This window comes from Pseudophryne corroboree, chromosome 8 (assembly GCF_028390025.1).
Source record: "Pseudophryne corroboree isolate aPseCor3 chromosome 8, aPseCor3.hap2, whole genome shotgun sequence".
Classification (NCBI taxonomy): Eukaryota; Metazoa; Chordata; class Amphibia; order Anura; family Myobatrachidae; genus Pseudophryne; species Pseudophryne corroboree.
The window spans coordinates 286,711,504-286,783,592 of NC_086451.1; the positions used below are offsets into that span (position 1 = coordinate 286,711,504).

Below are 72,089 nucleotides of genomic sequence, written 5' to 3' on the forward strand. Positions count from 1 at the left end.
CCTTATATACCCTCACAGCCTAAGAAAACGCCAAATTATCAAATGCAGTCCTTTCGGTCACATAAAAACAAGAGAGCACAAGGATCGTCCTTTCTTGCCAGAGGTAAGGGCAGAGGGAAAAAGCTGCCTACCACAGCTAGTTCCCAGGAGCAGAAGTCCTCCCAGGTCTCTACAAAATCCACCGCCCCAGTGGGGGCACGTCTTCGACTTTTCAGCCACATCTGGGTTCATTCACAGGTGGATCCCTGGGCAATAGAGATTGTTTCCCAGGGTTACAAGCTGGAATTCGAAGAGGTGCCTCCTCGCCGGTTTTTCAAAATCGGCCTTACCAGCTTCTCCCCAGAAAGGGAGATAGTCTTAAATGCAATTCAAAAATTGTGTCTTCAACAGGTGGTGATCAAAGTTCCCCTGCTTCTACAAGGGAGGGGGTATTACTCAACCCTATTTGTAGTCCCGAAACCGGACGGTTCGGTCAGACCCATTTTAAATTTAAAATCCTTGAACCTATACTTGAAAAGGTTCAAGTTCAAGATGGAATCGCTCAGAGCGGTCATCGCCAGCCTAGAAGGGGGGGATTTTATGGTTTCCCTGGACATAACGGATGCATACCTTCATGTTCCCATATATCCACCTCATCAGGCGTACCTGAGATTTGCGGTACAGGATTGTCATTACCAATTTCAGACATTGCCGTTTGTGCTTTCCACGGCCCCGAGGATTTTCACCAAGGTAATGGCGGAAATGATGGTGCTCCTGCGCAAGCAGGGTGTCACAATTATCCCGTACTTGGACGATCTCCTCATAAAAGCGAGATCACGAGAGCAGTTGTTGAACAGCGTGTCACTTTCACTGGAGGTGTTACAGCAACACGGCTGGATTCTCAATATCCCGAAGTCACAATTAGTTCCTACAACCCGTTTGACCTTCTTAGGCATGATTCTGGATACGGACCAGAAAAGGTTTTATCTTCCGATAGAAAAGGCCCAGGAACTCATTACTGATTGAAGCCAAAACAGGTGTCGGTGCATCACTGCACTCGAGTCCTGGGAAAGATGGTGGCATCTTACGAGGCCATTCCTTTCGGCAGGTTCCATGTGAGGACCTTCCAATAGGACCTACTGGACAAGTGGTCCGGGTCACATCTACAGATTCATCAGTTGATCGCCCTGTCCCCCAGGGCCAGGGTATCTCTCCTGTGGTGGCTGCAGAGTGCTCACCTTCTGGAGGGTCGCAGATTCGGCATTCAGGACTGGGTTCTGGTGGCCACGGACGCGAGCTTCCGAGGTTGGGGAGCAGTCACACAGGGAAGACACTTCCAAGGTCTTTGGTCAAGTCAAGAGACTTGTCTCCACATCAACATCCTGGAACTAAGGACCATATAAAACGCCCTTCATCAAGTGGAGACTTTGCTTCGCGAGCTACCGGTTCTGATCCAGTCAGACAACATCACCGCAGTAGCTCATGTAAACCGCCAAGGCGGCACAAGGAGCAGAGTGGCTATGGCGGAAGCCACCAGGATTCTTCGCTGGGCGGAAAATCATGTAGGCAGACTGTCAGCAGTGTTCATCCGGGAGTGGACAACTGGGAAGCAGACTTCCTCAGCAGACACGATCTACATCCATTAGAGTGGGGACTTCATCAGGAAGTCTTTGCACAGATTGCAAGTCAGTGGGGCCTGCCCCAAATAGACATGATGGCGTCCCACCTAAACAAAAAAAAGTATTGCGTCAGGTCAAGAGACCCTCAGGCAGTGGCAGTGGACGCCCTAGTGACACCTTGGGTGTTCCAGTCGGTCTATGTGTTTCCTCCTCTTCCTCTCATCCCCTAGGTGTTGAGAATAATAAGAAAAAGAGGAGTACAGACAATTCTCATTGTTCCAGATTGGCCACGAAGGGCCTGGTATCCGGATCTGCAGGAAATGCTCACGGAAGATCCGTGGCCTCTTCCTCTAAGACAGGACCTGCTACAACAGGGGCCCTGTCTGTTCCAAGACTTACCGCGGCTGCGTTTGACGGCATGGCGGTTGAACGCCGGATCCTAGCGGAAAAGGGCATTCCGGATGAGGTCATTCCTACTCTGATAAAGGCTAGGAAGGACGTGACAGCTAAACATTATCACCGTATATGGCGAAAGTATGTTTCTTGGTGTGAGGCCAGGAATGCTTCTACGGAGGAATTCCATCTGGGCCGTTTTCTTCACTTCCTACAAACTGGAGTGAATTTGGGCCTAAAATTAGGCTCCATTAAGGTTCAGATTTCGGCCCTATCCATTTTGTTTCAGAAAGAATTAGCTTCTCTCCCAGAAGTACAGACTTTTGTAAAGGGAGTGCTGCATATTCAGCCTCCTTTTGTACCTCTGGTGGCGCCTTGGGACCTTAACGTGGTGTTGAGTTTCCTTAAGTCGCACTGGTTTGAACCACTTCAAACAGTGGAATTTAAATATCTCACTTGGAAAGTGGTCATGTTGTTAGCCTTGGCTTCGGCTAGGCAAGTGTCGGAATTGGCGGCTTTGTCTCATAAAAGCCCCTATCTGGTTTTCCATATGGATAGAGCGGAATTGCGGACCCGTCCTCAATTCTTGCCTAAGGTGGTTTCCTCTTTTCATATGAACCAACCTATTGTGGTGCCTGTGGCTACGCGAGACTTGGAGGATTCCGAGTCCCTTGATGTGGTCAGGGCTTTGAAAATTTACGTAGCCAGAACGGCTAGGGTCGGGAAAACAGAGGCGCTGTTTGTCCTGTATGCTGCCAACAAGGTTGGCGCTCCTGCTTCAAAGCAGACTATTGTTCGCTGGATCTGTAACACGATTCAGCAGGCTCATTCAACGGCTGGATTGCCGTTACCAAGATCGGTCACTAGGAAGGTGGGCTCTTCTTGGGCGGCTGCCCGAGGGGTCTCGTCGTTGCAATTGTGCCGAGCTGCTACTTGGTCGGGTTCAAACACATTTGCAAAGTTCTACAAGTTTGATACCCTGGCTGAGGAGGATCTCCTGTTTGCTCAGTCGGTGCTGCAGAGTCATCCGCACTCTCCCGCCCGTTTGGGAGCTTTGGTATAATCCCCATGGTCCTTATGGATTCCCCAGCATCCTCTAGGACGTAAGAGAAAATAAGATTTTAAACCTACCGGTAAATCTTTTTCTCCTAGTCCGTAGAGGATGCTGGGCGTCCGTCCCAAGTGCGGACTACTTCTGCAAGACTTGTATATAGTTTTTGCTTACATAAGGGTTATGTTACAGTTTTCATCAGTCTCGGCCTGATGCTGTGTTGTTTCATACTGTTAACTGGTTCGTATATACCCTAGTTATACGGTGTGAATGGTGTGGGCTGGTATGAATCTTGCCCTTGGATTAACAAATCCTTTCCTCGTACTGTCCGTCTCCTCTGTGCACAGTTTCTCTAACTGAGGTCTGGAGGAGGGGCATAGAGGGAGGAGCCAGTGCACACCCATACCTAAAGTTCTTTCTTAGTGCCCATGTCTCCTGCGGAGCCTGTCTATCCCCATGGTCCTTACGGAGTCCCCAGCATCCTCTACGGACTAGGAGAAAAAGATTTACCGGTAGGTTTAAAATCTTATTTTCTCCTAAGTCCACAGGTTTCACAGGGATCCCACCCTGACGCACCTGATTTGAGAATCTTTATACTCACTAACCTCTTCCCTCTTGCGTGGAAGGGTGTGCATGTGTGTTCTTCTCGCCTGAATAGGGTTCTACATAATGCTCCTGTCTAAATGCTTTGGAAACAACTGATTTGACTGAGTCGGTGGGCGGGATTATATGGACGAGCCCGGTGCATCCTGGGAGGCCACAAAGGTCGTGATCGATTTGGTGCCAATCCGCTGTCGCTCCAGCATATCCCAACGTTATCCTGTGGAAACCTGTGGACTTAGGAGAAATACCGTTATCAACGGTGAGTTCTTACCATAACGTATATATTTTGGACCCATCCTTCACTGGGTTTCTAGCTATTGTGCCCAGCACTGCATGAGTTGTTTTTTCCTCTCACCCATACTGCCCCATCTTCACCTATTCTATTCCTCTTCCCCTGTTCTATCTTTCTTTTCCATATCCCTCTGTATTCTCTCTCCCCCATCTCCCTCTTTATTCTGTCTCCTCTGTATATTCCCTCTCCTCAGTATAGTCTAGCACTCTCCCCTTCCTCCTTGTTTAGGATGCACATCGTTATGGAGATGAGTGTTCTGGTAGGGAAGGAGCATGCTAAGATCAAACAAAAGCAGGTGTTACTGTACATCTGACGGTCAGGGAGAGATACTGGGATTCGACTTGAGGTGGCGGACACTTTTAGGAAGATGAGGAAAAGGGATGGGTTGGTTGTGGTAGCTGTCCAGGACATGGAGCAGGAGTACGGGGCTCTGAGAGGGAAGCTGAACCCAGCCATGGGCCTCCGAAGTCCCTGCACCACACAGCAGTGTCGCATGTATCAAAATGCACGTCACAGGTGCTCCGCACATTCCTGGGAACATTGGGGGCCCCCATTCAGCTCTCACTGTTCACATTAGGTGCTTGTCAGCAGAGGGCAGGCCACATAAAGAGGTACTGCATGTCATACCCAGCAGCCACTAGGAGCTCTGAGAATAGGAAGTCTCCCCTCAACTCTAGTGCAGTAAGTGCACAACTGCTGGACTGATATTTATGATGGTTATAGATGTAATATATAATACTGTACATACTGTATTTATCTACCAGACATTGTCATGGCTCCATGGTCAAAACCGAAATCGCATGCTTCCATCTTTGGGTTTGCTGTCTGTTGACCATGTACAATTGTTTTGCGGTCTTCTGGGAACCAATGCTCACATTTTTTTTAAAATAAAATTATTTAGAAACACTTAAGGTGCATACACACAGGACGAGAATTTAAACGATTTGGCCGTTTTGACCGTTCGGAACTAAATAGTTTAAAAAGTGCGTATGTACGCACTATCACGTTGCCAATGAGCACATCCTCAGATCTTTTTTACATGCAAGAAGATCTGGGATTGTCACTACTAATGCCATGTTTCCAAATCCAGCATGGCCACTCTGCCCCTCGCCGTCGCTGCCAGCACTTGCCGATGTCAGCACCCTTTCGGCTCCTGTTGCTAAAAATGTCACGCTGGGTACACTTTGTCTTGTGTGTACCAAGCTTAACACATACATAGTTATCATTACCTTATTAATGTTATGTGTTAGAACAGAACTACTGTGTTTTTTTTATGTATAAAGAGATGCTGTCAGGCACATTTTCCTCGCAACTTAAATTATATCCACTGAATACAGTTGCACAGTGGAAAACACTATTCGTTTTATACACAAAGACTTTTGCCTGATCTACACAATGGCCCTCATTCCGAGTTGTTCGCTCGCAAGGCGAATGTAGCAGAGTTACACACGCTAAGCCGCCGCCTACTGGGAGTGAATCTTAGCTTATTAAAATTGCGACCGACGTACGCGCAATATTGCGATTACAAACGAGTTAGCAGTTTCAGAGTAGCTCCAGACTTACTCTGCCTGTGCGATCATTTCAGTGCTTGTCGTTCCTGGTTGACGTCACAAACACACCCAGCGTTCGCCCAGGCACTCCCACCGTTTCCCCGGCCACTCCTGCGTTTTTTCCGGAAACGGTAGCGTTTTCAGCCACACGCCCCTGAAACGCCGTGTATCCGCCCAGTAACACCCATTTCCTGTCAATCACATTACGATCGCCGGAGCGAAGAAAAAGCCGTGAGTAAAAATACTTTCTTCATAGTAAAGTTACTTGGCGCAGTCGCAGTGCGAACATTGCGCATGCGTACTAAGCGGATTTTCACTGCGATGCGATGAAAAATACCGAGCGAACAACTCGGAATGAGGGCCAATGTCACACTAGGTGGGGCTAAGTGAGTGCTTTATTTTTCCTAATATAAAAACTGAGCACTTTGCCATTATTAATGTGTCCATTGCATTACTGAAATCTAAGCATACAAATCACTTTGAAAGATTGTATTTCATGTTGTTTACCCTTCCTGGATACACCACAGCCAGACAAGACACATTTATTAAGGCTCCTGTCTGGTCTAACGCTTTGGTAAAATTGTGTGAATTTCTCCAACTTAGAATAAATTAGAGATAATTACAAAATGTATTGTAAAAATGTGTAAGCAGATAATTTCACCTAAAATGTCATTCTGTCCAGCAGGAAGTCAGTGCTAGGTAAGTGTGCAGGAGCGAGATAAGCAGCAGACCTGCAGATGTCTGAATGCTGGATCCCAGGCAAATAATCATTAGGGACTGAGGGGGAAATTAGCCCTTGAAGAGGGATGAAGTACTAACCAATCAGCATCTGAAATTTTACAGGTATTGTTTGAAAAATGTTAGGAGCTGATTGGTTGGTACTTTCTCTCAAGCTTTGATACATGTCCCCGTCTGAATTTGCAGAATTGTCTGGAAAGGAATTCTCCTATAAATTCTTTATTCCTGACCTATTGAGGTCCTGAAACAATTCATGGATAGTGTTGAAATAATGGCACAGTATGTTGCGGTATTCTTGAAGAAATACTAGCACAATTTTTATTCTGTGCACCAGAAAATAAGATTTTACTCACCGGTAAATCTATTTCTCGTAGTCCGTAGTGGATGCTGGGGACTCCGTAAGGACCATGGGGAATAGACGGGCTCTGCAGGAGACTGGGCACTCTATAAGAAAGATTTGGTACTATCTGGTGTGCACTGGCTCCTCCCTCTATGCCCCTCCTCCAGACCTCAGTTAGGATACTGTGCCCGGAAGAGCTGACACAATAAGGAAGGATTTTGAATCCCGGGTAAGACTCATACCAGCCACACCAATCACACCGTATAACTCGTGATACTATACCCAGTTAACAGTATGAAATATAACTGAGCCTCTCCACAGATGGCTCAACAATAACCCTTTAGTTAGGCAATAACTATATACAAGCATTGCAGACAATCCGCACTTGGGATGGGCGCCCAGCATCCACTACGGACTACGAGAAATAGATTTACCGGTGAGTAAAATCTTATTTTCTCTAACGTCCTAGTGGATGCTGGGGACTCCGTAAGGACCATGGGGATTATAACAAAGCTCCCAAACGGGCGGGAGAGTGCGGATGACTCTGCAGCACCGAATGAGAGAACTCAAGGTCCTCCTCAGCCAGGGTATCAAATTTGTAGAATTTAGCAAACGTGTTTGCCCCTGACCAAGTTGCAGCTCGGCAAAGTTGTAAAGCCGAGACCCCTCGGGCAGCCGCCCAAGATGAGCCCACTTTCCTCGTGGAATGGGCTTTCACTGATTTAGGATGCGGCAATCCAGCCGCAGAATGCGCCAGCTGAATTGTGCTACAAATCCAGCGAGCAATAGTCTGCTTAGAAGCAGGAGCACCTATCTTGTTGGGTGCATACAGGACAAAAAGCGAATCAGTCTTCCTGACTCCAGCCGTCCTGGAAACATAAAGTTTCAAGGCCCTGACTACATCCAGTAACTTGGAATCCTCCAAGTCCCTAGTAGCCGCAGGCACCACAATAGGTTGGTTCAAGTGAAAAGCAGATACCACCTTAGGGAGAAACTGGGGACGAGTCCTCAATTCTGCCCTATCCATATGAAAAATCAGATAAGGGCTTTTACAAGACAAAGCCGCCAATTCTGACACACGCCTGGCCGCAGCCAAGGCCAATAACATGACCACTTTCCACGTGAGATACTTCAGATCCACAGTTTTAAGTGGTTCAAACCAATGTGATTTTAGGAAACTCAACACCACATTGAGATCCCAAGGTGCCACGGGAGGCACAAAAGGGGCTGAATATGAAGCACTCCCTTTACAAAAGTCTGAACTTCAGGCAGTGAAGCCAGTTCTTTCTGGAAGAAAATCGACAGGGCCGAAATCTGGACCTTAATGGAACCCAATTTTAGGCCCATAGTCACTCCCGACTGTAGGAAGTGTAGAAAGCGACCCAGCTGAAATTCCTCTGTTGGGGCCTTCCTGGCCTCACACCACGCAACATATTTTCGCCAAATACGGTGATAATGGTTCGCGGTTACTTCTTTCCTGGCTTTTATCAGCGTAGGAATGACTTCCTCCGGAATGCCCTTTTCCTTTAGGATCCGGAATTCAACCGCCATGCCGTCAAACGCAGCCGTGGTAAGTCTTGGAACAGACAGGGCCCCTGCTGCAGCAGATCCTGTCTGAGCGGTAGAGGCCATGGGTCCTCTGATATCATTTCTTGAAGTTCCGGTTACCAAGCCCTTCTTGGCCAATCCGGAACCACGAGTATCGTTCTTATTATTCTCAGTACCTTTGGTATGAGAGGCAGAGGAGGGAACACATAAACCGACTGGTACACCCATGGTGTCACTAGAGCGTCCACTGCTATCGCCTGAGGGTCCCTTGACCTGGCGCAATATCTCTTTAGCTTTTTGTTGAGGCGGGACGCCATCATGTCCACCTGTGGCCTTTCCCAACGGTTTACCAACAGTAGGAAGACTTCTGGATGAAGTCCCCACTCTCCCGGGTGTAGGTCGTGTCTGCTGAGGAAGTCTGCTTCCCAGTTGTCCACTCCCGGAATGAACACTGCTGACAGTGCTAGTACGTGATTTTCCGCCCATCGGAGAATCCTTGTGGCTTCTGCCATTGCCATCCTGCTTCTTGTGCCGCCCTGTCGGTTCACATGGGCGACTGCCGTGATGTTGTCTGACTGGATCAGTACCGGCTGGTTTTGAAGCAGGGGTCTTGCCTGACTTAGGGCATTGTAAATGGCCCTCAGTTCCAGAATATTTATGTGTAGGGAAGTCTCCTGACTTGACCATAGTCCTTGGAAGTTTCTTCCCTGTGTGACTGCTCCCCAGCCTCGAAGGCTGGCATCCGTGGTCACCAGGACCCAGTCCTGTATGCCGAATCTGCGGCCCTCTAGAAGATGAGCACTCTGCAGCCACCACAGTAGAGACACCCTGGTCCTTGGAGACAGGGTTATCAGTTGATGCATCTGAAGATGCGATCCCGACCACTTGTCCAAGAGGTCCCACTGGAAGGTCCTCGCATGGAACCTGCCGAATGGAATTGCTTCGTATGAAGCCACCATTTTTCCCAGGACTCGTGTGCAGCGATGCACCGATACCCGTTTTGGTTTTAGGAGGTCTCTGACTAGAGATGACAGCTCCTTGGCTTTCTCCTGCGGGAGAAACACTTTTTTCAGTTCTGTATCCAAAATCATCCCCAGGAACAGTAAGCGAGTGGAAGGAACCAGTTGTGACTTTGGAATGTTCAGAATCCAGCCATGCTGTTGTAGCACTTCCCGAGATAGTGCTACTCCGACCAGTAACTGCTCCCTGGACCTCGCCTTTATAAGGAGATCGTCCAAGTACGGGATAATTAAAACTCCCTTTTTTCGAAGGAGTATCATCATTTCTGCCATTACTTTGGTAAACACCCTCGGTGCCGTGGACAGTCCAAACGGTAGTGTCTGGAATTGGTAATGGCAATCCTGTACCACAAATCTGAGGTACTCCTGGTGAGGAAGGTAAATAGGGACATGCAGGTAAGCATCCTTGATGTCCAGGGATACCATGTAATCCCCCTCGTCCAGGCTTGCAATAACCGCCCTGAGCGATTCCATCTTGAACTTGAATTTTGTTATGTAAGTGTTCAAGGATTTCAAATTTAAAATGGGTCTCACCGAACAGTCTGGTTTCGGTACCACAAACAGTGTGGAATAGTAGCCCCGGCCTTGTTGAAGTAGGGGCACCTTGACTATCACCTGCTGGGAATACAGCTTGTGAATGGCCTCTAGCACAGCCTCCCTGCCCGATGGAGTCGTCGGTAAGGCTGATTTGAGGAAACGGCGGGGGGGAGGCGCCTCGAATTCCAGCTTGTACCCCTGAGATACTACTTGAGGGATCCAGGGATCCACCCGTGAGCGAGTCCACTGATCGCTGAAATTCTGGAGGCGGCCCCCCACCGTACCTGGCTCCGCCTGTGGAGCCCCACCGTTATGCAGCGGATTTGGAAGAAGCGGGGGAGGACTTTTGGTCCTGGGAACCTGCTGTGTGTTGCAGCTTTTTCCCCCTTCCTCTGCCTCTAGACAGAAAGGACCCGCCTTTTCCCCGCCTGTTTTTCTGGGGTCGAAAGGACTGCACTTGGTAATACGGTGCTTTCTTAGGCTGTGAGGGGACATGGGGCAAAAATGCAGACTTCCCAGCTGTTGCTGTGGAAACAAGGTCTGAGAGACCGTCCCCGAATAACTCCTCACCCTTATAAGGCAAAACTTCCATGTGCCTTTTAGAATCTGCATCTCCTGTCCACTGCCGAGTCCATAAGCCTCTCCTAGCAGAAATGGACAAGGCACTTATTCTAGATGCCAGCCGGCAGATCTCCCTCTGTGCATCTCTCATGTATAAGACCGAGTCTTTTATATGCTCTATGGTTAGCAATATAGTGTCTCTGTCTAGGGTGTCAATATTTTCCGACAGGGAATCTGACCAAGCAGCAGCAGCACTGCACATCCAGGCTGAAGCAATAGCTGGTCTCAGTATAACACCAGTGTGTGTGTATATAGATTTTAGGATAGCCTCCTGCTTTCTATCTGCAGGCTCCTTTAGGGCGGCCGTATCCGGAGACGGTAGTGCCACCTTTTTAGACAAACATGTGAGCGCTTTATCCACCCTAGGGGGAGTTTCCCAACGTGACCTATCCTCTGGCGAGAAAGGGAACGCCATTAGTAATTTTTTTTTAAATCACCAATTTTTTATCGGGGAAAGCCCACGCTTCTTCACACACCTCATTCAATTCCTCAGATGGGGGAAAAACTATAGGTAGTTTTTTCTCCCCAAACATAATACCCTTTTTTGAGGTACCTGGGTTTATATCAGCAAGGTGTAATACCTCTTTCATTGCCTCAATCATGCCACAAATGGCCCTAGTGGACATTAAATTTGACTCATCGTCGTCGACACTTGCATCAGTATCCGTGTCGACATCTGTGTCTGCCATCTGAGGTAGTGGTCGTTTCAGGGCCCCTGACGGCCTTTGAATCGTCTGGGCAGGCACGAGCTGAGAAGCCGGCTGTCCCGCATTTGGCATGTCGTCAAATTTTTTATGTAAGGAGTCGACACTTGCACGTAATTCATTCCATAAATCCATCCACTCAGGTGTCTGCCCCGCAGGGGGTGACATCACATTTATAGGCATCTGCTCCGCCTCCACATAAGTCTCCTCATCAAACATGTCGACACAGCCGTACCGACACACCGCACACACACAGGGAATGCTCTTAAAGGAGGCAGGACCCCACAAAAGCCCTTTGGGGAGACAGAGAGAAAGTATGCCAGCACACACCAGAGCGCTATAATAATACAGGGACTAACTGAATTATGACCCTTTATAGCTGCTTATTGTATTAAACTGCGCCCAAATTTAGTGCCCCCCTCTCTCTTTTACCCTTTCTGTAGTGTAGACTGCAGGGGAGAGTCAGGGAGCTTCCTTCCAGCGGAACTGTGAGGGAATAATGGCGCCAGTGTGCTGAGGGAGATGGCTCCGCCCCTTTTTCGGCGGCCTTTTCTCACGCTTTTTTCTGTATTCTGGCAGGGGTAATTACCACATATATAGCCTCTGGGGCTATATATTGTGGTTATTTTGCCAGCCAAGGTGATATTATTGCTGCTCAGGGCGCCCCCCCCCCAGCGCCCTGCACCCTCAGTGACCGGAGTGTGAAGTGTGTAAGAGGAGCAATGGCGCACAGCTGCAGTGCTGTGCGCTACCTTGGTGAAGACTGAAGTCTTCTGCCGCCGATTTTCCGGACCATCTTCATGCTTCTGGCTCTGTAAGGGGGACGGCGGCGCGGCTCCGGGAACGAACACCAAGGACGAGTCCTGCGGTCGATCCCTCTGGAGCTAATGGTGTCCAGTAGCCTAAGAAGCCCAAGTTAGCTGCAAGCAGGTAGGTTCGCTTCTTCTCCCCTTAGTCCCTCGATGCAGTGAGCCTGTTGCCAGCAGGTCTCACTGTAAAATAAAAAACCTAATTTAAACTTTCTTTCTAGCAGCTCAGGAGAGCTCCTAGTGTGCAACCAGCTCGGGCCGGGCACAGAAATCTAACTGAGGTCTGGAGGAGGGGCATAGAGGGAGGAGCCAGTGCACACCAGATAGTACCAAATCTTTCTTATAAAGTGCCCAGTCTCCTGCGGAGCCCGTCTATTCCCCATGGTCCTTACGGAGTCCCCAGCATCCACTAGGACGTTAGAGAAATATTGTATTACTACTTAGCTACTTGTTTAATTTTCTGTCCAAAATGGTGCCATCTACCGTGGGAGGTTCCCTGAAAAAAAGTTTATTTTTTTTAATGATAATCTTTGGACCAAACCTGAATTTGTTCCCAAACTGTGAGTGTTGTTTTTATCCTAGGGGAGGGCCACATGCCTAAATTAGCTAAACACAGGTATGAATTGTGATAAGTACAAGAGCTGAATGGAACTTTTAAAATGTGCCCTATACACCACTAATGTGCCTACTCTGCAATGTATGCCCATTGCTCCATCCATCTACTTTATTGATCATTTCTGTGCATGTCACTACCAAAGGGATTTTGAACTTCAGCCATTTTGAAATTTTTTGAACTGAATCAATATACAGGAGAATGCAGCCCATTAGTTCCAGGGGCGTATCTACTGTGAAATCAACGAAGTTTAAGCTTCAGTGCCCCTAATCCCAGAGGGGCCCTGAACCAACATTTTAAGTGTGTTATTACAATAAGGTTATATTAGTGACAGAATCATCACTCGTCTTGCTTGTTCTTTTTAACACCAAGTCAGAGCTTCTGTTTGTGGCATTCCCAGGAATGAGGGAGCCTGAGAGGACCCGCCCTAGGAAGGAGGCTGGGAGCAATGAAAGGTGAGAAGAAGCCCGGGACAAGGAGGTGTCTAATAAGGTAATTTTGCTGGCCCTGAGCGGTGTGTGCTGTCCTTGCAAGGCCCTTTGGACCTTGTTGGATGTTGCCCTATTGTTGCTGGTTGCGTAGGGGCCCTCATAACAGTTCAAGCTTCAGGGCCATGAAAAATGTAGGTCCACCACTAATCAAATCTGTAAAGGGGGGTACACACGGAGGGATCCGTTCTTAAAATCATCAGATTTTAAGCACGTATCTCTCGTGTGTATGACCCACAGCGATAGCAATGTGCGGCCCCACGCGTTGCTATCGCCGGTGCTAGATTGGACAATCTAGCACATCACTCATTTCACCCGCTGGGCGAAATGAGCGCCCCATCGCTCAGCACACATCGTGCTGTGCTGAGCGGGGGGAGAGATGTGTGCTGAGCAGTCACTGATAGATCGCTCAGCACACATCTCTGGGAAAATAAGGAACGTGTATACTGGTGCCATATGAATAATTGCCCATTAAGTGCCTCAGCTATCCTAGTCTTTCCTGTTCCATTCCATCTGTAATCTTGTGAATGGTGAATCAGCTCTTAACATGGCTTCCTTCTGTATGTGACGGTGACAAGCACTATAAGGAGGCAAATCCAATTTGCCAGTAGCGTCCGCTGGAGCCTTGCACATGATGCGTCTTTCTGCATGTCTAATAGTACAGTAGGCTACTTCCTAACATCCCATGAAGAGGCCCCTGAATGTGATAAACATGTTGAATTAATGCATTTTATTCAAAGGTACCAGAATCATTTTAGTATTTACAGAGCAGTGTATCTCTATGGTATTTGTATACATCTCCCTTGCATACACTATAGGTAAGGATTGTTTCTTTTTGGTAATGTGTATTTTCGGTATCTGTGTGCTTGCCAAACGCATCCAGCACTGCTGTAATAATGGACAGTCATCCCTTCCCGCTGTTCAATATAAGAATAAACACAGAGACTTTTTACAAGTTTTATCATTTCACATATTAACAGTTGGTTCTAGATACAAGCATGTTTTTGTCATTCACATACAGCTAGATAGCATATGTTCACATTTACAGTGCAAAACAGAAAGCAAGGAAGTGTACATTTTATATCCTGGAGATTCTGAGGAATGCACAACCAACATGCAGATTTTGTACATTGTGAGAATGTAAACTCTTCGTTATAGTCTTTTCTAGTAATTAGTATATTCCTACTTAGCAAGTTCCTAGGAGGAAAAAAACGGCAGTTATTTAAAAAAAATCCTTTCAATTTACCATTAGTACTTAATGTTTATTTTGATAAGGGATAATAAGTTATATGTATAAATCAAGTTCTTGGAATCAAATAGCCAATTTTAACACTTACATTACATAGATCATATGGACAGGATTATATTCCATGGGGCACATTTATGAAAGTCAGTCCACTATAATAAGGTACTGTATGTAACCCAATTGAATTACCAGTTGTGTTTCTAGTGCCAGTTTTAGAATAATAGATCTGGTTGCTTTGTGATATAGTTTATCTTTCCTGTACACTTTTTTCTTTTTCTTATTCAACAAATGTCCCCCTGAATCTTTAAGCTTTTGGAAGGTATCCAATTAGAAGCGATCAGTTTTCTGGAGATAAAAACGGCCTGATGTCAAGATTTTTGACGGGTGGTCATTATCGAGGTATCCAAGTAGAGGCCGTTTTTATCGGCCAAAAACGGACCCGTGATCGTGCGATAACACATGGGATCCGATCCCATGTGTTATCGCGGCTCCAGCGGCCACTTATTGTGAATTACGCTTCGGGGACGTGAGGCACCCAAAGCATAATCCTCGATAAGTGCCGGCATCGGGGGATGGAGCGTACCACATCGGAGCTAATTGGATAGCCCCTGGCGAACCCAAATTACCACTGCTAATAGGATACCTCCCAAAGCGTTTAGCCTTGTCACTACTCTATGCCAACAATTCCCTTTATGATATAAACAAAGACTAATTCCGTATACATATTTAAGAGGCATCACTGCAGGCATGGTGACTGGCTGTATGCAGTGACATCTGCTGCAATTATTACTTTCTTTTTCCAACACATTTGTGCTTTGCCATAAAGGTGTAATGTAGGCACGTTACATATAAATGCACATGCCTCACTGAGACTTTATGCACAACAGACCTTTTATACCTGTTACCTGATGACAGAAATGTTACTACTGCTTTATCTAGTAACACCTGTTTTAGTTAACTCTAATGAGAAGAGGAACATTGTATAGAGAGTCACATGAAGCAGCACAATAGTGTTAATAAAATGTTGTTTTCAAAACCAGGATTGTCACTTGCAACACGCAAGCTGCAGGGCTGCACACAGTCCAACGTGGTGTATATTATAGTGCATTAAACTATAACTCAATGTCAGTTATCTGAAATACCACATGTAAATGCCTTTACACTGGCACCTGCTAAAGGACTCTCTAATTAATGTGTGGACGAAAATCTAAATTCAAAGATGCCTTTAAAAAATGGTTTAATATTTAAACATTAAGAGGGACATTCAATGCTCGATGTTCAGCTGCGCACATCATCACATATTACAGCAGCTAAATAGTATTACTATTAAAGATCGAATGAATAAACCTATGATGGCTGTGATCATGGACTAGGAGAAAATAAATGACAATTCAATCTAGCACCATGGCATGACCATTATTGGTGAACTGTGGAGAAGTATATCCAATAAATTCAGGCTACTCTGAAGCCGAGTTGTAATTTCTCCTCCATACAGGTCCTGTATGTCAGCAATTCCTATTCTGACTCTAGACAATCAGTACACAACTGACAGAGACCATTCATGCCTTGTCATAAAGTTGTTTTAGCATATCTGTCGTCTATGGGAGAATCTAGCCAAATTTATTCCATACTTCCCTATCTTTCCTATCTCACTTCTGGGAGGTAAAGAGGTATGCAAGGAAACAATGGGAAAGCTTAATAATGCAAATTGCATCTTCAAGTAAGTAGGGCAATAACCTTGTTTAATCCCTGCCCACCTCAGTACATATAGGGGTCTATTCAATGCATGTTAGATCCGACGGAGAGGATCAGACAATGCAGTATTCAATTTGCAGGCAAATCCGACTGGTTTTGCCCGTTTTCGACAATTCCAATATGGCTTTTTTTAAAGTCGGATTGACATTGTCGTAAACGGGACTAAAACCTATCGGATTTGGCTGCAGATCCAACAAAACATGTGGATCCGCGGCTAATCTGCCAATCCACGTGTTTTCCAACAAGTCGGAATTGCCGACAAGTCGAAAAAACGGCAGCCCCATTGAATAGGTCAAATCATGATTCGACCTAAAAAAAGTCGGAAACGAGTCTTTCCGACTAGACGGCTGTTCCGACTTCAATTGAATAGACCCCATAGTGTGGCAGGGGCATGGTGCTGAAATCAGCTCATCACACCTCCCACTCAGTGCAGTGGGTGGGGCTTAATGTTGTAATCCAAGTCTTGTGTCTACCCACCTTGCTAGATGTAAGTGCTCCCCACGAGAATTGCATGCTCTCTCGGGAGTCCACATCTCCCAGACACTTGGTGAGAATAGAGAACTATTACACACACAGGCGCTTTAGGCCTTGTAGTACATTCACCCTTAGCTGGGGTCACTGCTTGTACATCAGTACTTCAATTGGGGCTCATTAAAGTCTATAAACAAAGTTTCAACAGCACATGAGATCAGTGTGAATGCTGGATGGAACATGGACACAAGACAATAGGACAGGCTGCAGCCACGTTCCATCCAGCATTCACCCCTAGCACTTAGCACCGTCTAATGTCTGCAGTTTCTTCAGGTGGCTGTGACTTCATAGTGCTGCTCATAAGATTAAGCATTGTTTTCCCAATCAAAAGGCAGAAGAAAAATGAAACAATAATTACCTGATAATCACCTTAATAGCAATTAGTGGATTTGAGCTATAAAAATAATGTAAGCTTAAAGGGCTTTAACCAGATGTTAAAAATGAAAGTGATGTAATTCCTGTGGGCAGTAGATAATCACTTCCAGCTACCTGCCAACCACTCATATGAAGATAGGTCTGATCACTCCTGATGCCTGTGTGCTCTGTACCGCTCTGCATGTGGGCTGCACGCCTAACCACAACTCTAGTCATGACCCTATACACATAGTCTGGGACTATTCTCCACAGGATACTGGATCATTTTTCATTTTACACAGAGGAACATTTTTATCTAGGCCCCACAATGCTAATTCTTCAGCTATTGCAAGGACCAAGCACCTGCCATGGAGCACATTGTGACATTTTCCACCAACAGAGTACAGCTTGGTTAACATACATTGTTTCTATCAAGAGCCTCTCATGAAAATATCCTGCCATTTAGCCAAATGACCACCTGTGCTGAGCAGCGGTATCCGGACTCCAGGTCGACAACAAAAAGGTCGACACACCTTAGGTCGACATGGACAAAAGGTCAACAGGAACAAGGTCGACATGGAAAAAGGTCGACATGAGTTTTTCACATTTTTTTTCTTTTTTGGAACTTTTTCATACTTAACGATCCATGTGGACTACGATTGGAACGGTAATCTGTGCCGAGCGAAGCGGAGCGGAGGAGCCATGCGAGGGGACGCGGTGCACTAATTGGGGTTCCCGGTCACTCTACGAAGAAAACGACACCAAAAAAACATAAAAAACTCAGGTCGACCTTTTTCCATGTCGACCTTGTTCCTGTCGACCTTTTGTCCATGTCGACCTAAGGTGTGTCGACCAATTGGCGTCGACATAAGGTGTGTCGACCTTTTTGTTGTCGACCTGGAGTCCCAGACCCCTGAGCAGCTGAGCCTCTTCAGAAGTCATAGGGACCTGTAACAGGCTGGTCAAGGTCCTTTGTGGTCATTTTCTCAAAGCATTTAGCAACCGCCGTTAATCCATTTGCAATTTATCAGATCATTACTAGGTATGTTGCTCTGCGACCAATCACTAAGATGTAGAGGGCCTGATTTAGAGGTGGTGGACACTAACCACACTCAATGCCGGTTTGCACAGTTTGGTGATTATTTGCTACTGTGCATGTGGTGAAATACCCTGGAAACTCCTACAGTGCATGTGTTACCCTGAGTGTACGCACAAATGCACTATTGCGTACAGGAGAGCTGGTATCTGAACTAGAGAAGCAAAGGGTATTCATCGGCAGTGACTGGTACGTGGCCTAAGGAGAACGCATAAAAATACCTTGCATGGGTGTTATGGGAGTGTCGCGGGTGTGTCACAGCAAACAACCTGCATTCTCTGACACAGTGCCGCTTCCACAGATGGACACACTGCGTCTGCCCTAAGGATGCAAGTTTGATGGTGGACTCGATGATGCATCTGATGGACTGTCTGGAATCTCCAGCAGTGCTGTTGCGTACAGGGACAAAGAAAATGGATGTCTCAGTGCTTGCACATTGCGGCACACGCTAGTGTCCAAGGGAAAGATAAACTAGAATCTGCATATTATCACACCCGATAAACCGGCAAAGGGTGCTAATGAGGAAACAGCAGCGTCCATTTTTGAATCAGGCCAATATTGTGTGGCCAGTATATAGCCCCTAGGAGAATTGAGATTTTTGTAATGGTTCACAGCCTTACATTATAACTGTGAATAAAAAAACGACAATAGAGATTTTGCAGCTGTAGTTTTAGCTTTTACCGCGATGATTTCTGTATGATAGGTCGACAAATATGAAGGGAAATGTAATAGGGTGTGAGAATCAAGAAGTGAAAGATTTTGTGAGAGTTCTCCTGTTTTTTAAAGTGGCAATCATTTACATGGCAAAGCCAGGTTGATTTTGCCATGTAAATAATTGGCACTTTAAAAAAACAGGCGAACTCTCACAAAATCTCTCACGTCTTTCTACTGTATGTAACTGTATTTTCAATGCATATTACCTTTAGAAATAAAGAGAATAAAAAAACAAAATCTCTTACGTCTTGAGTCTTACATTCCCCTCCCCATTGGTCGACATGGTCAGAAGGGCGACATGGCAATGGTTGACACAAGTTTTTAGAATTTTATCAACTTTTCATACTTAATGAACTATGATTGGGAATGGTAACCTGGCGTTGTGAGGCACCTTGCCTGAAGCATGGCGAGCGAAGCGGTACACTAATCTGGGTTTCATGTGCTGAAACCTACAATTTGACACCTAAAAAACATTAAAAAGTTGTGTCAACCTTGCCATTTGTCAACAATTTCTGTGTCGATATTTTGATTGTGTAGACCATTTGGGGTCGACCTAGACACTGTCGACCTTTTTAACCACACCCTACCCAGATAGCTGTAGACTTTTATTTTCTATTTGACTGCCAGTGACATTTCATGACCCTACCCAATTACATGTTTTTAAATTATATTTTTCAAACTACAGAATACCTGGTACCAAGGCAATAATGGCATTGTAAGCAACAAAATGTGAGGATAGACAAGAAAATAAAGGATTACCTGCTTCAATTTCATATTACCTTACATTAATCTGCATCTCGGCTGAATTGCCACAGAAGTAAAAGGGGATTTTCGTTTGACCTATTGCTTATTTAATTTATTCTTCCTCTGGAATAGTGCAATGTATTATCATATTTGGTCTGATTACATGTTTTAGTCTAAAATATAAGAACTATTTACCACACAAATAAGTAAAATTTAAAGTAGATTGGCAATTGACATATTCAATAGAAAGTAGTCATCCAGCTGTCAATGTATCATCTTTTTATAGCAGTATAATCACTTAGATATTACATATTCTCATTTAAGTATCTACATTTTGAGTCAAAGGAAATATGGAGTAACCACCACCAGTGTAACCCATCGACTCCATACAAAGCAGCCATTACGTCGACCTTTGCCAATATTTAGCCTACCAATTGGCTAAGGACTAGTGACATCTTTGAGGCAAAAAAAATCCCCAAGCTTCCGCAATGTCACTAGTTTATAACGACTTGGTAAACTGAATTCTATCAAATATTGGTTCAGTCCATAAAATAGTTGCCTCCACTTCGTTGAAGTGATAGGCACACGTTAAGGCCATTGCATTAGTTATTATCACAGCAATTAGACAGTTTATAATTAGAAGCTAGAACATAATCTTCACTGACTTTTTTTTTTTCTTTCAAAGTACAGTAAACAAAAGGGTTGCTTCTTCTAGAACTATATATCATGACTATTACACTGTGGTATTAACTCACTGCATATAACTACCAACATTAAACTACACAGAACTTATCAAATGAATTAGGATGTATCTGAACTCTGGTGTCATTGACTTATGAATCCCAACTTCTACACACAGACATGCACACTTGCCAGAGATGTAAGAACTTCCATAAGATTGAGATGTGTTTTCTGATTTTACAAACTATTTTTACTTCCGTTGTCCAACCTCCCTTCACGCTATGGTACTCATAGCAAATTCAAGGTACCCTTTACTTCACAGATTTTTGCTTACGACTGTGTTAGATTAGTAGAGTTCACATAGGAGACCGTACTATTAGTTTGTACTGCTTAGCAAAGACACCGCCTGTCTGATTTGATTACCTCCTCAGAAGAATGCACTACATTTGGGACAAAGCCACTTTTTACCCCCTCCCAGCCTTCTTGGATATTTATATCCCCCTTTCTAACAAGCTCATATATATCGCGAGTCAGATCAGTGAAGGCTTTCTCTACATTGATGGCATCTCGGGCTGAGGTTTCAATATATCTCATGCCATAAGCAGTAGCCAGTTTCTCAGCTTCGTGTCTTGTCACTTGCCGTTGTGTGTCCAGGTCACATTTGTGACCCACCAGAACAAAAACGATGTGATAGGGTTGTACGTGGGCCTTAGCTTCTTCTAACCATTCATGAACATTTTGGAAGGAGCGACGGTTGGAGATATCAAATAGCAGGAGCCCTCCAACAGAGTTTCTGTAGTAGGCACGTGTGATAGACCTGAAATTAGATAGAAAACGTATTTAAGTAAAAGCAAAATACAGGAACGTGAAACAGCAATAAACACATTTTGGGGGAGATTTATCAAATCTGGAGAGATAGAAAGTGCAGAGAGATAAAGGACCAGCCAATCCGCTTCTAACTCTAATTTTACAGGATGCAGCATTTTGGCTGGTCCTTTATATCTCTCCAAGTTTTGATAAATCGCCTCCTTTGTAAGATCAGTTTTCTTATCTCACATTTAAAATGCATAGTAGTGGCTATGGACCATAACTATGTTATTACATAAAATGGAAGAAAAATGTTAAGTGGAAGGTGAAGAAATATACTTTAAGTAAGTCTATAACAGCTTTCCCAGATTATAGAACTGTATCCTTCTATATAACTAGCTAACTCTATAGTTGACCTGCAACAACTCGGAGTGGCCAAGCATAGTACTCCTCTGTCTCACTGTCTAGATGGAGGTTCCATGCATCATACATGTACCACCAGAACATTATACCAAAGCTTTTTTATCTTTAAGAGAAGGATTTCTGAGAAAGATAAAAAAGGAGCAGTACCAGGGGGAGGAGGATGCAAAGAGGGGTTGGGATTAATAAGAGAGGGGTTCAGGCCGAGCAATGGCGGAGACTGATGTGACCCTGCATATGTTGGGTCTATTAAATTACTAGAATGTTTTAATTTGTGGTAATTTGGTGACTACTGTAGCATCTCATTATCTTTAACATCTCATCTTTAACATCTCATTGAAGAAATTAAATTTCCCAATGTCACCAATGCAACCCCAGGAGTAAGTGCTAGATACCTGAGTTGAGTAGAGGCAGAGGGCGGTTTGGATTGAAGCTAAGGAAAGGAGCCGAGCAGACACTATACAATATTAGGTTTCAACAATACTGTAGTATGGATTATTATATGATTTTATATTATCTACTATCGTGTGTGCGTAGCGTATACAAATAGCAGGGATCTATGATCTGCAAACTTAATTTGGTCTAGTGAATTGGATTATTCTTATGATTTTTAGCTTCTTTTAGTTTCCGCAGCGCCATACAGTATATGGACAATACAGTATAAGCACCAGAGGAACTGACATAACAATAGTATAGTAACTGTAATCTGCCATATAGGGAAAATATAAGCACCAGAGGAACTGACATAACAATAATACAGTAACTGTAATCTGCCATATAGGGAAGATATAAACTCCAGAGGAACTGACATAACAATAATACAGTAACAAACTCCAGAGGAAATTACATAACAATAGTATAGTAACTGTAATCTGCCATATAGGGAAGATATAAGCACCAGAGGAACTGACATAACATTAGTACAGTAACTGTAAATTGCCATATAGGGAAGATATAAGCACCAGAGGTACTGACATAACAATAGCACAGTAACTGTAAGGTGCCATATAGGGAAGATATAAGCACCAGAGGAAATTACATAACAATAATACAGTAACTGTAAGCTGCCATATAGGGAAGATATAAGCACCAGAGGAACTGACATAACAATAATACAGTAACTGTAAATTGCCATATAGGGAAGATATAAGCACCAGAGGAACTTACATAACAATAGTATAGTAACTGTAATCTGTCATATAGGGAAGATATAAGCACCAGAGGAACTGACATAACAATAGTATAGTAACTGTAATCTGTCATATAGGGAAGATATAAGCACCAGAGGAACTGACATAACAATAGTACAGTAACTGTTTTCTGCCATATAGGGAAGATATAAGCATCAGAGGAACTGACATAACAATAGCACAGTAACTGTAATCTGCCGTATAGGGAAGATATAAGCACCAGAGGAACTGACATAACAATAGTATAGTAACTGTAATCTGCCATATAGGGAAGATATAAGCACCAGAGGAACTGACATAACATTAGTACAGTAACTGTAAATTGCCATATAGGTAAGATATAAGCACCAGAGGAACTGACATAACAATAGTACAGTAACTGTAATCTGCCATATAGGGAAGATATAAGCATCAGAGGAACTGACATAACAATAGCACAGTAACTGTAAATTGCCATATAGGTAAGATATAACTATAAGCACCAGAGGAACTGACATAACAATAGCACAGTAACTGTAATCTGCCATATAGGGAAGATATAAGCACCAGAGGAACTGACATAACAATAGTATAGTAACTGTAATCTGCCATATAGGGAAAATACAAGCACCAAAGGAACTGACATAACAATAATACAGTAACTGTAAGCTGCCATATAGGGAAGATATAAGCACCAGAGGAAATTACATAACAATAATAAGAATTTACTTACCGATAATTCTATTTCTCATAGTCCGTAGTGGATGCTGGGAACTCCGTAAGGACCATGGGGAATAGCGGCTCCGCAGGAGACTGGGCACAAAAAGTAAAAGCTTTAGACTAGCTGGTGTGCACTGGCTCCTCCCCCTATGACCCTCCTCCAAGCCTCAGTTAAGATACTGTGCCCGGACGAGCGTACATAATAAGGAAGGATCTTGAATCCCGGGTAAGACTCATACCAGCCACACCAATCACACCGTACAACTCGTGATCTGAACCCAGTTAACAGTATGATAACCGTAGGAGCCTCTGAAAAGATGGCTTCCAACAATAAACAACCCGATTTGTTTGTAACAATAACTATATACAAGTATTGCAGACAATCCGCACTTGGGATGGGCGCCCAGCATCCACTACGGACTATGAGAAATAGAATTATCGGTAAGTAAATTCTTATTTTCTCTGACGTCCTAGTGGATGCTGGGAACTCCGTAAGGACCATGGGGATTATACCAAAGCTCCCAAACGGGCGGGAGAGTGCGGATGACTCTGCAGCACCGAATGAGAGAACTCCAGGTCCTCCTCAGCCAGGGTATCAAATTTGTAGAATTTAGCAAACGTGTTTGCCCCTGACCAAGTAGCTGCTCGGCAAAGTTGTAAAGCCGAGACCCCTCGGGCAGCCGCCCAAGATGAGCCCACCTTCCTTGTGGAATGGGCTTTTACAGATTTTGGCTGTGGCAGGCCTGCCACAGAATGTGCAAGTTGAATTGTACTACAAATCCAACGAGCAATCGTCTGCTTAGAAGCAGGAGCACCCAGCTTGTTGGGTGCATACAGTATAAACAGCGAGTCAGATTTTCTGACTCCAGCCGTCCTGGAAACATATATTTTCAGGGCCCTGACTACGTCCAGCAACTTGGAGTCCTCCAAGTCCCTAGTAGCCACAGGTACCACAATAGGTTGATTCATGTGAAACGCTGAAACCACCTTAGGGAGAAATTGAGGACGAGTCCTCAATTCCGCCCTATCCGAATGAAATATCAGGTAAGGGCTTTTATAGGATAAAGCCGCCAATTCTGATACGCGCCTGGCTGAAGCCAGGGCCAACAGCATTACCACTTTCCATGTGAGATATTTCAAATCCACTGTGGCAAGTGGTTCAAACCAATGTGATTTTAGGAACCCTAAAACTACATTGAGATCCCAAGGTGCCACTGGAGGCACAAAAGGAGGCTGTATATGCAGTACCCCTTTGACAAACGTCTCAACTTCAGGCACTGAAGCCAGTTCTTTCTGGAAGAAGATCGACAGGGCCGAAATTTGAACCTTAATGGATCCTAATTTTAGGCCCATAGACAATCCTGCTTGCAGGAAATGTAGGAAACGACCCAGTTGAAATTCCTCCGTAGGGGCCTTCTTGGCCTCACACCACGCAACATATTTTCGCCAAATGCGATGATAATGTTTTGCAGTTACATCCTTCCTGGCCTTGATCAGGGTAGGGATGACTTCATCTGGAATGCCTTTTTCCTTCAGGATCCGGCGTTCAACCGCCATGCCGTCAAACGCAGCCGCGGTAAGTCTTGGAACAGACAAGGTCCCTGCTGGAGCAGGTCCTTCCTTAGAGGTAGAGGCCACGGGTCCTCCGTGAGCATCTCTTGCAGCTCCGGGTACCAAGTTCTTCTTGGCCAATCCGGAGCCACGAGTATCGTTCTTACTCCTCTCCTTCTTATGATTCTCAGTACTTTTGGTATGAGAGGAAGAGGAGGGAACACATATACCGACTGGAACACCCACGGAGTTACCAGAGCGTCCACCGCTATTGCCTGAGGGTCCCTTGACCTGGCGCAATATCTGTCCAGTTTCTTGTTGAGACGGGACGCCATCATGTCCACCTTTGGTTTTTCCCAACGGTTTACAATCACTTGGAAGACTTCTGGATGAAGTCCCCACTCCCCCGGGTGGAGGTCGTGTCTGCTGAGGAAGTCTGCTTCCCAGTTGTCCACTCCCGGAATGAACACTGCTGACAGTGCTATCACATGATTTTCCGCCCAGCGGAGAATACTTGCAGCTTCTGCCATTGCCCTCCTGCTTCTTGTGCCGCCCTGTCTGTTTACGTGGGCGACAGCCGTGATGTTGTCCGACTGGATCAATACCGGTTGACCCTGAAGCAGAGGCCTTGCTTGACTTAGGGCATTGTAAATGGCCCTTAGCTCTAGGATATTTATGTGAAGAGACGTTTCCATGCTTGACCACAAGCCCTGGAAATTTCTTCCCTGTGTGACTGCTCCCCAGCCTCTCAGGCTGGCATCCGTGGTTACCAGCATCCAATCCTGAATGCCGAATCTGCGGCCCTCTAGAAGATGAGCCTTCTGTAACCACCACAGGAGAGATACCCTTGTCCTTGGAGATAGGGTTATCCGCTGATGCATCTGAAGATGCGATCCGGACCATTTGTCCAGCAGATCCCACTGAAAAGTTCTTGCATGGAATCTTCCGAATGGAATAGCTTCGTAAGAAGCCACCATTTTTCCCAGGACTCTCGTGCACTGATGCACTGACACTTGTCCTGGTTTTAGGAGGTTCCTGACTAGCTCGGATAACTCCCTGGCCTTCTCCTCCGGGAGAAACACCTTTTTCTGGACTGTGTCCAGAATCATCCCTAGGAACAGTAGACGTGTTGTCGGAATCAGCTGTGATTTTGGGATATTTAGAATCCACCCGTGCTGACGTAGCACTACCTGAGATAGTGCTACTCCGACCTCTAACTGTTCCCTGGACCATGCCCTTATCAGGAGATCGTCCAAGTAAGGGATAATTAATACGCCTTTTCTTCGAAGAAGAATCATCACTTCGGCCATTACCTTGGTAAAGACCCGTGGTGCCGTGGACAATCCAAACGGCAGCGTCTGAAACTGATAATGACAGTTTTGTATCACAAACCTGAGGTACCCTTGGTGAGAAGGGTAGATTGGGACATGGAGATAAGCATCCTTGATGTCTAGAGATACCATATAGTCCCCTTCTTCCAGGTTCGCTATCACTGCTCTGAGTGACTCCATCTTGAATTTGAACCTTTTTACGTAAGTGTTCAAAGATTTTAGATTTAAAATTGGTCTCACTGAGCCGTCCGCCTTCGGTACCACAAACAGCGTGGAATAATACCCCTTTCCCTGTTGTAGGAGGAGTACCTTGATTATCACCTGCTGGGAATACAGCTTGTGAATAGCATCCAATACTGCCTCCCTGTCGGAGGGAGACGTTGGTAGAGCAGACTTCAGGAACCGGCGAGGGGGAGACGTCTCGAATTCCAATTTGTACCCCTGTGATACTACCTGCAGGATCCAGGGGTCCACTTGCGAGTGAGCCCACTGCGCGCTGAAATTCTTGAGACGGCCCCCCACCGTGCCCGAGTCTGCTTGCAGAGCCCCAGCGTCATGCTGAGGACTTGGCAGAAGCGGGGGAGGGCTTCTGCTCCTGGGAAGAGGCTGCATGGTGCAGTCTTTTTCCCCTTCCTCTGCCCCGGGGCAGGAACGAGCGGCCTTTTTCCCTCTTGCCCTTATAGGGACGAAAGGACTGGGTTTGAAAAGACGGTGTCTTTTTCTGCTGAGAGGTGACCTGGGGTAAAAAGGTGGATTTTCCAGCCGTTGCTGTGGCCACCAGGTCCGATAGACCGACCCCAAATAACTCCTCCCCTTTATACGGCAATACTTCCATATGTCGTTTGGAATCCGCATCACCTGACCACTGTCGCGTCCATAACGTTCTTCTGGCAGAAATGGACATCGCACTTACTCTAGATGCCAGGGTGCAAATATCCCTCTGTGCATCTCGCATATATAGTAATGCATCCTTTAAATGCTCTATAGTTAATAATATACTGTCCCTATCCAGGGTATCAATATTTTCAGTCAGGGAATCCGACCAAGCCACTCCAGCGCTGCACATCCAGGCTGAGGCGATCGCTGGTCGCAGTATAACACCGGTATGTGTGTATATACCTTTTAAGATATTTTCCAGCCTTCTATCAGCTGGTTCCTTGAGAGCGGCCGTATCAGGAGACGGTAACGCCACTTGTTTCGATAAGCGTGTGAGCGCCTTATCTACCCTAGGGGGTGTTTCCCAACGTGCCCTAACCTCTGGCGGGAAAGGGTATAGTGCCAATAATTTTTATCGGGGGAAACCCACGCTTTATCACACACCTCATTTAATTCATCTGACTCAGGAAAAACCACTGGTAGTTTTTTCACACCCCACATAATACCCTTTTTTGTGGTACTTGTAGTGTCAGAAATGTTCAATGCCTCCTTCATTGCCGTGATCATGTAACGTGTGGCCCTACTGGACATTACGTTTGTCTCGTCACCGTCGACACTGGATTCAGTATCCGTGTCAGGGTCTGTGTCGACCATCTGAGGTAACGGGCGTTTTAACGCCCCTGACGGTGTCTGAGACGCCTGAACAGGCACTAATTGATTTGTCGGCTGTCTCATGTCGTCAACAGTTTTTTGCAAAGTGCTGACATTGTCACGTAATTCTTTAATTACTACCATCCAGTCAGGTGTCGACTCCCTAGGGGGTGACATCACTAACACAGGCAATTGCTCTGCTTCCACATCATTTTCCTCCTCATACATGTCGACACAATCGTACCGACACCCAGCACACACACAGGGAATGCTCTGATAGAGGACAGGACCCCACTAGCCCTTTGGGGAGACAGAGGGAGAGTTTGCCAGCACACACCAGAGCGCTATATATATACACAGGGATAACCTTATATAAGTGTTACTCCCTGTTATAGCTGCTGTATTATATATTAGCTGCCAATAGTGCCCCCCTCTCTGTTTTACCCTGTTTCTGTAGTGCAGGACTGCAGGGGAGAGTCAGGGAGCCGTCCTTCCAGCGAAGCTGTGAAAGAAAATGGCGCTTGTGTGCTGACGGCGGCCTTTTCTCCCGCTTTTTTCAGGAAACTGGCAGGGGATAAATGCATCCATATAGCCCAGGAGCTATATGTGATGCATTTTATTTAGCCATATAAGGTTTTTATATCATTTTTATTGCGTCTCAGGGCGCTCCCCCCCAGCGCCCTGCACCCTCAGTGACCGGAGTGTGAAGTGTGCTGAGAGCAATGGCGCACAGCTGCAGTGCTGTGCGCTACCTTATTTGAAGACAGGAACGTCTTCTGCCGCCGCTTTCTCCGGACCTCTTCGCTCTTCTGGCTCTGTAAGGGGGCCGGCGGCGCGGCTCCGGGACCCATCCAGGCTGAACCTGTGATCGTCCCTCTGGAGCTAATGTCCAGTAGCCAAGAAGCCCAATCCACTCTGCAGTCAGGTGAGTTCGCTTCTTCTCCCCTTAGTCCCACGATGCAGTGAGCCTGTTGCCAGCAGGACTCACTGAAAATAAAAAACCTATTTAAACTTTTACTTCTAAGCAGCTCAGGAGAGCCACCTAGCTTGCACCCTTCTCGTTCGGGCACAAAAATCTAACTGAGGCTTGGAGGAGGGTCATAGGGGGAGGAGCCAGTGCACACCAGCTAGTCTAAAGCTTTTACTTTTTGTGCCCAGTCTCCTGCGGAGCCGCTATTCCCCATGGTCCTTACGGAGTTCCCAGCATCCACTAGGACGTCAGAGAAAATACAGTAACTGTAAAATGCCATATAGGGAAGATATAAGCACCAGAGGAACTGACATAACAATAATACAGTAACTGTAAACTGCCATATAGGGAAGATATAAACTCCAGAGGAAATTACATAACAATAGTATAGTAACTGTAATCTGTCATATAGGGAAGATATAAGCACCAGAGGAACCGACATAACAATAGTATAGTAACTGTAATCTGCCATATAGGGAAAATACAAGCACCAGAGGAACTGACATAACAATAATACAGTAACTGTAAGCTGCCATATAGGGACGATATAAGCACCAGAGGAAATTACATAACAATAATACAGTAACTGTAAGATGCCATATAGGGAAGATATAAGCACCAGAGGAACTGACATAACAAACTGCCATATAGGGAAGATATAAACTCGAGAGGAAATTACATAACAATAGTATAGTAACTGTAATCTGTCATATAGGGAAGATATAAGCACCAGAGGAACTGACATAACAATAGTATAGTAACTGTAATCTGTCATATAGGGAAGATATAAGCACCAGAGGAACTGACATAATAATAGTACAGTAACTGTAATCTGCCATATAGGGAAGATATAAGCACCAGAGGAACTGACATAACAATAGTATAGTAACTGTAATCTGCCATATAGGGAAGATATAAGCACCAGAGGAACTGACATAACAATAGCACAGTAACTGTAATCTGCCATATAGGGAAGATATAAGCACCAGAGGAAATTACATAACAATAGTATAGTAACTAATCTGCCATATAGGGAAGATATAAGCACCAGAGGAACTGACATAACAATAGTATAGTAACTGTAATCTGCCATATAGGGAAGATATAAGCACCAGAGGAACTGACATAACAATAGCACAGTAACTGTAAACTGCCATATAGGGAAGATATAACCACCAGAGGAACTGACATAACAATAGTACAATAGCACAGTAACTGTAAATTGTAATATAGGGAAGATATAACCACCAGAGGAACTGACATAACAATAGTACAATAGCACAGTAACTGTAAATTGTAATATAGGGAAGATATAAGCACCAGAGGAACTGACATAACAATAGTATAGTAACTGTAAACTGCCATATAGGGAAAATACAAGCACCAGAGGAACTGACATAACAATAATACAGTAACTGTAATCTGCCATATAGGGAAGATATAAGCACCAGAGGAAATTACATAACAATAGTATAGTAACTAATCTGCCATATAGGGAAGATATAAGCACCAGAGAAACTGACATAACAATAGTATAGTAACTGTAATCTGCCATATAGGGAAGATATAAGCACCAGAGAAACTGACATAACAATAGCACAGTAACTGTAAGCTGCCATACAGAGAAGATATAAGCACCAGAGGAACTGACATAACAATAGCACAGTAACTGTAATCTGCCATATAGGGAAGATATAAGCACCAGAGGAACTGACATAACAATAGTATAGTAACTGTAATCTGCCATATAGGGAAGATATAAGCACCAGAGAAACTGACATAACAATAGCACAGTAACTGTAAGGTGCCATATACGGAAGATATAAGCATCAGAGGAACTGACATAACAATAGTATAGTAACTGTAATCTGTCATATAGGGAAGATATAAGCACCAGAGGAACTGACATAACAATAGTATAGTAACTGTAATCTGCCATATAGGGAAGATATAAGCACCAGAGGAAATTACATAACAATAGCACAGTAACTGTAAATTGTAATATAGGGAAGATATAACCACCAGAGGAACTGACATAACAATAGTACAATAGCACAGTAACTGTAAGCGGACATATCTTTGGAACAATACTGTGTAAAAAAATTAGGAAGTATATCCCTTCCCCCTCCTTTTCCTTACTTTATTCCTCACTCCCCCTATAATTATTCTATTATTCTCACCCAGAAACCACGATTGTATTCATTGTATAGACAGAAGGCAAGTGGATACTGTATTGATGCTATAGGATGATGTACCGATGCCTTCACTTATACAGATCCCTAGGGTCTGAGGCAACCCAATACTCTGCTACCATAGGCAAAAGTGTACTTAATCCTAATTTTACTCGTAGTTGCTTTTGTGTCTGAACGTGATGTAATCTTTATATTTTCCTGAATAAAAACAGAATATACAAAAAAATAAAAATAAAAATGCAGAATTAGGAGGGGGCGTGGCCTGAACGTTAACCTGGAGAGTTGTGCTGTGGCCGAGCTCCAGCTAATTGGGGGTTAAACACGCTTATTGCTGCTGGCCCCTGCAGCTAATCAGCCCTACTCAGCTCTACCAAAGACTGTGGCCAGTAACCTGTGCTCAGGGACACCATCGGGTGGCCCCTCCGGCGTGTTTTGCGGTTGAGGCCTACCACTTGTCCGGAAGCCGGGGCCTCGATTTTGGAGCCTTCCCGGCGCCGAGCTCCGGGACCGGAGCGCGGCCGAAACGGGACCCGCGGCTGCCCACCTTCTCGCCTGGGAGCCCCCTCATACCTCCTCCAGCCTGCCTTAGACCCTTGGGCACAATTGGGGCAGGGAAGACCCACTGCCTGTCCCCTGGAACCGCAGATGCTGTGTGAGATCTTCAGCCTGTGTATGTGACGGCGGCCATCTTGGATCCCACAACTAAAATGTAAGTGGAACTGTTATACATCCACTCCTGGTGTGCAGCTCACGATCCCCATCTCCTCCACATACCTCTCCCCTCACCCCCCCAGAGTGACTGTGAACTTGCCCTGCTAAGGCCCTACACGACTGAGCGTACACCCTGCGGGCTGTCATCGGGAAACGGCTACACAGGCGGCCGCGACCTTTGGCCGGGTCGCGCACAGTTCGGCCGAGTCGTGGATCCTGGACCCCCGTCCTACAACTATCTGCTGCGACCCCCAGCGGACCCCAGCCACCCTGAATCCCTCTATTACCTCCTGAGGACCTCCCCCAAAGCCGCGACCTATTTGAAAAGCCTAGCTGAGGCACATTATATGAACTGCCTCCCTTGCTACTCTGCGGCGGTCATCTTCCTAACGGCCGCTGGTGCCAACGCGGCCTTCTCACCGAGGCTATGTGAACGCCAAAAGTGGAACGTGACCAACTGGGTTCTATACGCTGCCACACTGCTGACTCCAATGCTTACAGGCGCTCGCCTGACGTATACTATGCTATAATATGACCAAGCCACGCAGAGGGGATAGCGGGTTATACTTCTAATTGGGATATGTCCTAACGTTTTCTTCCTCGAGGCCCTGTTCTGGACTCTGCTCTCTTCACTCAGACAAATGACAAGACGGCGCCGCTCTGGTAACGCATCAAAAGCCAAGTCCGCAACCACACAAGCTGCAGCCTTTCATACTCTATTTGGCACCCCCGTTCCTGACCCACCACCTCCACCCCTCTCACTGACTCCTTATCGTCAACCATCATGGAGGATACCGAGGCCCCGCCCTCTCCAAAACATCGCCAAACTGGGTCTGTCAGTAAAGACTCTGCCGATATGGCGGCGGTCCTCATACAGCTACGCTCTCTTCCGACTCGCCAAGACATCCAACAAGATTTGTCCAACATGGAAAAAAGAATTCATGACTCCCTACAAGCGAGTCTCTCCACCATCCAGTCTGATCTCACGCAAGTAGCAAACAGAGTGGTCGACCTGGAAGATCACAGAGATGAGACGGACTCTAAACTCGCCGACCTCCACGATCTTGTATCTCGATACTCACGTACCACCACTGAAATGAGACGTAGACTGGACGATATAGATAACAGAGGTAGGCGGAATAACTTGAGGGTCAAAGGTCTACCCGAAGATGTGCAGCCCCAGGGCTTGGTTGCGGCGCTGACTACAATATTCAACGGCCTTCTTGGTGCCGACCCCAGCTCTCAAATAGTGTTTGACAGAGCACATCGGGCACTACGACCGAGAGGAGCGCCCACGGAGCGACCTAGAGATGTCATCTGCCGACTACATTACTTTCAAGTGAAAGAGACTATTCTACAAAAATCCAGACAGGCCTCGACCATAGATTTTAAAGGCCACCACATACAGATTTTCCAGGACCTTTCCTGGGTGACCCTACAACAGAGGCGTCTTCTCCACCCCCTTACGGAAGCTCTTCGAAAAAAGGATATTAGATTCCGCTGGGGCTTTCCTTTAAGCGTCCAAGTCACCCGAGATGGGAACCGATATGTTCTCGAGGACTATGAAGGTGTCCCGTTATTCTGCAACGCATTGGGTCTACCGTTAATCTCACTGCCAAATTGGACGGACCCCCTGCAGCTTCCCACTACGGCACTTCCTCGCAGGGAACCTTGGAAAAGAGTGGGCGCCTCCAGACAACGCAATCGGACTGGCAGAACTGATGAAACATCTGAGATTTCATGACCGCGTTTATCATCCTACATTGTGATATCCTTTTTTAGGTTACCTCACTGAAGGCTCACATAGATCTTTTTACTGGTTATTGAATATATGAGCTTCAACTGCCCAGAGATTGCCTACTAGTGTCTTAATGTTAGAAGCTAATTACGTACCTAACCTGGGAGGCTTCTTGTGGGCTGAGTGGGATTGGGTGGCGAGATGGGAGGAGGTGGTTGATTGGTTTCCCTCCGCCCATTTCCTTCCTGATCATGATGTATCCCTTTAAAATACCCTTTTACTTAACTATCTAAAATTGTTGAACCCGGTATCACCCTTTGGACCCCCCTCTCTGCTGTACATTTCTTAGACCATGGGATGCGCAATTTATACCCATGGCTATCAATGCAGAGACTGCTATTATATGTTGTTGTCTATATTTCTTTTTTGGTTTCTCCATTTCTTTTTCTATGTTAAAATAGCTATGTCTTCCTTTCTTTCCTCATGTGTTTACCCACCTACCCCCCCCCCCCTCCCGTGCCACTACCAATTCCAGGTTATTTATGGTGCGGCAATCTGTCGGAATCGTAGTCAAGGCATATCGTTCAGCCAGTTGATCCATGCTTTCTTTTCTATATGGCTAGCTTAAAAATTGTTTCATACAATGTGAAAGGTTTAAATATCCCAGAAAAGAGATCAGGCTTACTACACACCTTACATACTGATGGAGCAGAGGTTGTTTTCTTACAAGAAACACATTTCAAGCAGGGGGCCTCCCCGGGTATTCGCTCTCGTCATTTTCCCAATGGTTACTTTAACGATTATTCTGGAGCGAAGGCTAGGGGTGTTGCCATTCTTTTTGCCAAGCATCTGAGACCGCTAGATGTTTCCGAAATGTTGATAGGTGATGGGAGGGGGATTCTGGTTAGAGCTTCCATAGCCCATCAGACATTCACCTTTGTGAATCTCTACCTTCCTAACCGAGGACAAACTCGGTTTCTTAGGGAATCATTAGAACTAATAGAGCAAAACCTGATGGGTACCTTGGTAGTGGGAGGAGATCTTAATTGGGTCCTTGAACCCCGCTTGGATTCCTCCTCTGGGTCCCCACGGAATACTCTTAGAGAGTCCAGACGATTTAGAGCTGTTCTGCATGATTTCCAACTGGTTGACGCTTGGCGTCTTCTGCACCCTTCAGATAGAGACTTTACTTTTTACTCACCCCCACATAACTCATATTCACGAATAGATTGCCTCTGCGTGAGCCATGCCCATCTGGATCTTTTGATTGATGCAACTATCGGCCAAATAACAATATCAGACCATGCCCCAATTACACTCACACTTTCTCTCCGCCACCCCCCCCCCAAACACTGGCGCTGGCGGTTCAATGAACAACTCCTTCGAGACCCTGTTTGCCGAGCCCAAATTGAGACAGCAATAGACGACTACATCTCTTTGAATACGACTGATGATGTATCCCCGGTTACATTATTGGAGGCACATAAATGTGTGATTAGAGGCCAGTGCATACAACTAGGCTCGCGCCTGAAAAAACAGAAGGTTGAGTGTAGAAACGCCTTACTAGAGAAAATAAAAAAACTGGAACTGACTCATAAGTCCACGTTGGCGTCAAACACATTTGCTGAACTCCAAACAGCGAGGCAAGCTCTTGCTACTTTACTCAGCGACGGAACCCGCAGGGCGTTCCGTAAATGTCGACATAAATATCATAGATGGGGAAACAAACCCGGTAGACTTCTGGCTCGTGCTCTTAGAGCTCAGAGATCTCTAACGTACATACCTAAACTCACGGGTGCTGACGGGGTATCCCGGAACACTGATACAGAGATAGCGGAGATTTTCCATAACTATTACTCAGCCTTATACAACCTGACCTCTACGCGGACATTAACTGCACGCAAAGAGCACAAATATAACATACAGCAGTTTTTGGAGGAAGTCACTTTCCCGACTCTTCCAACGGACATTGCTCGGGCCCTAGATGACCCTTTTACTGGGGAAGAATTGCAGGCTGCTCTAAAGTCGTCTCCTAACGGTAAAAGCCCAGGGCCGGATGGTTTCCCAGTCACATATTATAAGGCCTTTCAAGATAAACTCGGTCCCCTTCTCCTGCAGGCCTGCAATGCCATATCATCGGCGTCTCCTTTATCGAGCCAGTCCTTGAGTGCCCATATTACTGTCATCCCAAAGGACTCTAAAGACCCGACGCGCCCTTCCAGTTATAGGCCGATATCGCTATTAAATGTAGATGTTAAATTATTTGCAAAACCCATGGCTAATCGCCTTAAGCCATTACTGCCAGATATACTACACCCTGACCAGGTCGGCTTTGTTATGGGCAGAGAGGCAAGAGATAATACAATTAGAGTCATTGATCTGATAGCGCACGCGCAGATAACCGATACTCCCCTCATGCTCCTTTCAACAGACGCAGAAAAGGCCTTTGATCGGGTAGATTGGGATTTTATGGAGGTAATGCTTCGGCGCTTGGGTTTGGGAGATGTTTTCCTGCAGAGGATTCTCTCATTATATAGAGCCCCGTCTGCTCGGGTTAGGGTGAATGGCGTCCTTTCTGAACCCATATCAATCTCCAACGGCACACGCCAGGGTTGCCCGCTATCACCCCTAATTTTTGTTCTATGCATGGAGGCCATGGCTCGTGCGATTAGATGCAACCCTAACATTGCGGGCCTGCAGGTGGGCAAAACTGACCATCGTCTGGCCCTCTTTGCAGATGACTTATTGGCGGTCATAACAAATCCTTTGATTTCACTACCCAACCTTATGAAAGAGTTCGCGCGGTTCGGAGACATGTCGAACTTTAAAATTAATTATTCGAAATCCATGGCAATGAATGTCACGCTCCCACCTGCCACGGCATCCCTCTTGTCGCAATCATTCCAATTCACATGGCAAAAATCCCATATCACATATTTAGGAATTCAAATCCCATCGGCACTCAACACTATAGCTACTATTAATCATACCCCTCTACTTCGCAAACTGAGACAGGAGATGAGGCACTGGCTCACGCAGAGGTTCTCATGGCTAGGCCGTATAAATATAGTGAAGATGAACGTTCTCCCCAGGTTGCTATACCTTTTTCAAACCGTCCCTTTGAAACTTCCCCCTCAATTCTTAGCTGAAGCTCACAAGGCGATAAGCCATTTCATTTGGGGCGGTCGGAAGCCTAGGTTCAAGCATAGCCATCTATCTAGGCTGAAATCTCAAGGCGGACAACAATTACCTATGATTACTACATACTACCATGCCACACTATTACATAGAGTTGTGGACTGGTCCCGCCCCACTTCCCATAGGAAGCAGTGGGTTGACCTGGAGTCTTCTTCCACCAATCTTAACCTACAGGCAGTGCCCTGGTCCCCTAGAGTTGGTCGCTCATCACATCCCACTGTGGGGCCCACCTTAGCTTTATGGCGGACGCTTCGCTACAAGATGGGAATCTCATCTAAACGAACATCCCTTATGCCTATTTTCGACAACCCGATATTTCCCCCGGGAAGGTCTATTAAGATTGCTTCTAGATGGGAGGAGGCGGGTGTAACTAGGGTAATTCACTTGCTTGCACATGGCAAACTCAAAACGTTCTCTGAAATACAGAAAACGGGCGATATACCAGCTAAAGATTATTGGTTCTACCTTCAGGTACACCACTTTGTTACCTCACAGCGAGAGACGATAGACCTTTATAAGGCTCTCACTCCCTTTGAATCCATGTGCAGTCAAGAGATGGCCCCCTCACATGTAGTGTCGGGTACCTACAAGATTCTTCAACAGGGTTCCTTTCCTACGGCCCCTTCTTTTTGTGATGCCTGGGATAAAGATTTAATGCATCGGGGACTCAAGATCCAATGGGACACACACTGCAGGGTTATGGCACAATGCTCCACTAGCCTAGACGTTGTGGAAACACAATACAAATTACTGACGAGATGGTATAGATGCCCGTCTCTTCTACATAAATTTTACCCCTCAGTTTCCCCTCTGTGCTGGCGATGTAGTAGGGATACTGGTACACTGATCCACATATGGTGGGACTGCCCGTCAATTGCCCCATTTTGGAATACAATTATGGATCTATCAACAAAGATTTTGGGAGGCCCAGTTCCACCGGGCCCGGACTTTTGGCTATTATCACATTCAGATATACCCCTGTCCCGCTACAAGAAGTCCCTCCTTAAGCACTTAAATAACGCGGCAAGAGCTGTACTCCCGGTGCACTGGAGATCCACCAACCCACTGACAATATGGGAGTGGTTCCAACGCATTGATTTTTACATGCATATGGAAGATGTTTATTCTGCCGCCTTAGACAAACACTCAGACTATATAGCTACCTGGTGTCTTTGGATTGACTTTAAAACCACTAAGACCTATGCTGACTATGCACCCTGATACACACTAATGATGGAGGTTGTTGGGGCCTCCGCAGTGCCCTCTAAATGTTTTACGTTCGTGGCCTATATACTCTCCCCCCCCCATCTCTCTTCTCCCTTTTCCCTTCTTCCCCTTGTCCTCCTCTCTTTTGTTTGTTTCCAAATGTTTACTACCTCACACTTTGTTTAAATACTGTGTTACTAAGCGATATTGTTACGGGGTTGCTCTTTATTTCAGATTCTGTGACTTCTGCTGAATGCTATGCAGTTTGAGATAATATATATGAATCTGTTAATCGTTCCTTTTCGCAACCATTTATTGAGGTTTTATAACTACAGTTGATAAGATATGAGACTGTTGTCTACGTTCTACTTTTGATATGTTTGTTGACATATTTGGAACATGTTCTATATTGTAAAATGAAAATAAAGAATTAAAAAAAAAAAAAAATGCAGTTACAGCCCAAAAAAAAAATTAAAAAAAAAATTAGGAAGTGAATATGACACGGAGAAAGATAAGGGTCCGATGACGTAACTTGATGTATCTTGATGGAAAGTGTAGATGAGTCAGGGAGAGATTAAGGGAAATCATCACTCAGTCAGATTGTACCCAGTGATGGGCGAGCACACGGGGATAGAGTGGTTGAAATACTGGGAGACAGGAGACCAGGAGCATTGCAAGCCAGGATAGTGCTAGGGGATCAACCTGAGGAAAGAGGGCCCTGGCTATGAAGACTTACATGCTAAAGCTGGGTACACACAGAAACAACCAGCAATCAGTCCGTCTTAACTGCCGCTTTCCCTTGAACCCAAAACAAGTGAACTTGAGTGTACACACACTGCAATCTTGCTAACGACCAAATGATATATCACATCATTTGGTCGCATGCTATTTATCATCGCTCCTGTACACACTAGAGCAACCTTCATGGCAGCCTGTTCTAAGGAGTGGCATGAAGGTGACATCAAATCTGTCTGACATATCGTTTGTTGTCCGGTTTGCCGTACACACTGCATGACAGCCACCAAATCGCTATCGATAGCTCTAGGTTTGATGTGCGGCACATCAAACCTGACGATGTCACATGCCACCGCATAAGCGTACATACTGAGCGTACACACTGAGTGATATAAGAGATTTATTGTTACGAAATGGCAAATCGGTCTGATGTCGTTCTAGTGTGTACCTTGCTTAAAGGAGGGCTGAAGTTTGCATTTAAAGGCAGTTTAATTGTCTAGAAAATAAAAGTACTGTTAACACTCCGAAATACAATTAGGGAGATTAAAAGATAATAGGATTTTAATTACCTACCGGTAAATCCTTTTCTCGTAGTCCGTAGAGGATGCTGGGGTCCATATTAGTACCATGTGGTATAGACGGGTCCACCAGGAGCCATTGGCACTTTAAGAGTTTAACAGTGTGAGCTGGCTCCTCCCTTCATGCCCCTCCTACCAGACTCAGTCTAGAAACTGTGCCTGAGGAGACGACATACTTCGAGACAAGGAAATACACAGATAGTGGCGAGATTCATAACAGCTCACACAACAAGGCAAATCCGGCCAACATGCTGGAAAACTCAGCAACAGCTGAAACAGTACTGAAACAGTAAAAAACGCAGAACTTACCTAGGAACCAGGCAGTACTGAACCAAATAACTATTGCAAATAAAGAAGCGCTGGGCGGGCGCCCAGCATCTTCTACGGACTACGAGAAAAGGAATTACCGGTAGGTAATTAAAATCCTATTTTCTCTTACGTCCTAGAGGATGCTGGGGTCCATATTAGTACCATGGGGATATACCAAAGCTCCCAGAACGGGATGGAGAGCGCGCAGGCTCCTGCAGAACTGCTTGACCAAACTTGAGGTCATCAGAGGCCAAAGTATCGAACTTGTAAAACTTAGCAAACGTGTTCGAGCCAGACCAAGAAGTTGCTTGGCAAAGATGTACAGCCGAGACACCCCGGGCAGCCACCCAGGAAGAACCCACCTTACGAGTAGAGTGGCCCTTAACAGATTTTGGACACAGCAATCCTGCCGTAGAATGTGCATGCTGGATGGTGAACCTGATCCAGCGTGAAATCGACTGCTTAGAAGCAGGACACCCAATTTTCTTGGGATCATAGAGGACAAACAGAGAGTCCAATTTTCTGTGCGAGGCCGTCCTCTTCACATAAATCTTCAAAGCCCTCACAACATCCAAGGCCTTTGAAGCAATTGTAGAGTCAGTAGCCACTGGCACCACAATAGGTTGATTGATATGAAAAGCCGACACAACCTTAGGAAGGAACTACGGACGAGTCCTGAGTTCCGCCCTATCTTCATGGAAGACCAGATAGGGACTTTTACAAGACAAAGCTCCCAATTCCGACATACGTCGAGCAGAAGCCAAGGACAACAAAGTTAACGCCTTCCACGTGAGAAACTTGATTTCAGCCTCCTCCGATTGCAGGAACTGCAACACCACATCAAGATCCCAGGGTGCCGTTGGCGCCACAAAGGGAGGCTGGATGTGCAGAACCCCTTTCAAAAAGGTCTGAACTTCAGGGAGGACAGCCAATTGTTTCTGGAAGAAAATGGATAAAGCTGAGATCTGGACCTTGATGGAGCCGATATCCACACCTGCTTGCAGGAAAAGGAGAAAACGTCCAAGATGAAATTCCACCGCAGGAAATTTCTTGGATTCACACCAAGACACATATTTTTTCCAAATTCGATGGTAATGTTTAGACGTTACCCCCTTCCTATCCTGTATCAGGGTAGGAATAACCTCGCTCGGAATACACTTTCGAGCCCAGATCTGGTGCTCAACCGCCATGCCGTCAAACGTAGCAGTGGTAAGTCTTGATAAGCGAACGGCTCCTGCAGTAGAAGATCCTCCCGAAGAGGTAGGGGCCTTGGATCTTCCAGCAGTAGATCCAGCAGATCCGCGTACCAAGCCCTCCTTGGCCATTCTGGAGCAATGAGGATTGCCAGAACTTTTGTTCTTTTTACAAGTTGTAGAACTTTTGGAATTAGAGGAAGTGGAGGGAACACATACACTGACGTGAACACCCACAGTGTTACCAGTGCGTCCACTGCCACTGCCTGTGGGTCCCTCGACCTGGAACAGTACCTCCGCAGCTTCTTGTTGAGGCGGGAGGCCATCATGTCTATGTGAGGAACCCCCCACCAACCGGTTACCTCCTCGAACACCTCCGGGTGGAGGCCCCACTCTCCTGGATGGAGATTGTGTCTGCTGAGGAAGTCCGCTTCCCAGTTGTCTACCTCCGGAATGAAGATTGCTGATATCGCTACAGTGTGCCTTTCTGCCCAGAGAAGGATTCTTGACACCTCTGACATTGCAGCCCTGCTCTTCGTTCCGCCTTGTCGGTTTATGTAGGCCGCTGTGGTCACGTTGTCCAACTGAACCTGAACAGCCCAATCCTGTAGAAGGTGTGCTGCTTGAAGAAGGCCATTGTATACGGCTCTTAGCTCCAGTATGTTTATCGGAAGAAGGCACTCCCCCCTTGACCATCGTCCTTGGAAGGTTTCCCCCTGAGCGGCTGCTCCCCAACCTCTTAGACTTGCATCCGTGGTTAGAAAAATCCAGTCCTGAACTCCGAACCTTCGGTCCTCCAGAAGGTGTGATAGTTGTAGCCACCAGAGGAGCGAAATCCTGGCTTTCGGCGACAGACGTATCCTCTGGTGCATGTGTAGGTGAGATCCCGACCATTGGTCCAAGAGATCCAGTTGAAAGGATCGAGCATGAAACCTTCCGTACTGGAGCCTCGTAGGAGGCGACCATCTTCCCCAGAAGGCGGATTCACTGATGAACCGATACCCGGGCAGGCTTCAAGACATCCCGGACCATTGTTTGAATCACCAACGCTTTCTCCACTGGTAGAAACACCCTCTGTACCTCCGTGTCGAGGATCATCCCCAGGAAAGACAGCCTCCTTGTCGGCTCCAGATGAGACTTTGGAAGGTGCAGGATCCAACCGTGGTACTTGAGCAGATGCATCGTGAGAGCAATGGATCTTAACAACTTCTCCCTGGACGATGCCTTGATCAGCAGATCGTCCAGATATGGAATTATGTTCACCCCCTGCTTGCAGAGGAGAACCATCATCTCTGCCATCACCTTGGTGAAGACCCTCGGTACCATGGAATGACCGAACGGCAGTGCCTGAAACTGATAGTGATCGTCTAACAGTGCAAACCTGAGATAAGCCTGATGCGGCGACCAAATGGGAATATGGAGGTACGCATCCTTGATGTCCAGGGACACCAGGAACTCCCCCTCCGACAGTCCTTAGATGACTGCTCTCAGAGACTCCATTTTGAATTTGAAGTCCCTGAGATAGGGGTTCAAAGATTTCAAGTTCAGAATTGGCCTTACGGATGGGCTTCGGTACCACAAAAAGGTTCGAATAGTAACCTTTGTTCAACTGATGAGGTGGAACTGGAACAATGACCTCGGACACTATCAATTTTCGGATAGCGTCCAGTAGAATAGCTCTGTCTGCCGGCAAGCCTGATTTGAAGAATCGGTGAGGTGGGAGAGTTTGAAACTCCAGCCTGTACCCCCGGGACACTATCCCGAATCCAGGGGTCCAGGCCAGACGACATCCAGACGTGGCTGAAATGCCGGAGTCTTGCTCCCACCTGACCTACCTCCAGGCTTTGCGGTCCACCGTCATGCTGAGGACTTTGAGGTACCAGAAGCAGGCTTCTGGTCCTGGGAAACTACGGGAGCAGGCTTTTTGGATTTGGCACGACCACCTCTAAAGAAGGTGTGAGAGGGCTTGTTCTTTCTAGGCCTAGCGGGACGAAATGACTGTGACGTGCTGGGAGTAAAGGCTTCTTCGTAGCCGGTGCAGCTGAGAGGCGAAAAGGAGACTTACCCGCGGTAGCCGTGGCAATCCACGCATCCAGCGCCTCCCCAAACAGAGCCTCACCTGTATAGGGTAGGCTCTCCACACTTTTCTTGGATTCCACGTCTGCAGACCATTGGCGCAGCCAGAGACCCCTGTGAGCCGAGACGGACATGGAGAAGATCCCCGCAGCCATGGAACCCAGATCCTTCATGGATTCTACCAGGAACCCTGCTGAATCCTGTATGTTACGTAAAAATAAATCAACGTCACCTTTGTCCATCGTAGTCAAGTCCTACTGCAGAGTGATTGACCACTTTGCTATAGCTTTTGAAATCCATGCACAGGCAATAGTAGGCCGCAGTATAGCCCCTGAAGCCGTGTATATGGATTTGAGCGTAGCATCCACTTTGCGATCTGCCGGGTCTTTCAACGCGGTAGATCCCAAGACTGGTAAGACCACCTGTTTTGACAGCCTAGAGATAGAGTCGTCAACAATAGGCGGGGACTCCCATTTTTTTCTATCATCTTCCAGGAAGGGAAAAGCAACCAGAACCCTTTTAGGGATCTGGAATTTTTTCCCTGGGTTTTCCCAGGCTTTTTCAAATATAGCATTTAATTCCTTAGATGCCGGGAAGGTGAGAGGGGCTTTCTTACTGTCTGTGAAAAAGGCCTCCTAAACCTGCTCAGGAGGTGTGTCAGAAATATGTAACACATCCCGCATGGCCTCAATCATCAACTGCACCCCCTTAGCAAGTGATGCCGTCCCCCTCGACACATCCCCATCACTGTCTGCTGTGTCAGAATCGGTATTCGTGTCATCCTGCATAATTTGGGCAAGAGCACGTTTGTGAGAATGTACCGCAGGGGGCCCCGAGGGAGAAGTATCGGACCATACTGCCATAGAGGACTGCAATACCTGAGTTGCATGCTCAGTCCTTGCAACCCTTTCAGAAATCTGAGAAATAGCACCTCTAACAGAGGCTAACCACTCCGGTTCTCTAGCTGGGATCTGCGCTACAACAGTGCAATCCTGATTACTTGGGATGGGATCTTCCAGAGAAGATAAATCCTCTGCAGCATATGAGACAGAGGGTATATTCAATTGAAGTCGAAAGCTGCCGTCTGTCGAAAAGACGGCAGTTTTTGACTTTCTAAGGTCGAATCGTGATTCGACCTATTCAATCAAACCCTAAATTTTTTGACAAGTCGAGGAATTCGACTTGTCGAAAAGCACATGGATCGGCGGAATAGCTGCCGATCCACGTGCTTGTGTAGAAAACGGGGCCAAAACCGACAGGTTTTTGCCCCCTTTTTGGCCATCTCAGTCCGACATAAAAAAATGTCGGACTGAGAAGTGGGACTCAGAGGAGGAGAGGCGGGGGAGCCGCAGGGAGACTGGGAACAGCCGCAGGGCATACAGGGGAGAGAAGCGCTACAGCACAGCGCTGCAGCAGGAAGTCTGACAGCCGCGCCGCTCACGGCAGCGTGCACCCGGCTCCAGCAAGTGAGGTCACGCTTGCTGGAGCCGGGTGGACACTGCCGTGAGGTTGGACGGCTGTGAGACGTCCTTCTGATCTCCTCCGTCTGCCCGCAGCTGTCTCTGCGTCTCCCCCCCCCCCCCCCCTCCTCTGGGTCCCTCATCTCAATTCGACTTTTTAAAAGTCGAATTGAGATGAGACTGAATAGGGGTTGTCGGATCCATTTCAACAAATGCATGTCAGAATGGATCCGACCCTAATTGAATATACCCCAGAGTCTCTAGACATGTTTGTTTGTACACCCCACATACACACAGGGTACAGGGCAGGTACAGGTACAGATTTTCCCCCGCAAGAATGGCAGAGAGACACAGAGATTGGAGCCAACCCACACACAGTGCTATATAGGTATAGGGAGACCCTTAACCAGCGCTGACTGTGTCCCTTAATAGGTGACACAGTCTTTACACAGCCTCCCCTCCCTTCTACAACCCCCTGGTACCGTACAGATAGCTGGAGGTGCTCTGGAGGGACTGCTCTTCCACTGGCAGCGTGTCTGCTGGCAGGAAAATTAGGCCGAATGCTGCTGGGTCCGCTCTGAGGAGAAGCTCCGCCCCCTTAATGGCACTGTCTTCCCGCTCTTCCAAGATTATACTTGCCTGAGGATTTTGTGCTGGCTGAGATCCGCAGACCCCGACAGGCTTTCTGGTCAGTGTAGGGTTAAGGCGCCGGCTCAGGGCGCCCCTCACAGCGCCGTACCAAGTACGGCTGAGCCCCTGGAGCGCAACCTGTAGCCGCCATCTTCCCATCGGCTCCCTGCTTGTTAGGGAGCCGATGACTCACTCGCCACACTTCAGTTCTGTAAGGTTGTGGCGGCATGCTGCTGGGGTGAGCGTTCCCCTGCGGCGGGGAGTGATCTATCCCCTCTGGAGCTCAGTGTCCAGTCAGCGGAGACAGTGGCTCAGACCCCGCAGGGCGGACACTGCTCCCCCCCTTAGTCCCTCGATGAAGGGAGGCTGTTGCCAGCAGCCTCCCTGTAAAATAACAAACTCTAAAAGAAGCTCTGTAGAGCTCCCCTAGCTGTGACCGGCTCCTCCAAGCACGTTTTCTAAACTGAGTCTGGTAGGAGGGGCATAGATGGAGGAGCCAGCCCACACTGTAAAACTCTTAAAGTGTCAATGGCTCCTGGTGGACCCGTCTATACCCCATGGTACTAATATGGACCCCAGCATCCTCTAGGACGTAAGAGAAAATTTGGAATAATGCTGAGAGATAATACGCAGTTGTTCTAGTTGTACTTAGGATATCCAATTTTTGATTGATGTGGTACAACAAGTCCAAGAATAGACTGTCTGGGCATGCAGATTACTTCATTTCCACAGCCTCTGGGGAGGATGTCTAGCGCACACTGTCCAGAAGTAGTCATCTTGTCATGAACATTCTGTTTTCATTAGAGCATGCCTCCCAACTGTCCTGAATACAGCGGGACAGTCCTGCTAATTGGAGACTGTCCCGCTGTCCATCCCGCAGGTCGCAATGTCCCGCGGGCGGGGCAGATGCCGCCTGCGTACAGCATCTATCAGTGCAGGGAGGGTTTGCCGGGGTCTGCCCAGCTGCTCAGGGAACCCCCCCAAAATGATGAAAAAGGAAGTTGCTGCACTAGGCCACGCCCTCCATCTGGAGCCATGCCCACTCCTTCTGATGCCACATCCCTTTTCCGGCTGCACCTCCAGCGCGGCAAATCCCGAATCACCTGCGCTGAAAGTTGGGAGGTATGCATTAGAGTGCGTCCACACTAATGAGTGATACACTGCAGGCCTGTGTCACTGTTGTGTCCTCTCAGGCAGAGAGAGTTCACTAATTATACCCCTTTCAGACCGCTAGCTTATAACCCGGGTTACTGTGTGGTCTGAAAGGGCCCAGGGGAAATATCCCGGGTTGAGCGACCAAGTATTTCAACCCTGGTCGCTGTGTGGTGTGAAGGGGTTGCCTGGTCGATGCAACCTGTTTCCCGTTCACACATTATGGACGGGTGGGGATTGCAGATCTTCTGATCTCCAAGCACCGCCTCCGCATGCGTCACCGCTAACATCATGAACCCGGTCTGGGGACGCCGCTGTAAAAGGGACCGAGGCGGGTCACACCCATCAAATGTGGTGTGAAAGTGGTATTAGTGAGCGACTTTCTCAGACTGATGTTTATATATCTGGGTATATGTGGAACTAAAAAATTACTAGGACCTGGTAATGAAATCTGTAATTGGAATCTTTACCTTTAACCAGGTTGAATTCTACATTAGTACGAGTGATAAAACTTGTTGCGTATGTTAAGTGGTGCTCCAGCCAATCAGTTCCCAACTGTCATTTTTCAAACACATGACAGTAAGGAGCTGATTGGCTGTAGCACCATTTATCATACACAACGAGTTTTATCATTCACAGAGAGTTTTATAACTCATTAATAAATGAGCCCCTTGATGAGGGAAATTAATTAAGGTTAAATTTAGCTGAAAGTCATTATAATTAGCAATCATCAATCTGTGCTAATTGCTTCCACGGAGAAAGGAAATTTCTTAGGGTAGTATAAAGAGGGTATACATTCACCAAAATACCTTCCCTTTTTCAGGGGATGTCAAATTTGTTGTCACTACCTCTGGTATCACAAGGTTTGCTTGAATAACATCCTCTGTGGGTATTGAGAACCTCTAAATTCCTGCATTGGGATCCCTGCTCGAACCCTTTGCAGAAATAGCCTCCTGACAGCGTCATGACTTTTACTCTTGAGGTTGGAAAAGGATTATCTAGTCTTATAATGGGATTTTACTTTGTTAGTGATTTAGTTCTTAACAAATTACCTTCAAGTAAATTAGTCAAGTCCAAAGATTGGACAACCATCTGTACCTGCAATTTGTAATATAACTGAGAATTGTTCAATTACTGGAGTCGCTCTATAAAGGGCCTTTAATAGAGCACATTTAGAGGCTATAAGAGACTCCAGTGAACAGGCTGATTCTCATTTCCTTTCTGCTTTGTCTAAACCAAACATTGATGAACCAACTGCATCTGCTTTGTGGAACAGTACTTTTCACTGAACACCTAGCGCAGTCTAATACCCCTTTCACACCGCACAAGAGGTATGTTCCGATTTCCCGGGTCACCTGACCCGATATTTCAACCCGGGAATAAAACTGGGTTATTACCGGGTCGATGCGACCCAGGACCCGTTCACACTATAGGGAGATGCGCTAGAGGTACATGCGGTGCTTGGAGATAATCTGATCTCCAGGCGCCAACTCCGCACACATCACCGTACAGGTAACCAACCAACCCGGCAATTTGGTGGCACCAGTCTGAAAAGGGTCTCAAGCGCACCTGGGAAGGACAAGTCCCGGGTGCGACTTGCTTTAGCGATGTGAAAGCAGTATAGGTCAGGTGCGAATAAAGCAGACACAGCTGGTTAATCAATTCATGAGAGCATGGTCTGGGCACCTTGATAAATATATATAGGAAATACAGCTAGTGCATGCATAATTATGTACCAGATTAATAACAGCAATGCACAGTAGAAAATACACCATAATGCTGTTCACTATAAGGTAACATATGTATAATGTATAATTTAAGTGCACAGTCTGGAACCTGATCATTGGAGGGGATGTGGCCCACGGGGGGGTGGGGGGGGGGGGGTGGAAGGGGGGTTGTGCTCCTGTGGACCAGCCAACTCTGATTAGGACTATGCATAAACCATTAATTTTTCTAATTATTGTGGAACTGAATGCTAGTTTGGCACACTTATATACTGCTCAGGCCTCCTTAATTGCTCAGTGTATGCTGTATCATGTTGATGACGGAGATTTGACTACTAGGGCCTTTCTACCAGTATCTCACTCACTTAGAAAATGCAGCTGTATTCATTATTTCCTTGGACTCACAATTTACTATAGGTAGGGAGACGAGGATTCTTCTGTATGTGGGAGGACCAGTAATGAGTCTTTATCCATATTTCATATCTCCATCTGATACCAGCTGCGGGCTTTAGTACTTTGCTGGCAATACCAGAGAATAATACTGTTAATTTGCCTGAGCAGACATCCATGTGGTAATTATCCACATTTTTTTTCTTTATAAATATCCTCTGAAGGAGCTGCTTTCATTTCATGACCTGGAAAATGTAAACTGTGTCTTGAAGACAAAGTTTGAGAACCACTGTGTTAGAGAGAGACAATGTGTACCAGGACGATATGGTAGCCCATAGGCAGACATACAGTATTGTTACCGCGGTACACATTAGAACCTCAGGTACCCAAAGCATGAAGACGTCAGGCACCCAAAGCATAATCTGTGATAAGCATCTTATCGGGAGCTTATCCCAGATCCCATGTATTATCGCATGATCATGGGTTCTTTTTCGGCTCATAAAATTGCCAATAATTGGATAGCGTGATAATGACCATCAGTCAAAACTCAGGCCGTTTTTATCATCTGAAAAAGGATTGCACCTAATAGGATTCCGGCCTTTGTGTGATCACCCTTATGTGTTGAACTGTCTTCACTTCCACTTGACTCACCTGCACTTGCCTGCTGAGGTACAAAGTGGGATGTATAATGTATCGCATTTTTAATGCGATATATCCTGCCACTTAATGTATGCATAAAAAACACAAAAGGACAGCTCTTCTGTTTATAATCCTGGATCCCTCTCGGGGGAAGTTTGCAGTAAAATAAGCCACGCCATTTATAGAAGGAGTTGCCAATAGGGAGCAAGCTCCAGAAAATGTTGCATTCCGGAGCTTGATGCATACGGGCACGTTGCAGCCCCACAGCACTGTATTGGGACTGCAGTGCTGCTGGGTGGATGTCTCACTCCTTAACCCTTGTTGGTGTCCTACCATATTTGTCAGTTTATTACTTTGTAGTCCTGTTTGAGAAAGAGCGCTATATAAATTATTATTATTATTATTGCTCCAAAGATATGTAATCCTACAGTTACAGGACCATTGATGCGTCAGTTTCTCTGTTACTTGTATATTCCCTGCAGGAGGCGGATTGGCCCTAGGGCCTAGTAAGAATATCCCCGGTAGGCTGGCGTGTCTGTGGGGTCTGTTTGTGTGTTGTCATGTGTACCCCACATGACAGGCAGCCCACCGCACTTAGGGGCTAATTCAGACCTGATCGCTAGGCTGCGTTTTCTCACAGCCTGCGCTCAGGTCCGAACTGCGCGTGCGTATGCACCGCAATGCGCAGGCGCGACAGACCACAGCAACGGGGATCGTTGCATAGCGACGGGATAATGCGAATAAAGCGATCGCATGGTGACTGATCAGAAGAGAGAGCGTTTGTGGGTGGCAACTGACTGTTTTCAGGGAGTGCCTGGAGAAACGCAGGCGTGTCCAAGCGTTGGAAGGGAGGTGTCTGACGTCAATTCCGGTCCTGGACAGGCTGAAGTGATCGCAGCGGCTAAGTAAGTCCTGGGCTGCGCAGAGACTGCACAAAATCAGTTTGTACAGCTCTGCTACACATCCCAGCGATCAGGTGTGAATTAGGCTCTCAGTACACTGCATGGTCCCCATTCATTCTGTTATTCCATCTCTGCAGTACAGCAACTCTGCCATACCAGTGATGCTGCCATGGCTACATGGTAAGTTATACCTCTTGTGCTGCCCATGTCGGGCCATTTCTACAAAATTTTACAAGGCCACTTTTAGTTCCCAATCTGCCCCCGGACTCAGACACAACTGCAGCAAAAGACGTAAGGAAGGCTGCAACTTCGTACAATAAGGCTCCATGAGGAGAGATCCCACCTCCTCAACAGACCTAGCCCCGTGGTTGCTTTATACTGGTCAATGGGGGTCATTCTGAGTTGATCCCTCGCTGCCGATTTTCGCAGCGCAGCGATCAGGTGAAAAAACTGCATTTATGTGCATGCGTATGCCTCGCAATGCGCATGCGCGACGTATGGGTACAAAGCCCTTTGTGGTTGTGCTCAGTTTCTAGCTAAGTTTTTCTTCGCACTGACGGCCACAAGAAGATTGACAGGAAGGGGGCGTTCCTGGGTGTCAACTGACCGTTTTAAGGCAGTGTTTGGAAAAACGCAGGCGTGTCTGAAAAAACGCAGGCGTGGCTGGGCTTTCGGTGGGCAGGTGTATGATGTCAAATCCGGACAGGAATAGGCTGAAGTGATCGCAAGCGCTGAGTAGGTTCAGAGCTACTCTGAAACTGCACAAACTGTTTTTGCAGAGCTCGGCTGCACATGCGTTCACACTTTTGCTAAGCTAAAATATACTCCCCAGTGGGCGGCATAGCGCTTGCACGGCTGCTAAAACTAGCTAGCGAGCGATCAACTCGGAATGACCCCCATTATCCCAAATAATACAAAACAATCCCAAGAGTACAATATCCCAACATTGCCTACAACCAACAAATTGACAATAAAGAATTAAAACAATCATAGTAACATAATGTAGTTAATGAGGTTTAAAAGAGTCACAATGCCCATCGGGTTCAACCTGTATTCTTTATTAAGAGGTGCACATTATAATGCACCAGCCGAAATAATGATTTCGTACCTATTGACAACTACAGTATATTTCATATCACTCCCATATACATAATGCAAATATATTAAATGCTATAGCCTTGGATACCTTTTTCAGCTAGAAAACTGTCCAATCCGTTTTTAAATGCATTTACAGAGTCCACCATTATTATCTTCTCCGGCAGGGATTTCCAAATCCTTATTGCCCTCACTGTGAAGAACCCTTTCCTACGTTTTGTACGGAATTCTCTCTCCTCTAGCCTCAGTGAGTGCCCACATGTCCTATACAGAGTTCTACTAATAAAAAATCCCCTGCTCTGTATTGACCCTTTACATATTTGAAGATATTAATAATGTCTCCCCTTAGTCTCCTCGTTTCATGGGAATACATATTTAACCTAGTAAGCCTTTCCTCATACTCCAGTGTCTCTAACCCTTCAATCAGTTTATCTTTTTTATAATATGGTGCCCAAAATTGTACACAATATTCCAGATGCGGACGTACCAATAATTTATACAGAGGCAGGATTACATCCTTGTCCCTTGTCTCAATACCCCGTTTTATGCACGCAAGGACTTTACTTGCCTTCTTTGCTGCATTTTGACATTGGGGGTCATTTCGACCCATTCGCACTCAGCAGTTCTTCGCTGCGGTGCGAACAGGTCGGAACTGCGGCTGCGTGGTTACCGCATTGTGCACTCGCGTCGTTGCCCATTGATGCCAGTCGCCGGGCAACGATGCCAGGACCGAAGAAAGCGATCGCAGGCCCGATAGCAAGAAGATTAACAGCGGGAAGGAGGTTTGGGGCGTCTACTCACCGTTTTCCGGGTGTGGTAAGACAAACGCAGGCGTGTCCATGCATTTGGAGGGCAGATGGCTGACGTCATAGCCAGGACCTTCATCGCTGGATCAGTCGCACTGGGTAAGTAGCTGCAGGGCTGGTCTTGTTCTGCACAAAACTTTTTTAGCATAGCAGGGCTGCAAAAGCGATCGCAGCCCTGCTATGCTAATATACACTCCCCCATAGGCGGCGTCAAGTTGATCGCACGAGCAGCAAAAAGTTGCTACTTGCGATAAACTCGGAATGACCCCCATTGTGTACTGTTATTAAGCACATTATCTATGAGCACCCCCAAATCTTTCCACTAATGCTACCCCCTATATTTTCCCCATTAAGTGTGTAGGATGCAAGTTTGTTTTTAATACCAAAGTGCATAACTTTGCATTTTTCAATATAGAACCTCATTCCCCATTTAGATGCCCAGGTTTCAAGTTTAAGTAAGTCATTCTGTAGAGACTCCACATCGATTTCTGAATGAATTACCTTACACAGTTTAGTATCATCTGCAAAGATTGACACTATGCTTCCCAGGCCTATTCCTAGATCATTAATAAATATACCGAACAGTACCGGCCCAAGTACGGACCCATGTCATATTCCGCTGATTACTGGTGCCCAGCTGGAGAACATCCCATTGACCACTTCTCGTTGTAACGTTATCCAGGCAATTACCTATCCATGTACAAATAGTATTTCCTAGTCCAATTTTCCTAAATTTGATGATCAGTCTCCTGTGAGGCACTGTATCGAAGGCTTTTGCAAAATCTAAAAAGACCACATCCACTGCTTTGCCCTGGTTGAGATTATCGCTCACTTCCTCGTAGAAGCTAATTAAGCTAGTTTCACACGATCTGTCCCTCACAAACCCATACTGACTCTTGCTAATAAACTTAGTATTCCGCAGATAATCCTCTATGCTATCCCTCAAAATTTCTTCCAATATTTTACCCACTATAGAGGTTATACTAACTGGTCTATAGTTCCTAGGATGATTTTTAGATCCTTTTTTAAATAATGGCACTATCTCAGCTATACGCCAAACCCTCTGTACCATACCTGATCTACTTGAACAATAGAAAATCAAGTATAAGGGTTTTGCTAGCTGTGCCCTAAGCTCCATAATAACCCTCGGGTGAAAACCATCTGGGCCCGGTGATTTATTAATCTTTATGTTGCTTAGTCTCTCCAGTACTACTTCCTCACTTAAACAAGCATCTAGCCAAGAGTCATTACCTTCACACCCTATAAAATAAATCACAGGTCAAAATGTTTCTCTGCACTACTACATTAGGCCCATAACAATTTATTATTAATGTGACTATGGTGTCTATTTACTAAGCCTTGGATGGAGATAAAGTCGCTGGAGATGAAGTACCAGCCAATCAGCTCCTAACTGCCATGCCACAGGCTGTGTTTGAAAAATGACAGTTAGGAGCTGATTGGCTGGTACTTTATCTCCAGCGACTTTATCTCCATCCAAGCCTTAGTAAACAGTTCCCTATATTACAAAGTACCAATAAGGACATCAATTACAGGCATTTAAACATATATTGACTTAACTTACTTTATAAATATTACAACAAATAGCCCAGAAACCATATAAAGCCTCCTGGTGGTCAACATGAGTCTAGAAACCACATGGACATCAGGAGGTTCATACGTAGCCTGTCGGTTTTGAAGTAATTACTCTTTATAGGCTATTTACTAGATATTATGACTATATGTAGCAGAGAGCATCAATTCACACAACAAAACAATCGTTTACTGGATGGAAATGTAATCATTTATGAAATCTAAAACTAGATGACACAAAAAATTGTACTAGCCTAGCTTTTATTTTAATCTATTCTGTTTTCTTTAAATATTTATAAATCATGTAACTCTCAACAAAAAAAATAAATAGGATTTTAGGGGGTCATTCCGAGTTGTCGCTCGCTAGCTATTTTTAGCAGCCGTGCAAACACTATGCCACCGCCCACTGGGGAGTGTATTTTAGCTTAGCAGAAGTGCGAACGCATGTGCAGGCGAGCTCTGCAAAAACAGTTTGTGCAGTTTCAGAGTAGCTCTGAACCTACTCAGCGCTTGCGATCACTTCAGCCTATTCCTGTCCGGATTTGACATCATACACCCGCCCACCGAACGCCCAGCCACGCCTGCGTTTTTCCAAACACTCCCTGAAAACGGTCAGTTGACACCCAGAAAAAAACCCTTCCTGTCAATCTTGCGGCCGTCAGTGCGAAGAAAAACTTTGCTAGAACCTGTGCACAACTACAACGGGCTTTGTACCAGTACGTCGCGCGTGCGCATTGCGGCCCATACGCATGCACAGAAATACAGATTTTTCACCTGATCTTTGCGCTGCGAAAATCGGCAGCGAGCGATCAACTTGGAATTACCCCCTTAATTACCTAACAGTAAAACTTTTTCTCGTAGTCCGTAGAGGATGCTGGGGTCCATATTAGTACCATGGGGAGCCATTGGCACTTTAAGAGATTAACAGTGTAGGCTGGCTCTTCCCTCTATGCCCCTCCTACCAGACTCAGTCTAAAAACTGTGCCCGAGGAGACAACATACTTCGAGAGAAGGAAATACACAGATAGTGGTCAAGAACTACAGGAAACGTTTGACCTCTGTAATTGCCAACCAAGGTTATATTACAAAGTATTGAGTTAAACTTTTTGATTGTCCAAATATTTATTTTCCACAAGAATATACAAGTAAATTGTTTAAAAATCATACAATGTGATTTCCTGTCTTTTTTTTTCAGATTCTGTCTCTCACAGTTGAAGTGTACCTATGATGGAAATTACAGACCTCTCTCATCTTTTTAAGTGGGTCAACTTGCACAATCGGTGGCTGTCCAAATACTTTTTTGCCCGTGTGTGTGTGTGTGTGTGTGTATGTATGTATGTATGTATGTATGTATGTATGTGTGTGTGTGTGTGTGTATATATATAAGGTTGTGTCTTTACATAGCACTGTTTTTTGTGAAATATACTTCTAGGGTACTTGCAGAATTTGCGAGTGGTGGGCCAGATGCAAAAACATACTTTGGGCCCCCTCCTCTGACCCACCCCAAATTCACATGCCACATACCAGTGGGAGAGATAGAGGATGACAGGGAGAAGTAGTGGCTAGCAGAGATAGGCAGAACCAAGTCTCCTACTTAGCTCCTATAACACAGCTGGTTAACACCTGCCATAAAGCTGTTCCAGCATCCCTGCACAGCTACTAGTTTGCAGTATACACTCGCCATAGCTTAATGAAACCCCAATCCGCTCCAGCTCTGCTCCATCACCAGTTTACATGTAACAGTGGGTATGGCTATAGCTATACCTGCTATCTACCAATAAACCAACACCACTGTTTAAGTAACTGGGCTGTTCATAGTTTGAGTCATCCACTGGTGAGTGCCTATATAACTCTCCAATTTCAAAACCTGCTAACATATTGGCCCTCATTCCGAGTTGTTCGCTCGCAATGCGATTTTAGCAGTATTGCACACGCTAAGCCGCCGCCTACTGGGAGTGAATCTTAGCTTCTTAAAATTGCAAACGAAAGATTCGCAATATTGCGATTACACATCTCGTAGCAGTTTCAGAGTAGCTTCAGACTTACTCGGCATCTGCGATCAGTTCAGTGCTGATCGTTCCTGGTTTGACGTCACAAACACACCCAGCGTTCGCCCAGACACTCCTCCGTTTCTCCAGCCACTCCCGCGTTTTTTCCGGAAACGGTAGCGTTTTTTCCCACACGCCCATAAAACGGCCTGTTTCCGCCCAGTAACACCCATTTCCTGTCAATCACACTACGATCGCCTGAGCGAAGAAAAAGCCGTGAGTAAAAATCCAAACTTCATAGCAAATTTACTTGGCGCAGTCGCAGTGCGGACATTGCGCATGCGCACTAAGCGGAAAAACGCTGCAATGCGAAGAAATTTTCCGAGCGAACGACTCGGAATGACCTCCATAATTTTCCAACAGTAGGAACACAGCGGCCACTGCTCTGTCTGTGAGAGGTGGCCCCACTCCCTGTGCTTTCCTCAGTTCGGCACTCAGTCAAGCAGGCTCTGACAGAACCAATTACACCAGCCGTGACCTGCCTTTAATTCACAGACAGCTGTGATTCAGGAACAATTCACAGCTCTGTGAATTAGAAGCATTACGCGTCTGCGGTCATCAGCGCTGACAGGCAGCAGCACCCTCTATCAGTCCGGCTCAGATGGCAAACTGATGCAGCTGCACACACACAGGGTCAGCCCTGCCTTTCTAAGATAAGGGGCAGGTTCCTCAGGCAGTGAGGCCCACCCTGCTCCCTTCGCTGAGCCAGTCTACTGACTTTGCTGAAAATGGTCATTGCTGGCCAGGTAGTTCCAATGGTAGTTTTGCCTCTGTTCTAGGGACTGTTTCTGGACAATGGAGATGAATGAAAAGCAAAAACAAAAATTTTGTCTGTTCGTTCTAGTATCATGCAAAAACTACTGAATAAATGTATTATATAGCTTAGTGTCCCATAGAATCTGAGGTATGTATGATCTCAATGTTACATTAGGGAGAGGTGCAATAAAGAAAAAAAACTGACTCTTGAGAGATATTCAAGCTCTATTTTGCATGGCAATCTAACTACAGTATATATCAATCACTAATCAGACGGGTTATCTTGACTCATGATGTTTCAGTTTACATGTCAATCCAGTAGATGGCGCACCAAGACAAATACTACATCTCTGGTTGCGCAGCATGCGAGTTGATATATATCAGAGTCCCTGTTCATGTTGCTTGCATCCTTTCGGTGTAAAGACATTTTTTGACCAATGTGTAGAATATAACATATACATCCCAAGACTACTGTCTTTGTAATATTAGTTCAGCTGAGAAATAACAGACAGCCAGACGACTGAAGCCGCGATCAAACGCTATTACATATATTCTTCAATACAATATTTGAAGAATTTTTCACCACAAAGTAGTACTAAGAGAATCTACACATTGCAGGAGTACAAGGACCCTTACCTGAACCTCTCTTGCCCAGCAGTGTCCCAGATCTGCAACTTGATCCGCTTGCCTGGTTCAATTTCCACCAACCGTGAAAAGAAATCCACTCCCACTGTTGGGTCGGACACTTGGGCAAACCGGCCTTCTGTGAATCTTCGGATCAGACATGATTTCCCCACCGTGGAGTCTCCAATCACGATGAGCCGGAACTGGTACAACCAGATTGCTTCCATTATTCCAGATTAATTTAAAGCTGCCCTTATGATGCTATAGCCTTCAAAGTTACCAACTTGATTTGGTTCTTGTAGAATCCACTGGTTTCTATTTCTATTCCAAGAGATCTCTTATTGCTTCTTAAGACGCCAAATTGTCACCTAGTAGTAGTTATTCAAAGTTCATTCTACAGCCCTGTGCATACTACAGACGCAGAAGTAGGATATAGTCTTTCTTGTAGCACTTAGCGGATGACTATTGTAGCCCCAGCACAGTGCAAAATGTATTCCAAATGTCTCTGGAGTCTCAGAAAAGACCTCTTATCAACAGTGCAATACAAATATCTTTCATCTGCAACTGTTTTCTTTGATGTATCTATTTCCTGGGATTAACTAGTAATGAACAGAAACGACAATGTCATTGTCCCATGGAACAGGTGCCAAAGCTACTTGTTATGTTCCAAAAGCTTTCCTACCATAATAAACCTGGCTCAGATTGTTGATCCAAAAAAACATGTTGAGTGCAGTAGCAATGGTAACCTGCAGGGGGCGATGTGCACACACAGAATGGTCTGGAGGGGAACAGGGGCTGACACTAGACTGTGTGCAGCAGCAGGAGGAGGTGTGTGCTAGGTGCACTGGGAACAGCCATGTGCAGAATTAGGAAGGGAGGTCTCTGCTTCCTGGTCACAGGCACGGGAGGCAGGGAGAGAGGGGGTGGTATCCTAAGGTCAGACAGACTCCATTTTGCATCAGCTGCTTATTCTATATGGGTATATCGGGGCGTGCTGGCCTGTTATGCACGGGCCTTGTGTACGGGCACGCAGCCTAATGCAGTCAGTAGGGATGAGTAGCTGGACTGAGCGGTGTGAAACAGCGACAAGGGGAGGCAGGATTGCACGGACAATGCCGGGCCCTGTGCAAAAGGCTGCTGTACCGGTCACTGCAAGGCCAGGCCGGGTCTCTCCTCCACACAATGCTAGGCCTGGCCCACACACCCTATGCACAATGCAGACACCCTGTCCAGCCTTAGATGCAGAGCCTGGCCTCGGGTGCAGGGCTAGATCAGGCACCTACCTCCTCCCTATACTGGGTAATACAGCTCAGGATGCTCCATCAGCCCCCGTTATGCAGCCTCAGCATTAGGCAGTGCCCGCAGGCATGGGCTACACAGCCCCTTCCTTCCCCTGTGAAGGAGGACGGACAGTCAGAGGTGGTGCAAACAGCCGCAAAAGGGGGCCTGCAGGCTGCACAGAGCCCGGGAGACAATGGGATGCAGGGACGGGGAGGCCCCGGCTGCTGTAAGATGGAGATGTGCTGCTGCTGGGCTCACACAGCGCTGGTGATGAAATGGCAGCAACATCAGCACCAAACACTCTGACTCATCATTGGCATCAGCAACCGCCGTAATCACCAGCCTACTAGGGCCAGGCCAGCCCCTACCATATTCATCAGAAGAGCAGCGAGCACTCCGTGCTGACGTCACTTCACCTTCCCATCAATTGCTACAGCACCCCTCCCCCTCAAGGTTTATACAAGCAGTCTATTGCTCACTGACCCAACTGTTATTTTCTTCATGCATAGAAATAAAATGACCATATGCAGAATATTAATCAGTGTCATTTTGGGGGAGATCTACCAAACCCTTTAAAGAACACAAGCACAGAAATTTCCCATATCAACCAATCAGTTTCTAAATCATAGGTAGAATCTGATTGGTGGAAAAAAGAGGGGGTGTTGGGAACAGCACTGAAAAATAAATTACCTTATATGTATTTTTAAACCAACATAGGGCTGTATCAATGCTCAATTGTGCAAAGCACTTGGTTGGCGATGCTCCCAGATATTTAGTCCAAAAGACTATGCAAAAGAAGAGAGTTTTTCTACAATAAATGTAAAAAAAGAAAGAGAAGACTATATCTTTTCTGGGGCACTCTTTATGAAATAGTTGTTTAATTTAAAACAAATTTTTATTAATTAATTTTAAAATACTAGGTTTAATGCGACATCATTTCATAAAACAGGCTGAATTGCTAAATAATGAGCGAAAATATTGGTATGTATATCCGGTTGTCCCTTATATCAATTAGCCTACCAATAGGTCTATTAGGGATCTAGTCACTCTATTCCCCACTACCAAACGTATCTCAAATCGAGCAATATATTATTAATGTTGGAGTTTGTATGTACTCCTTTTTTGTGGTCTGTTCATCAAATCCATGAGACAGATCATATGATTGTCATCTCACAATTATATGTGTGAGTGAGACTGCTACACTTCTCAGAAACAATCTTGGCCCCCACCACTATTGCTTAAGGAACCGCATTCATCTCTTTGCATAGTTGCACTAGGTACAGCCCCATTTATTTTAGATCCAATTTGCTTATACTTCGAATATCCACAACCTGCTGTCAATAGTGCTATAGAAGTCTTCAATCATATACATTAGCTGAATAATGCTTAGAAAAATTGATGTAACTCCATGATACATTAATTGTACAGTCTTTTTTTGTAAAGCAGCAAAGAGTATATATGTGCACAGACAGCTGTGAAATGAATTTTACTTCATGATATATTTCTTAAACTTAATCCAAAACAACGATTACCTTCTAAACGTCAGAGAAATGTATATGTATACACACAGGTGGTTTCAGTAGGTGAAACAATAACACTTTAAGGCTAGTGATCCATGTCACAATCAATACAGCATATTTGAAAATTCATATTTTTCATTTGCCTTAAATACGGCTGTTAATTCATGGAGAAAAAAATCATGCACTGCTCAAAAAAATAAAGGGAACACTAACATAACACATCCTAGATCTGAATGAATGAAATATTCTTATTAAATACTTTGTTCTTTACATAGTTGAATGAGCTGACAACAAAGCCACACAAAAATTATCAATGGAAATCAAATTTATTAACCCATGGAGGTCTGGATTTGGATTCACACTCAAAATTAAAGTGGAAAAACACACTACAGGCTGATCCAACTTTGATGTAATGTCCTTAAAACAAGTCAAAATGAGGCTCAGTAGTGTGTGTGTGGCCTCCACGTGCCTGTATGACCTCCCTACAATGCCTGGGCATGCTCCTGATGAGATGGCGGATGGTCTCCTGAGGGATCTCCTCCCAGACCTGGACTAAAGCATCCGCCAACTCCTGGACAGTCTGTGGTGCAACGTGGCGTTGGTGGATGGAGCGAGACATGATGTCCCAGATGTGCTCAATTGGATTCAGGTCTGGGGAACGGGCGAGCCAGTCCATAGCATCAATGCCTTCGTCTTGCAGGAACTGTTGACACACTCCAGCCACATGAGGTCTAGCATTGATTTGCATTAGGAGGAACCCAGGGCCAACCGCACCAGCATAGGGTCTCACAAGGGGTCTGAGGATCTCATCTCGGTACCTAATGGCAGTCAGGCTACCTCTGACGAGCAGGGCTGTGCGGCACCTCAAAGAAATGCCACCCTACACCATAACTGACCCACTGCCAAACCGGTCATGCTGGAGGATGTTGCAGGCAGCAGAACGTTCTCCTTGGCGTCTCCAGACTCTGTCACGTCTGTCACATGTGCTCAGTGAGAACCTGCTTTCATCTGTGAAGAGCACAGGGCGCCAGTGGCGAATTTGCCAATCTTGGTGTTCTCTGGCAAATGCTATTTCATAAAGAGTGCCCCAGAAAAGATATAGTCTTCTCTTTCTTTTTTCACATTTATTGTAGAAAAACTCTCTTCTTTTGCAGAATCTGATTGGTTGCTATGAGCAGGGACTGTGCTAGGGTGTTCCGCGCCCTCCTGCAAACTATAAATTAGCGCCCTCCTATACTTTACTAAGGGTCAGCTCGCGGCTAAGGTGCATGCCGACAAAAAGGGGTGTGGTCTCACAAGGAAGGGGCATGGTCACACTATAGTACCCCCATTTCAAAGTATGCTACACAGTAGAACAATCTTATTCACATTACACTGCACGTAGTACCCTTGATTCATATTACACCACATAGTAGTGCTCCTGATTCACATTATGCTACACAGTATCACCCCTTATATAAGTTACACGACACACACAATGTCCACAGTAGTAGCGCTGCTTATACACATAATGCCCACAGTAGTAGCATCCGTTATACGTAATGCCCACAGTAGTGCCTCTTACACAAATAATGCCCACAGTAGTAGCGCTCCTAATACATAATGACCACAGTAGCACCGCTTGCACACATAATGCCCACAGCAGTAGCGCCACTTGCACACATAATGCCCACAGCAGTAATGCCGCTAATGCACATAATGCCCACTGGCAGTAGCTCCGCTTACCCACATAATGCCCACAGATTTAGCACTGCTTGCACACATAATGCCCACACCAGTAGCACCACTTAAACACAATGCCCACAGCGGTAACGCCGCTAATGCACATAATGCCCACTGGCAGTACCGCCGCTTACCCACATAATGCCCACACCTTTAGTGCCGCTTGCGCACATAATGCCCACAGCAGTAACACCGCTAATGCACCCTTAAGCACATAATGCCCACAGCAGAAGCGTTGCCTACACACAAAATGCCCACAGCAGCAGCGTCGCCTACACACATAATGCCCATAGCAGTCCCGCCTTCACACACAATGCCCACAGCAGCAGTGCCAGCTACACACACAATGCCCACAGCAGCAGCGTCGCCTACACACATAATGCACACAGCAGCAGCGCCGACTATACACAAAATGCACACAGTACTGGTGCCACTTATACACAAAATGCACACAGTACTGGTGCCAGTTATACACATACATCAGTGTAAGCCTACACATACACACACAGTCTCGTCCCCCCTCTCACTGTCCCTCCAGGTAACAGCGGATCATCATCCTGTTACATGCAGGCCTGGTCCCATCCATGTAGCTCCGCCCACAGGTCTGTGTAGCCTCGCCCCTTTAAGTCAGTGTAGCTCCGCCCCCTGATGTCGTGTGGCTCTGCCCACTTTTAAGGCCGTAATTGTCCTCATTGTGAGGGCGCAGCGGCAGCCGACGGCAACAACAAACAGCGAGGATGTAGAGCAGGGAGAGCGTCTTTCCATCCTGGCGCCTACCTGCTCTGCATCCCTTTGCTGAGCGGATTGTGCCGGCACTGGCTATGAGCAACTTCTCTGCTTGATCTAATTATAAAGTTTGAAACATCTCTCCATTTATTTTTATTGTAGTGTTGCATATCACAACCTGGGTCTCGCCTGTGCTGAGCAATACGCTTTGTGTCATGTTTTGTAATAAATATAAAAATGGGCAAGTTTGGAATGTATTCCTTGTCTGCAATATGTCTGGGGTTAGGAATGTATATGTATTCCTTATCTGCAGTATGTCTGGGTTAGGAATGTATGCAGGAGCGTCGACAGCTCTGCCAGGCCCCAGTACAGGGAGGTGTGGCCAGACACCCTCCTTAAAAAATACAAAAATTATATTTTACATGCAGATGCTCACGCCCCACAGGGGGGTGCTGCTGCATACCCTCCAACATTTTACACATTAAAACCAGTACAAATTAGGAAAGGGTGTGTGGTCATGGCTAAAGGGGGCATGGCCACGCCCCCTTTCCTATACTTTCAATGGAGATTTGTAGAGTCAAAATCAGTACAAAGCCCTTTTTGGCAGGTACAGACCATAAAAAAAGGTACTGTACCGACCAAAAAGGTACAGTTGGAGGGTATGCTGGTGCATACTTCCCAACATGACCCTCTCCAGTAGAGACAGAGGGGTCTATTCATGAAGCAGTGAAAAGAGTGGAGAAGTGAGCCAGTGGAGAAGTTGCCCATGACAGCCAATCAGCTGCTTTGTATCATTTTATAGTATGCAAATTCTAAATGTTACGTCAATACTGATTGGTTGTCATGGGCAACTTCTCCACTGGCTCACTTCTCCACTCTTTCCACTGCTTCATGAATAGACCCCAAAATGCTCTGCACGTGGACTCCCCACTGAGGGGTCTATTCATGAAGCAGTGGAAAGATTGGAGAAATGAGCCTCTGGAGAACTTGCCCATTGCAGCCAAACAGCTGTTCCATATAATTGTATAGTATGTAAATTATAAATGTTACTTCAATGCTGATTGGTTGCCATGGGCAACCACTGGCTCACTTCTCCATCCTTTTCAATGCTTCATGAATAGACCCCTTAATCTATGATTGCCTTCTCCTGTGGTGATACGCCTTGCCTGTCCATTAACCTGTTCAAAACAGGTGCCGGCAATCATTAATTAAGAGAAAAGTTCAGAAGCAGAGCATTTTGGCACTCCTGGAGAGGGTCATGTTGGGAGGTATGTCAGTGTACAATCCAGTAGGCGGCGCAGGTGGTGGGGTGTGCAGTGTGTTTACTTGTCCTACGCATGGAGAGAGACTGTGTGTAATGGTTAGTAGGAGGTGTGTAACGGTTATTTTCCCCACCAACCTGGATCAACTTTATTAAACAATACCCTCTCTGTTCCCTAATGTAATACTTACAAGTGAAAAAAACAAAAGCTTTATTATACAATTCCCGAGGATCTACTTATTGTTAAAACTTGGAATCTGATCTCTTTATAGTGCAGTGTGTGTAATCACCCTCCTCACAGGGTAACTGTTACAAAGACAAAAAGCAACATGTAGACATCAGTAGTTTTTAGCAGGCATTATGGGAAAAAACCTGCAGACCCTCCAGCATAACCCCTTCCATCAGGGACAAAATGCTCTGCTCCTGGCCTTAACACCTCATTTATGATTGTGGTCACCCGTGTTGAACGAGTTAATAAGAAAGGTGTTTCAGCACATGTAATCATGCATTAAGAGGGAAGTACAGGAGCAGAACATTGTTGTACCTGATGGAAAGTGTCATGTTGGAGGGCCTGCCACTGCAGTTGGCATGCAGTTATCTGCCTGTCACTATACCGACGCCGGGATCCTGAGTACTTAACAGCCCGCCGGTCAGCATGCCGACCAACAGGGACTATTCCCACTCGTGGGTGTCCACCATACTTGCCTACCTGACTCTCTCCATGAGGGAGAAAATGCTCTCTTCCTGGACTTTCCTGGTAGTGTATGATTGCCAACACCTGTGGTGAGCTAGTTAATTGATAAGAAAGGTGTTTCACCTCAGGTGATGGCAATCATACATTACCAGGAAAGTCCAGGAACAGAGCATTTTCTCCCTCATGGAGAGGGTCAGGTAGGCAAGTATGGTGTCCACAGACCCGTAGAGCGGGAATAGAAACTGTGGCGAGTGCAGCGAGCCACCGAGCTTGCTGCATGGCGAGCGAAGCGAGCCTGCAAGGGGCTTTGTTGCGCTCGCCCCCGCCAAACCCAACCCACTGCAGTCATGTATTATTTAGTGGTCTATTTAATAAGAAGTGATAACACATTTCTCCAGCATTTTTATCACTGCTTCTCCCAACTAAAGGTGGGTACACACGGAATGATGTGTCACTGAACGACACATCGTGATCAGAGGGGGGCCGCCATCGGCAAGTGCATACACACTTGCCGATGCTGGTAACGATGAATGACGGGGGAGCGGGAGGCCATGCTGCATTCGGCAGCATGGACTCCCTAACGATAGCCCCAGATCTTCTTACATGTAGCTTACAACCTATATTCCCTACCACATGTACACACATTCACGCTAGGGTTAATTTTGTTCGGAGCCAATTAACCTACCAGTATATTTTTGGACTGTGGGAGGAAACCGGAGTACCTGGAGGAAACCCACGCAAGTACACGGAGAATATACAAACTCCGCACAGTTAGAGCCATGATGGGAATCGGATCCATGACCTCAGTTTGTGTCCAAATCCAAATTCCTGCAGTTTGCTGTAAGTGTGTGTGTATCATAATATTAATAATAATAATAATAATAATAATAATAAAAAGGAGATTTATGGTAAGAATGTACCTTTTTTTAAAATCTCTTTCTGCGAGGTACACTGGGTTCCACAGGGATAACATTGGGGTGTAGAGTTGGATCTTGATCCGAGGCACCAACAGGCTAAAAGCTTTGACTGTTCCCAAGATGCATAGCGCCGCCTCCTATATAACCCCACCTCCGTGCACAGGAGCTCAGTTTTGTTAACCAGTCCAATACAGTAGCAGGTAAAAGAGACGACAACCATTAGAAGCCACATATACCACATTCACGCAACAGGAGAGGGTACCAGCGGCTAATGCCATACAAACCCAAAGAAGCTAAGTGCATCAGGGTGGGCGCCCTGTGGAACCCAGTGTACCTCGCAGAAAGAGATTTAACAAAGGTAAGTTCTTACCATAAATCTCCTTTTTGCAGCGGGGTAGACTGGGGTTCCACAGGGAGAACATCGGGGTTGTCCTAAAGCAGTTCCTCATGGGAGGGGACGCACAAGAACCCGGCATCCAAAGGAGACTTCCTGGGAAGCGGAAGTATCGAAGTCATAGAACCTTATGAACGTGTTCACTGAGGACCACGTAGCCGCCTTGCACAATTGTTCAAGGGCCGCACCACGGCGGGCCTCCCAAGAAGGTCCAACAGACTGAGTAGAATGGGCTTTGACGGTAGCAGGAGCTGGAAGGCCAGCCTGTACATAAGCATGTGCAATCACCATTCTAATCCATCTGGCCAAGGTCTGCTTATTAGCAGGCCAGCCACGTTTGTGAAAGCCTGAAAAGGACAAAGAGGGAATCAGATATCCTAAGAGAAGCTGTTCTCTTCACATAAATACAGAGAGCCTGTACCACATCCAAAGACCGCTCTTTGGAGGATAAACCTGGAGAGGTGAATGCCGGAACCACAATTTCCTGGTTAAGGTGGAAAGATGACACCACCTTAGGCAAATAACCCGGACGAGTTCTAAAAACCACCCGGTCATGGTGAAAAATCAGAAAGGGTGACCGACAGGACAAGGCACCCAAGTCTGAAACCCGTCTAGCAGAGGCAATAGCCATCAAGAACAGGACCTTAAGAGTAAGCCACTTAAGGTCCACAGACTCAAGAAGTTCAAACGGAGACTCTTGTAAGACGTCCAGAACAACCAACAAATCCCAAGAAGTCACAGGCGAAACATAGGGAGGTTGAATCTGTAAAACACCCTGAGTGAATGTATGAACATCAGGTAGAGTCGCAATATTTCTCTGAAACCATATCGACAAGGCAGAAATATGAACCTTGAGGGAGGCAGACGAAGGCCTAAGTCCAGGCCCTGTTGCAGGAAAGCCAAAAGATTGGCAATACTGAACTTGAATGCATCATAATTCTTAGCAGCACACCATGGGAATAGAAACTGTGGCGAGCTTGCTGCGTGGCGAGCGAGCCTGCAAGGGGCTTTGTTGCGCTCGCCTCCCGCCAAACCCAACCCACTGCAGTTATGTATTATTTAGTGGTCTATTTAATAAGAAGTGATAACACATTTCTCCAGCATTTTAGATGGAGAGAAAGCCATCACTACTTCTCCCAACTAAAGGTGGGTACACACGGAATGATGTGCCACTAAACGACACATCGTGATCAGAGGGGGGCCGCCATCGGTAAGTGCATACACACTTGCCGATGCTGGTATCGATGAATGACGGGGGAGCGGGAGGCCATGCTGCATTCGGCAGCATGGACTCGCTAATGATAGCCCCAGATCTTCTTACATGTTCAAAAGATCTGAGGCTGACGCTAGCGACCCGCGGGTGTATGCATCGTTATCGTTCATACACATGGAACAATGTAAACAATGTGTCGTTACGATCGTTCGGGAACGCCCACATTGTGAGTATAATGGTTCCATGTGTACCGACCTTAGGAGGTAAACTGTGAGGAAATTACTGATTTCTCATTCTGTACCTCCCTTTGTGTCACTTCCCACCCTTCTGGGACACATGGGCGGGGGCTATCAGTTCGATGGTACCTGCTGTAACATTCTCCACTATTACTTGCCGCTGTATGGCAGCAGTATCTGGATGGTAGGTCGACAGTCAATAGGTCGATCATTTATTGGTTGACATGGATATGGTCGAGATGGGAAAAAGGTAGACACGGGACAGGTCGACACATTAAAAGGTAAACACGGCTTTTTTTACAATTTTTCTTATTTGTAAGTTTTTTATACTTTACCATCCACATGGGCTACGATTGTGAATAGTAACATGCTTGTGAGCTATGCAAGGGGCCGCAGTGCACGAATTGGGGTTCCTGGTCGTGTTACGCAAAAAATTACACCAAAAACATAAAATAATCTTATGTCGACCTTTTCATGTGTCAACCTGTCCCGTGCTGACCTTTTCACTGTGTCAACCTTTTTTCCATGTCCATGTAGACCAATAGTAATCGACCTATTGACTGTCGACCTTATCCAGGTCGACCTATTAATCCATAACCATGGCAGCAGAGCGGCACATTGTCAGAGAGAGAGATAGAGAGATCAGAGACTGCAGCTCCGCGGCAGCAGCTCCCCTCCCCAGTCCAGAACATGCTGCTGTATGCTTGGGGAGATTCTGGGGAGTATCACCAGGACTGCCATCAGAAACCGTGGGGCCCGGGACAGACGATATAGGCAGGTCCTCTCCCCCCAAAAACAGAAAAATCAACTGTACATTGTTCTAATTCTAATATATATATATATATATATTTTTTTTTTTTTACAAGGCCTACTCCTTCAGGGTTACAGAGGGTCAATTCACGATGATTGCCTGCTGAGTGTACCACATGACATGTCCAACAGTTAAAGAACACAGGGGTTTCCTTATCTCTTGAATCATCCACCTAAACAACATTGGACATTTTTACAAAATGAAACAAACACTATATTAATAAAAATGTAACCATTGTAAATCATTGGGTGAGATTTATCAAAGCTTGGAGAGAGATAAAGAGGAGATAGCTAAAGTACCATCCAATAAGCTTCTTACTGTCATATCACAAGCTGTGTTTAAAAAATGTTAGGAGCTTTATCTCACTCCACTTTATTTGTCTTCAAGCTTTGATAAATCTCAACATTTTGGCCCTCATTCCGAGTTGTTCGCTCGCAAGCGGATTGTAGCAGATTTGCTCACGCTAAGCCGCCGCCTACTGGGAGTGAATCTTAGCATCTTAAAAATGCGAACGATGTATTCACAATATTGCGATTACACACCTCGTAGCAGTTTCTGAGTAGCTCCAGACTTACTCGGCATCTGCGATCATTTCAGTGCTTGTCGTTCCTGGTTTGACGTCACAAACACACCCAGCGTTCGCCCAGACACTCCTCCGTTTCTCCGGCCACTCCTGCGTTTTTTCCGGAAACGGTAGCGTTTTTATCCACACGCCCATAAAACGGCCTGTTTCCGCCCAGTAACACCCATTTCCTGTCAATCACATTACGATCGCCAGACCGATGAAAAAGCCGTGAGTAAAAATCCTAAGTGCATAGCAAATTTACTTGGCGCAGTCGCAGTGCGAACATTGCGCATGCGCACTAAGCGGAAAATCGCTGCGATGCGAAGATTTTTACCGAGCGAACAACTCGGAATGAGGGCCTATGTTCTTTACATGATTATATTCTGCAATTTTTTTTGTAGAGGCGCAGAGTAAATATAAACTTATAGGTTGGGGTAGGACTAGGAGTAACCTTGAAAAGAATGGGAGAGTTATGATATTGTGGACAAGGCAGCAGTGGCAAGGATAGGAATAAATGGAAGTGATATAAATCACTAACTTGTGAGAGGAAGAGACAGAAGGGGAGATGTATCACAGCGTGGAGAGAGATAAAGCACTTTAACTTTTTCCAAGCTTTGATACGTCTCCCAAAAGTTAAAGTTACGCAAAAACTACAGAGCCCGATAATTTGTAAATATGTTGGACATGGGAGAAAGATTGGAGATGTTTAAAAGGGAAATAATATGCAAAGAAATATATAGAAAAAAATATTCACAGTCCACAATAAAAGAGAATGGCTGTTACCTACTAGCTTTAGTTGGATATATGCAGGGCCGTAACTAGGTGTGTGTGGAGTGTACCACCACACAAAGCGATGCAGGGCAGGGGGCGCTGTTGGCGGCCCTTGTGAATAATCTGTTTAAATTACTTTCACTTGTAGCTTCCCCCCTTTGAAGACCAGCATCTCCTGATTGCCTACCCCCACCCCTTCCCGTTGCTAATACATATACAACATTCATGAACTTAACATCTCTTTATTATACAGTCACACTGTCCTTTATTACATTTCAAGATGCTGACATACCCGGGATTCAAACCCATTGCCTGTGGCATTGCAGTCAGACACTCTATTCATTGAGCTACCTGCCCTTACATACAGTAGAGGCTAAAAAAAATTCTAAACTAGAGAATTCTAACCATTTGAAGCTTTCCTTGTACTTTGTGAAAAAATGGGTGTTTGGAATGAAACAGGTTATAGGTTTGAATCCTGGGTATGGCAGTATATTGAAATGTGTTCCTTAATAAAGTGTATTGTAACTGAATAACAGCGCAATCTCAAGATAAGTGCATGAATGTGGTATAAAGATGATTTGTTATTTATTACCAGTCACTTATATAGCGCACACATATTCCGCAGCGCTTTACAGAGAATAGTTGCCCATTCACATCAGTCCCTGCCCCAGTGAAGCTTACAACCTATATTCCCTACCACACGTACATGCACACACATTCACGCTAGGGTTAATTTTGTTCGGAGACAATTAACCTACCAGTATATTTTTGGATTGTGGGAGGAAACCGGAGTACCTGAAGGAAACCCACGCAAGTACGCGGAGAATATACAAACTCCGCACAGTTAGGGCCATGATGGGAATCGAATCCATGACCTCAGTTTGTGTCCAAATCCAAATTCCTGCAGTTTGCTGTAAGTGTGTGTGTATAATAATAATAGTAATAATAATAATAATAATAATAATAATAATAAAAAAAAGGAGATTTATGGTAAGAATTTACCTTTTTTTAAATCTCTTTCTGCGAGGTACACTGGGTTCCACAGGGATAACATTGGGGTGTAGAGTTGGATCTTGATCCGAGGCACCAACAGGAAGCTGTGACTGTTCCCAAGATGCACAGCGCCGCCTCTTATATAACCCCGCCTCTGTGCACAGGAGCTCAGTTTTGTTAACCAGTCCAATGCAGTAGCAGGTAAAAGAGACAACAACCATTAGAAGCCACATATACCACATTCACGCAACAGAAGAGGGTACCAGCGGCTAATGCCATACAAACCCAAAGAAGCTAAGTGCGTCAGGGTGGGTGCCCTGTGGAACCCAGTGTACCTCGCAGAAAGAGATTTAACAAAGGTATGTTCTTACCATAAATCTCCTTTTCTCTATCGTCCTAAGTGGATGCTGGGGTTCCTGAAAGGACCATGGGGAATAGCGGCTCCGCAGGAGACAGGGCACAAAAGTAAAGCTTTTACAGGTCAGGTGGTGTGTACTGGCTCCTCCCCCCATGACCCTCCTCCAGACTCCAGTTAGATTTTTGTGCCCGGCCGAGAAGGGTGCAATTCTAGGTGGCTCTCATAAAGAGCTGCTTAGAGAGTTTAGCTTAGGTTTTTTATTTTACAGTGATTCCTGCTGGCAACAGGATCACTGCAACGAGGGACAGAGGGGAGAAGAAGTGAACTCACCTGCGTGCAGGATGGATTGGCTTCTTGGCTACTGGACATGAAGCTCCAGAGGGACGATCACAGGTACAGCCTGGATGGTCACCGGAGCCACGCCGCCGGCCCCCTCACAGATGCTGAAGCAAGAAGAGGTCCAGAATCGGCGGCTGAAGACTCCTGCAGTCTTCTTAAGGTAGCGCACAGCACTGCAGCTGTGCGCCATTTTCCTCTCAGCACACTTCACACGGCAGTCACTGAGGGTGCAGGGCGCTGGGGGGGGGGCGCCCTGGGAGGCAAATGAAAACCTTTAAAAAGGCTAAAAATACCTCACATATAGCCCCAGAGGCTATATGGAGATATTTACCCCTGCCTAAATGTACTAAATAGCGGGAGACGAGCCCGCCGAAAAAGGGGCGGGGCCTATCTCCTCAGCACACGGCGCCATTTTCTGTCACAGCTCCGCTGGTCAGGAAGGCTCCCAGGTCTCTCCCCTGCACTGCACTACAGAAACAGGGTATAACAGAGAGGGGGGGCAAAATAAATGGCAATATATTAATATAAAAGCAGCTATAAGGGAGCACTTAATCATAAGGCTATCCCTGTCATATATAGCGCTTTTTGGTGTGTGCTGGCAGACTCTCCCTCTGTCTCCCCAAAGGGCTAGTGGGTCCTGTCTTCGTATAGAGCATTCCCTGTGTGTCTGCTGTGTGTCGGTACGTGTGTGTCGACATGTATGAGGACGTTATTGGTGTGGAGGCGGAGCAATTGCCAAATATGAGGATGTCACCTCCTAGGGGGTCGACACCAGAATGGATGCCTTTATTTGTGGAATTACGGGATAGCGTCAACTCGCTTAAGCAGTCGTTTGCCGACATGAGGCGGCCGGACACTCAATTAGTGCCTGTCCAGGCGCCTCAAACACCGTCAGGGGCTGTAAAACGCCCCTTGCCTCAGTCGGTCGACACAGACCCAGACACAGGCACTGATTCCGGTGGTGAAGGTGACGAATCAACCGTATTTTCCAGTAGGGCCACACGTTATATGATTTTGGCAATAAAGGAGATGTTACATTTAGCTGATACTACAGGTACCACTAAACAGGGTATTATGTGGGGTGTGAAAAAACTACCAGTAGTTTTTACCGAATCAGAAGAATTAAATGACGTGTGTGATGAAGCGTGGGGTGCCCCGATAAAAAACTGCTAATTTCAAAGAAGTTATTGGCTTTATACCCTTTCCCGCCAGAGGTTAGGGAGCGCTGGGAAACACCTCCTAGGGTGGACAAAGCGCTAACACGCTTATCAAAACAAGTGGCGTTACCCTCTCCTGAGACGGCCGCACTTAAAGATCCATCAGATAGGAGGATGGAAAATATCCAAAAAGGTATATACACACATGCAGGTGTTATACTACGACCAGCTATTGCGACTGCCTGGATGTGCAGTGCTGGGGTAGTTTGGTCAGAGTCCCTGATCGAAAATATTAATACCCTGGACAGGGACAATATTTTACTGTCGTTAGAACAAATAAAGGATGCATTTCTTTATATGCGTGATGCACAGAGAGATATCTGCACACTGGCATCACGGGTAAGTGCTATGTCCATTTCGGCCAGAAGAGCTTTATGGACACGACAGTGGACAGGCGATGCGTAGAGGAGTTATTTGGGGTCGGTCTATCGGATTTGGTGGCCACGGCTACGGCCGGGAAATCCACCTTTCTACCTCAAGTCACTCCCCAACAGAAAAAGGCACCGACCTTTCAACCGCAGCCCTTTCGTTCCTTTAAAAATAAGAGAGCAAAGGGCTATTCATATCTGCCACGAGGCAGAGGACGAGGGAAGAGACAGCAACAGGCAGCTCCTTCCCAGGAACAGAAGCCCTCCCCGGCTTCTACAAAAGCCTCAGCATGACGCTGGGGCTTCGCAAGCGGACTCGGGGGCGGTAGGCGGTCGTCTCAAGAATTACAGCGCGCAGTGGGCTCACTCGCAGGTAAATCCCTGGATCCTGCAGATAATATCTCAGGGGTACAGGTTGAAATTAGAGACAG

At 46.1% G+C, this 72,089-nt stretch overlaps 1 protein-coding gene across 1 annotated transcript; it reads right to left on the reverse strand.

Annotated features, from left to right (window-relative positions):
• Nucleotides 1–13,847: 13,847 nt before the first annotated feature.
• RAB39B (RAB39B, member RAS oncogene family) lies at nt 13,848–57,962 on the reverse strand. Its single transcript, XM_063937273.1, has 2 exons — nt 56,285–57,962; nt 13,848–20,842 (listed from the first exon to the last, which is right to left on the reverse strand). The coding sequence occupies exons 1-2, from the start codon at nt 56,497–56,499 to the stop codon at nt 20,416–20,418; spliced, it is 642 nt and encodes a 213-aa protein (XP_063793343.1). The 5' UTR covers nt 56,500–57,962; the 3' UTR covers nt 13,848–20,415.
• Between the last annotated feature and the right edge of the window lie 14,127 nt (nt 57,963–72,089).

Coding starts and splice junctions, on each gene's coding strand:
- RAB39B (XM_063937273.1), bottom strand. CDS start 56,499: ATGGAAGCAATCTGGTTGTACCAGTTCCGGCTCATCGTGATTGGAGAC. Junction 20,843..56,284: donor GCTGGGCAAGAGAGGTTCAG/GTAAGGGTCCTT, acceptor ATCTAATTTCAG/GTCTATCACACGTGCCTACT.